General features: G+C 33.5%; 3 protein-coding genes across 4 annotated transcripts; 1 reads left to right on the forward strand and 2 right to left on the reverse strand.

Annotated features, from left to right (window-relative positions):
- The first annotated feature begins 31365 nt into the window (after positions 1-31365).
- LOC124841605 (uncharacterized) lies at positions 31366-34741 on the forward strand. The gene is made up of 6 exons (XM_047317904.2): positions 31366-31821; positions 32618-32708; positions 32790-32956; positions 33693-33720; positions 33943-34051; positions 34350-34741. Exons 1-6 carry the CDS (start codon positions 31618-31620, stop codon positions 34429-34431), a joined length of 681 nt encoding a protein of 226 aa, XP_047173860.1. The 5' UTR covers positions 31366-31617; the 3' UTR covers positions 34432-34741.
- A 774-nt stretch (positions 34742-35515) lies between these two features.
- Positions 35516-47606, reverse strand: LOC124841603 (pesticidal crystal cry8Ba protein). The gene is made up of 22 exons (XM_047317903.2): positions 47243-47606; positions 46426-47031; positions 45855-46066; positions 45671-45742; positions 45461-45595; positions 44411-44529; positions 44014-44319; positions 41260-41347; positions 41075-41180; positions 40872-40985; positions 39915-40078; positions 39676-39796; positions 39281-39505; positions 39002-39192; positions 38040-38207; positions 37828-37933; positions 37471-37608; positions 37052-37213; positions 36779-36979; positions 36329-36523; positions 36152-36223; positions 35516-35970 (listed from the first exon to the last, which is right to left on the reverse strand). The coding sequence occupies exons 1-22, from the start codon at positions 47288-47290 to the stop codon at positions 35818-35820; spliced, it is 3702 nt and encodes a 1233-aa protein (XP_047173859.2). The 5' UTR covers positions 47291-47606; the 3' UTR covers positions 35516-35817.
- A 2969-nt stretch (positions 47607-50575) lies between these two features.
- LOC124841602 (glucose-6-phosphate isomerase 1, chloroplastic-like) lies at positions 50576-56400 on the reverse strand. 2 transcript variants are annotated; one of them, XM_088102859.1, is made up of 14 exons: positions 55739-56398; positions 55516-55638; positions 54939-55037; positions 54760-54843; positions 54077-54220; positions 53931-53996; positions 52806-52874; positions 52592-52699; positions 52207-52259; positions 51990-52128; positions 51719-51875; positions 51448-51526; positions 50928-50994; positions 50576-50828 (listed from the first exon to the last, which is right to left on the reverse strand). In XM_088102859.1, exons 1-14 carry the CDS (start codon positions 56243-56245, stop codon positions 50694-50696), a joined length of 1830 nt encoding a protein of 609 aa, XP_087958985.1. In that variant the 5' UTR covers positions 56246-56398; the 3' UTR covers positions 50576-50693. The 2 variants fall into 2 exon arrangements, with proteins under 2 accessions (XP_087958985.1, XP_087958987.1); XM_088102861.1 differs by lacking the exon at positions 53931-53996 and having other exon boundaries at positions 55739-56400.
- Between the last annotated feature and the right edge of the window lie 15689 nt (positions 56401-72089).

Here is a 72089-nt window from a genome sequence, read left to right on the forward strand (position 1 = left end):
TCTCTCATCTCTCTCCTTACAAAAGTAAGCATATCATACAATGAAGTATAAGGGGGATGATTTACTTTTCTCTTTCTCTAATTTTTTTCTTCTTGTGTAATGCACACAAGTAGATATTACAATGAAATCTGAGAGACTCTCATATTTTTCACTCTTTCTTCAGGTGGATATTTAATGAAGTTTGATAATGATCTTTTTTTCTTGAGTTGTTCTCTTCCTTCTCTTCTTTGACAAGAGTGATTTAGCATTGATTGCTCAAAGAGATTTCCTTACTCAATGGATGATGAGATATCTTCATATCTTCATATTCTCTCTCTTCATCATTATCATCTTTTCTTTCTTCTGTTCTTCTATTTATACACATTGATTATAGTTGTTGTGATTATGCTTGTCTTTAGAGTTTGGGCTTTATGATTGTTGATGAAGCGTGTCTTGAGATTTGTTTTTTTCTGGCTTTTATGTAGGTTTTAGTCGTAGGATGGTGACTTTCATTAGAGTAGATGTGCTTTTCAGAGCTTTTATCAAAAGTGATTTTTACTTAACATTTGACACAACTTTTGATAATATGATCATTGCTCTTCTTTCCCTTTATCTCTAACATTCATTTTTCTATCTACAAAAATGAACATTCGTAGTGATTGTCCTGTAAAGGTAAAAAAAAACATATATGGAAATTCTATATATCTTTTAATGTTTTTATCTTAAAGTTTTGTGTCTTCGTTATTGTTCGAGAGTATTTTAAAGTTTTACTTCTTTGGTGTTTCTTTTAGTCGTCATTTTTTGTTTTTTGTTTTCTAGGAGAAAACATTATGTGAATGTCTTTCCTCTTACTTGCTTCTGATTGGACTTGTCGTGTAATCAGTTGATCATATATCACTTTTGTTGTTTTTGAACGTTGAACATTTAAGATCATTCAATGCTTGTTCAGAACAACAAGGTGTCTTTTGATTTCCTACCATTAGATAATATTTTTCAATTAAGCTCTTTTAATTTGAAGATACCAAAATATAGATATTTCATCATAAGATGACATGTTTGTTTCACTCGTGATATCATTTGAATGTAAGTAAACGCTTCTTTGTATGTGTACCTTGTAGGCATATAACATTTAGATTTCTCAAGCTTTCTTATATCTTGAAGTTAAGTCTTTTAATCGTTTTAGTCAAAGACATTGTTTCGACTTGTTTTCGTTTTCGAGAGATGCCAAATACCTACTTCAGGTATCTTAAGCATTGAGCATTTAACTCAGTTCTCTCTCAGACACTTTTAAGCAAGACATTTTCTAGTCAAGCGTTTGGTTGTTCTAACCTAGATGTTTTTCTATTTCCTAGAACCTAAGTGTTTTCCTATGTTTTCTAAGATTGGGTTCAGGTTCTAGTTTTGTCTTAAGTTTCTTATTCTAATTTTCTTCTATTATAGGGTTTTTCTATTCTAGAGTCTAATTGGAAGTATCTAACTAAAGGGTTGATTTCTCTTTTTGGTTGATCCTAGAGTCTAATTGGAAGTATCTAACTAAAGGGTTGGTTTTCTCTTTTGGATTGAAATGTTTATGTTCTTGTTTCATCCTAATGTTAACTAAGGGTGTTGAGATGTGTTTCTACTTTTCTATCATATCTTAAGGTTTGTCTAGCCTAGTGTTATGGTTTCCTAACAAAGTGTTCTAAGGGTTGATTTCTTGTCCTGAGAGTTTTTCTAGTTAGAGTTAGCTTTTCATACAAAAAGACTTCTCCATTTATGTTATTTAGTTAAACGTCAAAACCAATATCAAGATTTCTTCTAGATGAGCTTGTCTTGTAATACTTTGTCAATCTCTCCTAGTTTTCTTCTTGGACGAGCTTGTCTTACCTTGACATTTGTAGGTGTTTTCCATCAAGAAAACAATAATAAATGCATTCAACAATTTTACTGCATCAAAATGTGTCCAAAAGAGGTCACTTTACCATCTCATATTCGTCTGCACATATACTCTAGTGGATATATTTATCATGTTCTAACATCATCATCAATTGTTGTAATTTAGTTCTCGAACCTCTCAATGATCATTTGTAGGTATATCTTGTATTTGTACTTGCTTGATTGTTCTCACATTACACTCATTATTTTCTTTGAGAGTAAGGAGAATGTTTACAAGTTATACTTAACTCTTAGTCATATAAACAAGCAATGACTATTCGGTGGATTTTAACCACCCATCAAAAGGGTGACCAACTAAAGTCTATGACAAATCATGGTTATGATATCCATGTTTTACCTTCAAAACTCACCCATCTCCATTAGAATTTGGTTTGTCTCTCAATTTTAAAGGACAATCACATTTTCTTATGCTAGATATACTAGGTTGAACATCAAATTTATATTTCCTATACTTTCCACCTCTTTCACATGCTAACAATACATAAGTCTTTCTCCTAAGTTGACTAATAGCTTTATGAGATCTTATAATGACAACATCAAAAGTTATCCCTAAACCCAATGAATTAACTCATCACGTGTGGAAAAAATCTAATCAAATGAATTTATGTAATCTCCATGGCACATTTCATTTATAAAAGAAGAGAAAACAAACCTGAAGTTGAAATTTACTTAAGATTCCATAAAACTTAAAGAACAATCTTCCCTCTTATACTCTTATACTCTAACCAACTAGAACATGACATCAACATAGAATATCTCACTTGTTCAAAAATAATAATTGGATATTAAAAAATTCATAAAACAAAACAAGCAAAATATTTTTTTGTTTAAAAATTAAAAACAATAAAAAAATGCCAAATAAATTTTCTTAAAAAAATTAATCAAAGCAACACCATATTTCAAAATTCGTAAGAATACTTAGTCAAATTTTGAAAGCAAGTAAGTTCCTAAATTGGATTTCAAAATCCGGTGAGTTCGTTAACCGCATTTTGAAATTTGGTGAGTTCGTTAACCATATTTTGAAATCTATTAAGTGTTTAAAATCGGATTTCAACATTCAATGAGTTACTAAATCCACTAAGTTACTTAAAGAATTTTAAAATTTGATACTTCTCTAAATCAGATTTTGAAATTCAGTTTTTACTAAAATTATTCAACCTACAAAATTTGATAAATACTTTTACCAATCGAATTTTAAAATTCAGTATATGCAAAATATAATAAAAAAATATATCAAAATTTTATTCACAAAAACATAAACAAAGAAAAACGAAGTGAATACCTATTTCAAACAAAGATGGACGAAAATGAAGTAAGTTTTAAACAAGATGAACGAAATTGAAGGAAAGTTCAAAGCTGGAGTTCAACACTATTGAAAGAAGAAGAAAGTTGAAGATGAAGTTGAAGAAGAAAGAAAGCATCATTGTTTTTGAAAGTGAAAATGACTTGAGGATGCGAGGATTGCAGTAAATATATCATTCCGCAGTGAAAACGTTTGGTAAGCACTGCTTACCGAATTAATTTAATATTTATATTCTGAAGAGATATATTTGACATCATAGCAAAAATTGGAGAAGGAAAATTGAACGTAAAGCCCCTTCAAATTTAGTAATGTGCTCGTAAAATCTCCATTATTGGGCTTTTCAGGCCCAGAACGCGCCCAAAGTATGTTTTTCCTTCTAGTCAGCTTTAAGTTTTAATTTTGAAAAAAAAAACGTGACTTCTCAATTCCCATCCCTGATTACATAAAAGGAGGAAAAAGAGCAAATCAAAACTACCAATCCAAGCAAGTAAAGCAATAGTCCTATTGTCTAATGATGACTGTTGCTAAAACCAATCTTATTAAATGCTATTTTGATTTGAAATATGATACATTGTTTAAGCAATTAAATATATAAGTAAAATTAATCAATTAACTTTATTAATTGTATTTGAATTTTTTTCATAAAAATATTATTCTCTAGAACTTGATCTAGAATAAGAATATTTGAGAATGTAATTTCAATTAATTGAGTGATACTTTTGAAAAAATATCATGAATTAAAGTGAAAGTAATTAGAATCCAAAATACCGAAAATCAATACTTTATTTAATGATCATTATGAAAGAAAAAAAAACAACAGTTCTATTTTCATTATTAATATACCATTATCTTTAAAATCAAATATAAATAAAACAAATTAATTATTATATTAATCAAATTTAATGAATACATTTAGTTGCATTATTCATATTAAAAAGTTCAATCGGTAAAATTTGATATATAAAATAAGAATATATTTAACCACGAGTATCTAAAAAATATTCACATATCATATTCTTAAGTTAATGTATAATCTTACTAATACTCTTTAACTAAAAAAGTTTCAATTCTAATGTTATATCAACAATTCTAGCTTAGCTTTTGAACTTTGATATTTAATACTGGATTATAATAATTCTAAAATTAATATCAATATGTTGAAATCTATATAATAAGATTTTCTTTAAAAGAAGTATTATATTTTAATATATATGGTTTTAGTATTTGATTTGACGGGCAAAATTAAAATTATTCTCTTTCAAAAAAAGTTTGTATAGTTTTATCTTTATACTTTATTACAGTATGAATTACATCTCATGAATCATTAAGCATTTGGTGATGTGGCAAACAGTGTTGAACATTGGTTATGCCACATAATTATGTAGGTTGACATGTGGCAACTCTTCCCTTCTCCACTTCCTCTCCCTTGACTTCACCATTACCTTACCAAAACTTCACTCTTTACACCATTTTCCTCTTACCAAAACTTCACTCTCGACACCATTCTCCTCAGATGAAGTTGAAATAATAGGAAAGCATTAAAAGGAGGTTGAATAATGTTTTGGAAAACTTGTTCATAATGGTTCAACAATTTTTGGTGAAAGTCAAATAGTTTACACAAGTTGTTAAACGCTCTATTTATAAGAAGGATTTCTAGGGCATTTTGCAATGCTTTTTTTAGTGTTTAAGAAGGATAGCTCTCAAGAAGGGCAACATTTAGTGATGAGAGCGTTTATCAATGGTTGAGTTAAGAAGAAATTACAATGTTTGTAAGTAAAATGTTTTGCAAGGTTGAAGTAATGAGCACACATATATTATATACTGGTTCACTCAATAGAGTAATGTTCAGTTCTCCTCTAAGACCTCTTAGAGGCTTTCACTATAATTTTCAACAAGATTACAATTGAGTATTTACATCACTCCTAGTTACACCTCGTTAATCCTAGTAACACTCGTTACACTGACTAGAATCGAGTATCACCCACTCCTGGTTTTACAGTATTATTCACCACTCCTAGTATCCTTAGACAATCCCAATATCTTCCTGATACAGTGTCTAGTAGAGTTTCACTCACTCTTGGTTTCCACTAGATAATCCCGGTATCAACCTGACATGCTGCCTAGGTAGCGTTTAACTCAATAGAGTTAATGAGCAAGTGTTTGAATTCTCTTTAGAATGTGCCATCAATAAGATTACTTACAACTCTTAAACGATTAATCTCACAAAGAGGATGTGTTTACAATATAGTTCAATCTAATAGACTTTGTAGAATTTTCTCTCTACTTACAAATGTAAGCTTATAATTCTATAAAGCTTGAGAATATGTTCTTTCACTAGTACGAGTTTTTTCTTTTCAGATATTCTTTTCGTTGTTTGTGTGTTTATTCTCTTGATCTTCTCTTTAAGATCTTTAATTTATAGGCTTCATGAGAAAATATCTGTTATATAGTGTTTGTTTTTTATCTTTGGATCTTCATAGCCTTTTCGTAGGGAGCAACTATTGGGTGAAGTCAACTTGTCAAAACAAACATGCTTTTTTAGGACTTGATCAAAAGTAGGTTGTATGTATTTTTTAGCATGACTTTTGATGGTGAGAACATTTCATGAATGTCTTCTTTGTCTCTAATTTCCACTTCCGAGTTGTATATGATAGAGTAGGTAGATACTTCACATAGGCAACTACAAAGAGTAGAGTAGATATGTATGCAGACAAATATGTCCTTTTTCTTTTCACTTTGTCGTTTTTGAAACATTGTGCATTTATTGCTTGCTCAAAACAACTACGAGATTTTCAAATTTTCTATCGTCCAATCAAGATTTTATCGTTTAAGCATTTATGTAGAGATACCAAGTAGTTCATAAATGTTTCATTATGGGATGAAAATATCGTTTGGTACAAGGTATCGTTTAGCCTATACAAGGTGTTTACTAACAGAGCATCTTACTAACAGAGCATCTTTTAGTGATCTATGTTTAGTTCAAGAGTGTTTTTAGGGAAATGTTACTTAACACATGTTTTTGGAGTGTTGTTTATAACTTTTAGCCCGTTTACCAAAAACATCATTTTGCACCTTATTTTGCAAGATATAGTGAGAGCTCGTTTAACATTTTTTAGTAATGTATAAGAAGAGCGCATTTAGTAAGACTCTTACATGACATATTGACGCGTTTAGTGAAATATCATTTGATAATGCGTTCGCTAAGATATCAACGCATTTACTAAAGCTTTTCTTTTAACATTCAAATTTCACAAAGCCTTTTTGTAAGGCGCTTCATTTTCAATGATCTTATTTTTCATAAAGATAATATTTTTTCAAATGTTCATTTCATTTATTGTTGTTTTGTTAAACATAAAAAAATGAAGATGTTAGACGATCCAGTCTTATAGATAATTTTGTTTTAACAAAAGCTAAAAGTTCTGGTCTAGAGACCGCATTGTTATAAAATCTTAATGCAAGTTATTTAAATGCAAAAGACATTTCCTTTCATGTAAATGGCTCCACAAAGGCCACGAAGCTCAACTAAAGTGTTCGTATAGACACCACATCAACCACACAACATCTCAACAAAAATTTGTGTTAGATGATCGATATCACCTCACTACCAGAAAGGAGGGCATTATCGATGGCTGAAGTCCGTTGGTAACAGCAAAAAAGTCGTTAGGCATTACCGACGGATTATTGATGGTCAATTTTTTGTCAGTAAATCATTTGTCGCTAATCATCACCGACGACCTTTGTCCTTCGGTAATTACCGAAGGGTAGGAGCCTTCGGTAATTATCGAAGGAGAGGGGCCTTCGATAATTACCGAAGGGCAGGAGCCTTTGGTAATTATCGAAGGGCAGGGGCCTTCGGTAATTACCGAAGGGCAGAGGCCTTCAATAATTATCAAAGGGCAGAAACCTTCGGTAATTACCAAACAGACCTGCATAACATGTTCACAACACAAACAGACCTGCATAACATTTTCAAAGCACAGAAATACCTCCATAATATGCATCCCAAAATCATCCAATCATTGATGGAGTAAACAACATAATAATAACATCATTTGTATTGTTCAAATTTAAGAACTTGTATTTGTAAATCAAAAATGAAACATAAAACATAAAACAATATGTTCATCTAGACATGAGCAAATGTAATGTAGAAGAATCATAATGTTCTAACATCCAAATGTTCTAACAACTATGTTCAATAACAAAGTAAAACTAATAATCTACATAGTCATCATCAGAATGATCTTCATCATCCTGCTGCTTTGTAGATGGCTGTACTGATGTGGGTTGCTGAGGGATGGCGGGTGACGGGGAGGGTCGTGGGTGGGTCGGAAGGACGGTGGAATGAATGTGTGAAGCTTCAGGTAGCACTCTTATGACAAGGACTTGAAGTTTGTAAACTCGTTTCTCAAGTCACTGTATTCTTATCTCAAATCATGATTTTCCTGATCACGTTGTTGTAGTAGCTGTGTTAAGCGCTTGACGACCTTGCCAGCAGTGGTGGTTGAAGAAGAAGGTTGGTGCTTCAAAGTACCTCCTCTTGCTGCTGTGTAGTTTGCAGCAAGCTATTATGCACCGTACACTCGCCCTTTTTTTTTCAACACTGTGTCCTAAGACTTTTATTGTCTTCAATACTCACATCATCCGGTGTAGGAGCTGACCCATGTTCGGATCTAACCTGTGAAAGTCACGTAGAAAATTCTTCCTATTTAAACATTAAAAGTTAGGGAATGATACAATAACATAAATAAAAATTACTAGCTAGTAGTAGCAATGTTATTTGCTTACATGAGTCTTGGGAGACCTTTCATCAACGAATTCAGTAGTTCTCTTCCGAACACGAGTTTGTGCAAAGACCTCATCAACATGGACCACCCGTCCTAGAGCTTGTGCCTGTAACATAATAGTTAGAAGTGTACATGAAATAGAAAATACACACGTTATATATGAAAGAAACATAACAGTAATGAAGGATTACCATACATGTTAAAATAGAATGGCTCAATTTCCCACACCAAGAGGGGGGGTCAATTGGTGAAGTGTAAAAGACACAATGTTTAAAAATCTTTTCTCAAAAAAACTTATGCTTTTACTTTTCTTGAATTGCAAGATAATCAAATAATAATGCAGCGGAAACTTAATCGAATATGTAAACAATGCAATCGACTGAATAAAAGAGTAAGGTTCAAAAATGCACTATAATGATCAAGGTTTTTACAACAAGGTTTCTACAAAAGACCTCACGTCAAAAATGTAAAACACCTCTCTAGCCCTCTAATCAAAATATAGGCAACACACAAACTAGACCAGCAGCAATAATCCCCTCTCCTACCGTCTAAACCCTTTGAGACACTCTCAAAGTCAAGAACGCCACACACTCTTCTTCCTATAATCACAATAGGGAACCTCAAACCAATCTTCAAAAGATCGTAGAATCTCATCGCTTAACGACACCCAGATTTAACACATTGATCAAAAGCATATAACATGTAAATATAGAACATGTAACAGAGAATACACATGTGTTATTAATTATGTGTTGTCATCATCAAAAACTCAGATATTACTGAGATTGTGGGTTAAGCTAAACCTGTGCTCCCCCTATCAACAATCTCAACAATCTTCCCATTTTTTTATGATTCACAACCATGATTAATAAACAATCATGTTGCACAAAACAATACAGATTATTAATCATCATAATTTTTTCCCTTTGGGCATTAGCAAAAAAGGTAAGCAAACAGTAATTGATACATAGATAATCAGTAACATAGAGATGCATCAGATACATCAAAAACAGATTATGATGCTTCCACTGATAATGTTATTCACATGATTTAGGATTTTCTCCCCCTTAAATGAATATATGTGAAATAGATCAATGATATGCAATGCTCCCCCTATCATTATGCATGCTTCAATCTCAAAACACAGATGCACAATGCAGTAATCAGATTATATATAAGAGCATGTAAAAGCATAATCCAGCATTGTATCAAAGTAAATGTAAGATAGTAATAACAGAGCATAATTGATACAATTTCAATCATCAAACACAGTTTATTCTCTTATCATCTCATAGCATAGATATAGCGGATAAGCATTGAGATATATGTAGAATAAACATTCACAGAATATAAAGCAAGATTTAAAGATAACAGATATCCAAAAGTTTGGAATCTTTAACCCGTGTTGATATTCAATCGATTAGATCTCAGTCGTAATCGACTTCTTGCTTTCTGTAAGTTGATTTTCCATATCATCTCTGTCAGCAATTGATGTTCCTGTAAAGCCTTTCATTGTCTTTCTAGATCAAGCATTTTAGAATCAATATAGTACATGAATTATCACAGATAATATATGAGTATGCAAATGTATGAGTGTAACAACAAGCAATATTTCATTTGCATACAATCATAGTGTAATCGATTTAGATGCTATTTGTTTCACTCAATCACAAACATAATTTTTCATTCACAGATTGAGCTAACCATAAACTTTGATTTCATTGATATTTTATCAAGAAGTACAATCAGATTGACAAAAACAACACAAATGGCATATAAAGCCAACAATACAAACAAAAACAGAACAATCAAAGCAAACGAGAAAAACACAAAGCTCTAAACTATAACTACAGAATCCTTATTCCGTTTCAAATGACTCTACAATCTTCTCATCTGCACTATTCTTCTCGCTTTCGGAATCATCTACAAAAGTTTCACCAAATGCATTTATCCTTAATGCATAATCCATCTTCCTATGCAGCTCAGTAAAGGATTTATGAAGCATTGACATTTTCTCATCAAGTCTTTTAAATCTTACTTCTACAAATTCCTCAAATCTTGTTTGAGGTCTGAACTCATATCTTGACTTGTCAATATTGATGGGATCAACTTTATCAGTATCAGGGCAAAGTTCGTCCTTGAAAATCCAGCCTTCTTTGCCTTTTCCAAGCCCCGAGTGTTCCAAGAATAATTTTTCAATCACATTCTTTTTTATATCAACAATGGTGATCTCATTTGTGATGTCCACATTTTCTAATCTTAGAATTTTGCTAATGAAGACAACATATGGTAAGTGATATTCATTTTCTTTGCAACCTTCATCATACAATCACCGATTACAGATGCCCAATCTGTCTGTATACTTGTTTGCAATGTATATAGTAGGCATACATCTTCTGCATTCAACAATGACTAATCTTCACTTCTAGGAAGTAAAATCCATGTGATCACATATGCCCATATTCTTTCTTCTTTACTTAGATGATCAGTGCTGAAGGAGTCATATTTCCCTATCATATTCAGATCCTTCAAAAGATTGTTATAGATATCAAATTTATTGAGCCTCGGTACACCATGATGTGCTTTCAGTCCTCTAGGTTGGAATCCAGCAACATATTTCCATATGGAATAATCAATAGGAATAGTCACACCCTTTACTCTGGAAATCAAATAGTTCCTCTCTCTTTTTAAGTTTGCATAGAATACTTTCACAAGATTAGGATAACAATCACCTTGGAGTTCAAGAAACTTTGTTAGACCAGAATCAACTAGCCATTCTTGAAACAAAAATCCTTTTGAGCGAAAGAACAAAATGTTTAAGCGCTTATGTCTGATCACTTATTTGAATCCCCACTGACAGATGAAGTAGATTCTTTGTTCATCATCACTAAACTAGCCAAAAGGGTTTGCTTCTCTGATTAAAGATGCAGGACGCTTTCCTAGGCGTGAAAATGAAGCAGCCATGGCAGATTAAGAATTTGTAGAGACTTCTTGATTCAGATAAGGGTTTTGAGTATCACAATTTTGAGACATTTTTTAAAGAACATGAACTCTTATAATGGCGCGAACAACCATCACATTCAATCAGGCCCATTTAACTTTTCAAAATATTAAAGCCCAAAACAGATATTATTAATCGGTTTCATTAAAGACAAAGTTGACTCGTGTATTACAAAGTGTTACCAAACACAGAGAAACACATTCATAGATGATAATCGACTCAGTTCATAACATAATCGATTAAAATTCGCACAACTATATTTTCACAGAATTCAGTCAATCAAACAACACACAACAAACATGCATATAACAATCAATCATACAAATGCTTATGATGCATGATGCATAAAAAAAATTTGTTCCAGTTACCACAATCAGTGACTCAAGAACTTGTGATTTGTTCCATTTGTAGTTCATCCTTGAGCATTGTACTGCTTCAGTTGCAGCTACTTTCCTACAAAATAATTAAACATTATTTACGCTGGTACCCATTTGAACTTGGGTCCTGTCTTGTTAGTTGCAGGAGGCAGTTCCTTACGAATCCATTTGAATTTTCTTTTTGGAACTTCAACCTTTCTGTAGTAGCAGTTTCTAATATTATGGCCAATAGTATTGCAGTAAAAACAAACATTTGTAATAGGCTTACTGAGATCAATAAACTTCTTTGAATTAATCATATTACTCTTTGCTTTGTAGCCAATACCTTGCCTATTAATTTCTCTTCTAGATGATCTTAACACAACATCAAGATTTTCTTTACCTTGTGTAAATTTAGCTAACGTGCTGGTTAAGTAATCAATTTTCTTAATGTCTACAGGACAATTATCACATTCTTTATCAACAATTTGTATTTCAGTCTTAACTATTTTTGCATATTTTAAAGCAATTTCAAGATCTTTTTCAAGCTTTTCATTATCCTCTACTAGATTATCAATTCTATATTCATAGTCTCTTCTCTCAGAGGATAATTGATTTACCTTATACTGGAGTCGCATGGCTTCTGCATGTATCTCGTGAAATGCATCCAACAGCAAGTGGTACTTGACCTCTATTGGTTCATTCTCAAATTCACTATCACTGTCATCATCAGAGTCTGCAGAGCCTGCCATGAAACATAAATTTGACTCCTCTTCAACGCTACAATCATCATCACTTGAAGAGTCTCCATAACTATTTTCCGAGGCAATGTATGTTTTCCTTTGCTTTTTGCTCTTTTCTTGAGGATACTTGGTGATTTCTTTCTGCTTGTTCTTCAAGTCTGGACAGTCAGGCTTGATATGACCATCCTTTCCACATTCATAACATTGTATAGCGTTTCTTCTTGAGTTCTTCTTTCCTCCTCTTGAAAAGCCTGCATTGTTAGTTGCATAAGTTTTATTCTTCATGAATCTGTTAAATATTCTCACCATCATTTTCATGATTTCCTTTTCTAGTACTTCTGCATCTGATTCAGCTTCAGATTCAGCCTTCTTGGAGGATTTCTTGCTTGTGGCTTTCAGAGTAATCGATTTCTTTTCTTTAATTTCTTCTTCCTCTCTTAGCCTTCCAAGTTCCAGTTCATGTTCTCTGAGCTTGCCAAACAAAGTTGCCATATTCATGTTAGTCAAATCTCTTGATTCAAATATGGTTGTTAACTTTGGCAGCCAGCTCCTGTTGAGACTTTTCAGAATCTTTATGTTGATCTCCTCTTTATTAAACACTTTGCCAAGAGCCATGAGATGATTTACTATATGTGTAAATCTTTTCTGCACTTCATAAATCGTCTCACTAGCTTTCATCCTGAATAATTCATACTCTTGTACAAGGGAGCTTTTCCTGGCACGTTTCACTTCGTTTGTGCCTTCATGCGTCACCTCAAGAACCTCCCACATTTCCTTGGCAATCTTGCATTGTGATATCCTAAAAAATTCATCCATTGTTAGCGTAGAAGCAATTAAATTTCTAGCTTTAACATCATATTATGCTTTGTGGTTCTCATCCTGAGTCCCCTCAGAAAAGTTTTTCAAAACAGTTTTTCCATTCACAATTTGAGTGGGTTCATATGGACCGTTTAGAGTTGCATCCCAAACTCCTTTATCCACGGATTCAAGAAAGATTTGCATCCTTATTTTCTAAAAAACATAGTTTTCTCCAACAAATAGTGGTGGTCTATTTGTGGATGCACCTTCATCAATCGATTAAACAGAAATAGTAATCGATTAATTTTTCAAATATTTTATGAAAACCAGCTCTAGTGCCAATTGTTAAAATAGAATGGCTCAATTTCTCACACCAAGAGGGGGGTGAATTGGTGAAATGTAAAAATAAAATCTTTTAAAATCTTTTTCAAAAAAATTATGCCTTGATACTTTTCTTGAATCACAACGTAAAAGATTTTCAATGCAGCGGAAACTTAATCGAATGAATGGAGAACGTAATCGATTGAATAAAGAGAGTAGGGATGAGAAAATTCAAACATTGTGTATTTATATTGGTTCGGCCGAGCCTACATCCAATGTCCTTCCAAGCATAGGAAGCCAATGCACTATAATGATCAAGGTTTTTACAACAAGGCTTTTATAGCGACCACACGTCAAAAATATAAAACACCTCTCTAACCCTCTAATCAAAATATAGGCATTACATAACAAAACCAGTAGCAAGAATCCTCTCTTCTGTTGTCTAAACCCTTTGAGACACTCTCAAAGTCAAGAACGCTGCACATTCTTCTTCATGTAATCACAACATGGAACCTCAAACCAATCTTCATAAGATTGTAGAATCTGATATCTCAATGACACCCAAATGTGCAAGTTGATCAGCCTTTGAAAAACACAACAATATTGCTCTTCAAAAAATCACAAGTAGTTGATTACCATGGTCACTCTTGTTTCTTGGAGCTTTTCTTTACTTTCTGTAAGATCACAGCATTCTGCAAAAGATATGAAAATGTTAGAATCACAAAAGTTCTTACAGAAATCAAATCTGCGTCAATTTATAGAATAACTCATCTCAAACGCATTTTAATCGACTTAGCTACTAATGCATTCGAATAAACCAAATTTGTTATAACAGTTAGCAGCAATCACGACAATTAATTGAATGTGCAATTAATGCAGTCAACTAACATTTAATGTTTGGTCAACACAATAAAAAATATGACCGTTAGACAGTTATGTCAAGCATTAACAGTATTTCAAAACAATAACTAACTTAATCGAATACAACACACATGCAATCGATTATGCAATAGTGTTAAACATAGTTTTGAAAAACATTCTCTTTGAAAACTCTCACAACACATTTGAAAATAGTTTATGCAAAGACACGAGTTTTATCGATTCACCCTATAATGAAGTCAACTTAAAACTATTGTTTTGTCACACACTTAAAGTTCAACATAAGTGCTTGTGGTTTTCCTTTTCAAAATCATATGTCATGCATTCACATATAAAAACACATATGTAACACAATGATATGCAATGAACAACACAAACATGCTCTCATATATGCTTAAACAGATTTAACACATTGATCAAAAAGTATATAACATGTAAATATAGAACATGTAACACAGATTACACATGTGTTATTAATTATGTGTTGTCATCATCAAAAACTCATATATTACTAAGATTGTGGGTTAACCTAAACATGTGCTCCCCCTATCAACCATCTCAACAATGAAGAATAAACATTTAATAGCATATAACACAAGATTTAAAGATATCAGAAGTTCCAAGTTTGGAATCTTTAACCCCTGTTGATATTCAATCGATTACATCTCAGTCGTAATCAACTTCTTGCTTCCTATAAGTTGATTTTCCATATCATCTCTATCAGCAATTAATGTACAAAACCTTTCATGGTCTTTCTAGATTAAGAATTTTAGAATAAATATAGTACATGAACTATCACAGATAATATATGAGTATGCAAATGTATGAGTGTAATAGTAAGCAATATTTTGTTTGCATACAACCATAGTGAAACAAATTTAGATGTTATTTTATACTACTATCATTCATAATTCCCAGTTCATTTCGAATAGTATAAAATCTTTCCTTATTCAATGGTTTTGTGAAAATATTTTCCCATTGATGTAAGGTATCTACATATTCGACCTTAATTTCTCCTTTGAGAATGTCATATCGTATGAAATGATGCCTTATCTCAATATGCTTAGTTTTAGAGTGAAGAACAAGATTTTTAGTCAGATTTATTGCACTTTTGTTATCACATTTTAAAGGAATATGATCCAATGATATTCCATAGTCCTCTAGTTGATTATTGATCCAAAGAGACTGAGCACAACAACTTCCAACTGTTATGTACTTTGTTTCTGTGGTGGGTAATGCCACACAAGCTTGTTTCTTTGAATGCCAAGAAACTAGTGAACATCCTAGTAGATGACATGTGCCACTAGTGCTCTTTCTATCTAGTATACAGCCACCAAAATCAGAATCACTATAACCCTCAAGGAAAATATTTGAACCACTGGGATACCACAGTCCAAGAGTCTTGGTTCCTTTTAAATATTTCAAAATTCTTTTTACAACAGTTAAGTGTGTTTCCTTATTCAATGGTTTTGTTGAAGTCCTAGAAAATATGAGAGTTCTCCCATCATAGACATCTCGAACTCTTTCTGCATAGTCTTAGAAAAATCTTTGCACAAAGTAGGATTAGTTTATCCAAAGATGATATCATCCACATAAATTTGAACATATAATCTATCTTGATGTGATTTCTTAATAAAGAGAGTTGAATCAACTTTACCCCTCGAGAATCCCTTCTTTACCATAAACTCACTTAAGCGGTCGTACCACGACCTTGGTGACTGTTTTAACCCATACAGAGCCTTTTTGAGTTTGAAGACATAATATGAATGCTCATAGTCTTGGAATCCTGGTGGTTGTTCCACATAGACTTCTTCCTTAATATAACCATTTAAGAACGCACTCTTGACATCCATTTGGTACAATTTAAACTCCATTACAGATGCAACAGCAAGTAGAATTCTTATTGCTTTCAGTCTGGCCATTGGTGCATACGTTTCATCATAATCAATTCCTTCTTCTTGACTGTAGCCTTTAGAACTAACCTTGCCTTGTTCTTTATGATTTCCCTTTAATCATCCATCTTGTTTCTAAAGACCCATTTGGTGCCTATAACTTGTAACTTTTCAGTTCTTGGAACCAGCTCCCATACATTATTCCTCTTAAACTAATTTAATTCCTCTTGCATGGCCATAATCCAATTTTCATCCACAATAGCAGCTTCAATATTTTGGGCTCGATTTTAGAAACAAAAGCTACATTCATGCATAATTGATTAAGTTGCCACCTAGTGGAAACTACTCTCATGATATCATCAGTGATGTTGCTTGTCGAGACATTTCTTGGTGTTTTCCACTCCTTAATCAATTCAGCTCTAGGGGATTCGATTGTCTTCTCAGAATTTTCCTCTTTTGGAACATCTTCATTTTCTTTTTCCTCATCAGCAGAATCATCTGCATCTATTGACTTTCTAGACTGAACAGGATTAGTGGTAATATCAATATACTCATCAAAGGCTACATAAACAGATTCTTCAACACATTGTTATTTTGTTATAAACACGATAAGCTTTACTTGTAAGAGAATAGCCAATAAAGACAACCTCATCGACTTTGGAATCAAACTTACCAAGGTTTTCCTTACCAGTGTTTAGAACGAAACATTTGCATCCAAAGATTCGAAGATGTGAGATGTTAGGCTTTCTTCCCTTGAACAATTCATAGGGAGTCAATTTTAGCATTGACCTTATCATTGTTCTATCCAATACATAACATGTTGTGCTCACTGCATTTGCCCAGAAGTACTTCGGCAAGTCCCTCTCGTTTAGCATGGTTCTTACAAGTTCTTCTAGTGCTCTATTCTTCCTTTCTACAACCCCATTTTGCTGAGGTGTCCTTGGAGTAGAGAAGTTGTGAGTGATTCTCATCTCTGCACAGTATTCATCAAATGCTTCATTCTAGAACTCTTTCCCATGGTCACTTCTTATGCACTTAATTCTGAGCTCTTTTTCATTTTGAATGGCTGCAGCAAATTTCTTGAACACCCTGAAAGATTCACTCTAGGCAAAAATGAAAAAAGTACAAGTAAATCGAGAATAGTCATCAACAATAACTAAGCCATACAAGTTGCCTCCAAGACTCCTAACCCTTGAGGGACCAAATAAGTCCATATGTAAGAGTTGTAGAGGTCTGGTGGTTGACATTTCTCTTTTATTCTTAAAAGATTGTCTTGTTTGTTTCCCTTTTTGACATGCATCACACAATCTTTCAGAAATATAACATATATTAGGAAGACCAATGACAAGATCTTTAGACACTAGCTTGTTCAATTCACCCATGTTAATATGAGCTAGTCTTTTGTGCCATAACCATGCATCATCTTCTTTAGACATTAGGCAAACAACATATTTGAAGAGGTTTTTCTAAAATCGATTATGTAAATGTTGTTGTATCTTTTCCCTATTAATAATAACTCATTAGTTGAACCCATGTTAATCAAACAATATTTTGGTTCAAAAGCTATTTTTAGCCCTTTATCACACAATTGACTATTGCTGAGCAAATTATGTTTCAATCCTTCAACAAGAAACACATTTTCAATTTCATATGCAGAGGGAGTTTGAATTTTACCAATACCGATGATTTTTCCTTTTGTTGTTGTCATCGTAAGCGACGTGTCTAGTAGTCTTGTAAGAGATGCTTATGAATTTTATTGAATTTCATGTCATGTGCCTTGAACATTCGTTGTCTAGATACCATAGGGAACCTTTCGTTCCTTGTTCTAAACACGATTTTTCCTTTTCAGATTTTTCCATCATGATGGGATTGCTTCCTGACACATTCTCTTTATTATCATTTTGATGCATGTGACCTTTCTTCTCATTTAGAAATCTTGTAAACTTTCGGTCAGCCTGCAGATTTATCCTTTCAGTCTTGTATATTAATCCATCTACATTATTTTTCTTGTTTCGCAAGAGACCTGTTTCAAAAGATTCATAAAAGCCATTAGTAATGGAGTTTGACTTGACATTATACGTCACATGCACTAGTTCAAACCCAAATTCACTTGTCTTTCTTGTTTGAGAAACATAAGCCATTTTTCAAGATCAATCGATTAATCGGAAATAGTAATCGATTAGTTTTTCAAATATTTTATGAAAACCAGCTCTAGTGCCAATTGTTAAAATAGAATGGCTCAATTTGTCACACCAACAATGGGGTGAATTGAGGAACTGTAAAAAGCAAAATCTTTAAAAATATTTTCATAGAAAAATTGATGCTTTTATTTTTCTTGAATTGCACGATAATTAAATAGCAATGTAGTGGAAACTTAATCGAATATGTAAACAATGCAATCGACTGAATAAAAGAGTAAGGTTCAGAAAATTCAAACACTGTGTTTTTATACTGGTTCGGCCAAGCCTCCATCCAGTGTCCTTCCAACCACAGGAAGCAAATGCACTATAATGATCAAGGTTTTTACAACAAGGTTTCTACAAAAGACCTCACATCAAAAATTTAAAACACCTCTCTAACCCTCTAATCAAAATATAGGCAATACACAAACTATACCAGTAGCAAGAATCCTCTCTCCTGTCGTCTAAACCCTTTGAGACACTCTCAAAGTCAAGAACGCCACACAGTCTTCTTCCTGTAATCACAACAGGGAACCTCAAACCAATCTTCAAATTGCAGAATTTGATCGCTCAATGACACCCAAATGTGCAAGTTGATCAACCTTTGCAAAACATCGCAGTCTTGCTCTTGAAGAAATCACAAGTAGTTGATCACCACTGTCACTCTTGTTTCTTGGAGCTTTTTCTCTCTTCCTGTAAGATCATAACTTTATGTAAAAGATATCACACTATTAGATTTTCCAAAAGTTCTTACAGAAATCAAATTCGCGTCAACTTATAGAATAACATATCTCAGACGCAATTTAATCGACTAAGCTACTAAAGTAATCGAATATAACAATTCTGTTATAATAGTTAGCAGCAAACACGACAATTAATTGAATGCACAATTAATGCAGTCGATAATCATTTAATGCTTGGTCAACACAATTAAAAATATGGTTGTTAGACAGTTATGTCAAGCATTAACCGAATTTCAAAACAATAATAGACTTAATCGAATACAGCACGCATGCAATCGACTAAGTAACAATGTTAAGCATAGTTTTGAAAAACTTTCTCTTTGAAAAAATCTCGCAGCACACTTGAAAATAGTTTGTGCAAAGACACGAGTTTTAATCGATTCATCCCATAATGAAATCGAATTAAAACTGTTATTTTGCCACACATTTAAAGTTCAACATAAGTGCTTGTGGTTTTCCTTTTCAACATCATATGTCATGCATTCACATATAAAAACACGTATGTAACACAATGATATGCAATGAACAACACAATCATGCTCTCATATATACTTAAACATATTTAACATATTGATCAAAAGCATATAACATGTAAATATAGAACATGTAACGTAGAATACACATGTATTATTAATTATTTGTTGTCATCATCAAAAACACAAATATCACTAAGATTGTGGGTTAAGCTCAACCTTTGCTCCCCCTATCAACAATCTCAACAATACGAATGACATGCTCATGAATTGTGATCGACCCACCGGTATGCAGGGTGCCACCCTTTTCAGAAGCTTTGTTCCTTTGGGTTGTAGCACACTTATTGCGAAACTCTGCTGAATTCTAATGAGCGAGTAAAGAGAATGTGCTCGCCTAGCCAGTAAGGTCGCTCCCCTGCCAAGAGGGCATCCCTAAACATCTTTGACATTCGATGAGATGCTTTACTGTGGAAATTTCTTTGTATTTGAGTTTCATATTCAGGTTCCACTACACCTTCATCTATTACAATAAACAAAAGAAACATTGATTAATGAACATACTTTGACAAGAATGACAATTAGTTTAATGGGTTGTTCACCTCAAAACACTACCAGAATGACTCTTTATCGTTGTTAGGTATTGCTCCCCAAGTAGGCGATGGACTCAAATTTGTTGCTTAATTGATCGTGTGATGGCCTGGAAAGCAACATTGGATGGAAAAAACCTGCATATAAAGAAATAAAAGTCAATCGCATTAAGGAAAACTTAAAACCTCAAAATAATTAAACAAGGGATTAAAGTCTTACCCTCGACCAAAAGGCTAATCTATGATTTATCATGCAGAGGCGGGTCAACAACATCACCAATTGAATCTGAATCAATAGATGCTATGGCAATCTCAGAAGCAGGTATAAAAGATGAAGAAGGTTTAGAAGTAGGGTCAGGGGGAGGAATGAAGGTAATAACCACATGGGGAGGAAGAGTGTCTATTGTAGGGGGGAGGACGAGGGTCTGCTACAAGGAGAGTAGGAGGGTGTACTGGAGGGGTAGGAGGAATGTCTCCTACGACTAAAAGGGGGGGGGGGGGTCTGCTGCATGTGATGGTCCCATAGATGATAGACTGGGGCCAGTAGTGGTAGGTAGTGTAGTAGGCACCCTAAGTACATACCGTGGTGCCTACCCTTGCCTCTTTTTAGGTCTTGCTAACCCCTTTCCTTTATCAGGACGTGATGAACCTTCTCTTGTCATTATTGCATTGAAATGGCTACAAATAAAGTAAAACATCCATCTAGAGTAAAGAAGGATCAGTACAAATTAAAGTGAATGTAAAATACCTGCATACAACTTATAAGATGGTACTTTGCATAACTCAAATGGAATGTTTTTCAAATGCTAGTTAAATTTGCTACAATAAATGTCCAAGATTCAATCATCATCATCATCTTCTTCTTCTTCTTCTCCTCCTCCTCCTCCTCCTTGTATTGGTGCTTCTAATTCATCTTCATCACCATTAGGGTCGTGCAATGTAGTTATACGTTCAACTTCTAGAATATCTTGTCCTTGTGACATTGGGTCAAGTTGGTAGGCGACATCTTCCTTAACCTCATTTGAGTCAATGCAACCTCTAGGCTTGGTTTGTATTGCAACAACCCAACCACATTTGTCAATATTGTAGAATGGTGGATATAGCACATAATAAACCTGTCTGACATTAATTGGTAGAATGAAAGAATCAAGCGATCGATATCTTAATCTCATTTGCAGTGCGACAATGTTTAACCTAAGATCCACTCTAGTATCAGCTCTAGGACGATCAAACCATTCATAATAAAAAAGTACTACTTTGTTTGTAGAAGTAGTGTTGTTGTACTCTATCTCATATATTTTATGAATGATGCCGTAGAAATCATCATAACAACCCTCTATAAGGCCCTTGACGTACACACCATAATTTGTTGTTTTCTTTCCTTTAGACCATTCATCTATGTGGAATTTGTAACCATTGGTGAAGTAAGTGTGTCATTCTTTCACACATCTCATTAGCCAATTGGAGAAATGTCTTAACTCTTGAACCGTGGGAGTTAATGCCTTGTTAAAAACCTACAAATATGCCAAAAAAAATTTACAGCAAGAGTCAAATTGACCTTGCTTAAAACATAGGAAAAAGTACGGACCTGATATCTGAACCATTGAGGAAATTCTGAGTGTATTCTAGCAGCATCATTTCCTTCTGCGACTTGCTCAGCCACAAGAAATGAGCTGGTATGAATGCAATGAATTAGTGTATAACAATTTAATCATTTCAAAGGTAAGAGTTGGATGATGACATACTCAAGGTACGACTTAACTTCACTGCAATTGATTAAGACGTGGACATGAGCAGAGTTGAATTCAGCATCAGTTAACCAATGAGTGAATTATTTCCCTGCATGACGGTCTGATTGTCGAAAAACTGATAATGCACCTTGACATGGTCCAACTTGCCATTGCATTTCATTTATGACATTAGTGGGGGACAACATGAAGTTTTTGAAATAATGTGAACAAAAATATGTTGTCTCTTTGTGCAAGTAAGCTGTACAAATTATTCCTTCTACTCTAGCTTTATTTTTAACTAAACGTTTGGATTCTCCCATAAACCTTTCAAAGGGATAAATCCACCTGTATTGCACCGATCCCCCAAGCCATGCTTCATATGCAAGATGAATTGGAAGATGATCCATTGAATCAAAGAATGCATGAGGGAATATTCTTTCTAATTTGTAGAGAATAATTGGAATATTTTCTTCCATCTTTCTTGTACTTGTTGCAGAAAACCTTTGAGAATTCCCTCTCAAAGTCCAAGAGCTCCTCACTCTTCTTCTTGACACGCATGTCTAGGGAAACAGCAAATCAAAGATTGCATAAACTTCTTCTGATCAAAATAGATACACCTGCAGTAGTGCTAATGTGATCAGCCAATGTAGTTCACGAAAATCCCTCTAAGAATGCCTCAATATTCTTCAAATTCTTCACATTCTTGATTCTTTGAGCGTGTGTGCAACCTGTAAATCTTTCTAAGATCAAAACTATAAGATATGAAATTGTTAGAATGATCAAAAGTGACATAATTACAAACAATGCGTCAATTTATAGTTATTATCATATCAGACGCAAAGTAATCAATTACATTTGTAATGTAATTGGTTACATAAAACAGATGTAATAGTATTACAACTAACTCAGCTCTTAATTGAATGCTCAATTAATGTAATCGATTCACATTTAATGTTAGTCAAACACATTTAAAAATATGACTGTTAAAGCAGTTATGACTAGCATGAAATCAGTTTTCAAAACATAACAGACTTAATTGAATACATCAAATATGTAATCGATTAATCTCAACACTTAAACAAATTTTCAAAACTTTTTTTCTCAAAAACTCATCACAGCACATTTGAAAAAGATATATGCAAACACACAAGTTTTAATCGATTCAACAACTAATGTAATCGATTTAAACTAGTTGTTTTGCCACAGTTCAAAAACTAAGTTGTCTGATGACCTTAATTGATTACTACAACACTATAATCGATTATTTCATGTAGATATGCTTTTGTGCTTGTGGTTTTCAATACACAGAAACATACAGTGTGCATACACAGATATAATCACATCATAATCACAATAGTATGCATAACCAACACAGTATGTCCAACATATGCATTTAACACATTATATGCATTTATCACAGTAAACATGTACACATTCAACATATGTATTTCATAACACAGAAACACTTTTCTATTGTGACATGACAACATTCATTTGTTGTTAGTATTAATGTGTTCTCATCATCAAAAACCAACATAACAGGCATTGGGTTTAACTATCACATTGCTCCCCCTATCAACAACATTTTTATACAATTCAATGTCTATTCATTTTCAAGTATGAGAATGACATTCATTTTCAAGTTTCAATTTCTTCCTTAACAATATTTGAACATAAAAGTGATGTTCAGACCATCATTATGACATTTATATACAATTTCATGTCCAAGAAAACAATATTTGTAAAACTCATGGTGCAGAAACTGTAACACCCCTTCTCAGAATGTCACAGAAAATTTTTCAAAATAATTGTCTACATTTAAAGGCACAACATTTAATATTATTACCGAAAAAAATACATCAAAGTATTAGAGAGTAATTATTGGATTACAAACCGAATATTAAAAGTTGTTTTAAAATTACAAACCATAACAAATTAAAAGTCTGCTTAAAATAAAATACTTCACAACAATTTATTTTCACACTTTAAAATTTCCATGTAAATTTCCCAACACGCTCCTTGTTCTAAACTTCTTCAGCTTCACCTGGAACATCATCTACTCCCGTATAACGATACGCGTTATACGATCATCGTAGTCACACAAATAGGGTGAGCTAACCATAACCACAAAAATAATAATTTACAGATAAGCGTACACACTATAAACATCTAATAATATTAATAGCGTATTAATAAGATCGTAACACCTCTGTCGAAAGAACTTAATATCATAATTGTAATTGACTAGGTAATTTATTCATAAGTGAATTTAAGTTTGTTTATCCTCTTCTACTATATCATGTAAAGCTAGGTAACCAGAACAAGGAAATTTCTTCGGACACGACTCGAAGTTATCAGACCTATTGATTTTGTCCTTCACCCACAGCTAATGGACGCTGGTCCTTCGCACGCAGCTATTGGACCTAACTCGGTTCTTGTCCTTCACACACAGCTATTGGACACTGGTCCTTCACACGCAGCTATTGGACCGCGGATAAGAGTCATCCTCCACACACCGCTTTAGACATATCTTCCCGGTTCTTCAAGGACTTACGAGTAAAAACATTGGTGAGTAACATCCATTCACCAAGCACAATACTCATCACGAGTTAGAATTTTACGGGCTAGATATTTGTATTTCCCTCAAAAGGGTAAAATGACAAAACTCGTATCCACCTATCGCCTTATATAGGCAAAAGGAAATTATCCTTTTAACTACCAAGATAAAGCATAAAAATATTTTTGATTATACACGATAAGACTATAAAATTCTTAAAGGCTATGTAATTAAATCCCACGAAAATAAAGTACATGCCAACTTGCATTAAATACAGAAATCACATTCAAGACAAATTGTTGTCAATTCCGGCCTTCGCTTAATGTTTCACCCGTAACTCTCTCTATAGAACTCCGAATGAGTTGATTCTTGCTTTATTGGATTCTAGACTTAAAAAACCTTTCATATGAATGCTAACTCGTAATTTTTGGATTAAAGGATCAGCTGCAGTAAAATTTTTAAAGTAAACATTTTTGTCACGTTTTTCTGTATTTTCAGGTATGACCTTTCTTGATTGTTTTGTTTATTACTCTCTCCACATAATTCCAAATAATAGGGTTCTTTTTGCGTTAGAAAATAGACTCAATAAGCTTTCTTTAGACACTGGAATTAAAATTTTTGGACCACTGTACTAACTGCAGTGAAATTATGAAAATCAGCATTTTCTGAGCTTCCTGGACAGGTGTACATGACTCACGGTAGATTAATTATAACAAAAAAGAAAATTGAACTTTTGCTTCAATTAAGACAATACAAATGAGAGGGTTGCCATGATTTCAAATCTGATTTCCAAGGCCAAATTAGAGAAGTGATTAAATATAATTCTAAAACACATTATTAAACAAGTTTCCTATAAGGCTTAAATCCTTTGTTCTATGGTGCTTATATGTAGGGTTGGCCCTTTTCACATAGATAACAATTTGGCATTTAAGTAATAAGGCATGGCATCATTCTTATTAAAGAATTCATATTTAATCTAAAATGGCCAGAATCCAGTACCTTTAATGGGCTACAACGTTTTCTTTCAAGTAAGAAGAACCATGAGGTATGGTCTCATGCAAAGCTCTACTTTAAATAATAAAAAAATCCAGCAGCAGGATTTATAAAACCTGACATGTTGGTTTAGACTTTCAATGATTCTTAGGATGTTTATCTACTCCACGAGTGTCTTCATCATAGCTATACTCTCTGATTTAGGACAGAGCAAAAGAAATGACATGCTACAACTTTTCTTATTAAAGAATTGATAATTAGACAACATGCCACGGTTAAACTATTTTATGGCAGCAACAAAGATTCACTACAATGTATGGTTAGTGAGAGAAGTTTTATTAAATAAATGAGACCCATGCATGAGGTATGGTCTTTCTTCATTTCAACAAAATTTCGTGCAGAGACATAGAGTTTGCAGATTATATGGTTATACAGTTACAAGGATCCATAACAGAGAAACCACAGCTCATCTTTCAGTTTAACTCTTCTACTTTTCAACATAAGTAAAGAAATGAATTAGCTCTGCTACCTCTTTCTCCAGCAAAGGTTGGTTGGTTCTTTAAGTTTTTCAGCCCTTACTTTGTTGATCTAAGTCTCCTTCTTCCTTAGTTTCTCAATTTCTCCGGCAACATTCCAATTTCAGATATCTCTCCCGTTCACTCTTTCAGTTCTTGCTATTTTTATTTTCCTTTCTTTTCCTAATGAAATCCTACGATTTATTAGCAAACAGACGGTCCCTCCATTTCTAGATAGGAATCATGTTGGTCACTAGAAAAGGATAATATTGGTTCTTAAGGTCAAATTTCGTTCAATGTTTCCCACAGAGTCGTTTCATGATGAAAGTTTTGTCTTATTGTGTGCACTTAAGAAGATATTGTGCTATGTTTACACAAAAAGTGACCCCATGGTAAGGAAAATGGACCAGAACCGTGAAGAGTGGAGAAAGCAACAAAAATCAAAATTATTATCAGATTAAGTGGGGGAAAAGATTGGTCATGGTTGAAGGAGAAAAGATTCATGCTACTCAATATGGCCCTTAGTATACACGAAGATAAGTTCTTCACGTGGCCAATGTATATACATCATAATTCAAGCTTTTAAAAAAAATATATGAAGAATTAATTATAATGATAAAAGACAATCAAACAAAATAAAGAAAATTATGAAACTTTGAAAAGAAAAAAATATGTTAACGGTTTTGCAGAGAAGTCAAGATGGAATTGTAAAAGAATTCCAAGCAAAATACTCAAATAATAATACACAAAGAAATCATCATACCATTTCGGTGACACATATCAAGTGATAAAGAAATTCAAAGTGATTGAAAGTCACTTGTTCAAGAAAGCACAGAAACAATTTACTCATAACTAAAGATCAAGTTTTACAGAGTCCTAAAGCCATTTAATTCAATAACCATGATAATTTAACAAAGTAAGTAATATAATAGAATTACATCTTAAATACTCAAATACACAATTACCATCACAAAAAAATAAGAAATTCTTACTAACTAAATATTAGTTGCAAAATAAATTATCTTATAGTATTAATTTATTTTTGGGTCTTACAAAAACAACATTGGTAACAAAAGCAAAATAAGTGGGGACTTCAGGCAAAGGTTTTGCACAGCGAGGTCAACTATGAAAATGACATTCATTTTCAAGTTTCAATTTCTTCCTTAACAATATTTGAACATAAAAGTGATGTTCAGACCATCATTTTGAAATTTATATACAATTCCATGTCTGAGGAAACAATTTTTGTAAAACTTATGGTGCAGAAACAGCTTTGGTAGGAAAGATAAAATAAGTGGAGACTTAGGCAAATGTTTTGCACAGCGAGGTCAACTATGACAATGACATTCATTTTCAAGTTTCAATTTCTTCCTTAACATTATTTGAACATAAAAGTGATGTTCAGACCATCATTATGATATTTATATACAATTCCATGTCTAAGGTAACAATATTTGTAAAACTCATGGTGCAGAAACAACTTTGGTAGTAAAGGCAAAATAACTGGGGATTTCAGGCAAAGGTTTTGCACAACGAGGTCAACTATGACAATGACATTCATTTTCAAGTTTCAATTTCTTCGTTAACAATATTTGAACATAAAAGTGATGTTCAGACCATCATTATGACATTTATATACAATTTCATGTCCAAGGAAACAATATTTGTAAAACTCATGGTGCAGAAACAACATTGGTAACAAAGCAAAATAAGTGGGGACTTCAGGCAAAGGTTTTGCACAGCGAGGTCAACTATGAAAATGGCATTCATTTTCAAGTTTCAATTTCTTCCTTAACAATAATTGAACATAAAAGTGATGTCCAGACCATGATTTTGACATTTATATACAATTTCATGTATGAGGAAACAATATTTGTAAAACTCATGGTGCAGAAACAACTTTGGTAGCAAACGCAAAATAAATAGGGACTTCAGGCAACGGTTTTGCACAGTCAGGTCAACTTTGAAAATGACATTTATTTTAAAATGCACAATTCTTTTGTTCATACTGGACATACAAGTCATGTAGACGCATTCATTGAGACTTAAGCTAAATATTTTTTCACATATTAAACAAAGTTCATGTCATCCATCTTTTGGTCAAAATTTTTTTTTTCATCATTTATTCTACATAGAACTTTGTACATACAAAATTTACTAAATAATGACATCGAAATTTCGTGATGATTGCAGTACATACATCGTAAACAATGACCATTCTCATCTTCAAATTTGATTACCAATAAATGTAACCAATACATTTCTTTGCACATTTCTAACCAAAAAAATGTGCATTCATACCTCATCAATACATATTCAAAAAGTTGTAAACAAAAAATCAATCACATTCCAAACATTTATATTCAACAACATCTACAAAAAGCCTAAATCTTGCAACACTTCATCCCTCCGCACATTGTCCACATCCAAAATCCAATCACAAACATACTTCCATAACCTTGCTGCAATTCCTCTTACGAAAACATAAATGCACAACATATCAATAAAATGCACCATCTTCTATCAAAGCTCCCAAAAATGAAATTTTTTATAACTTACAGTTGTGTAAGTGAGCATTGTGTCGAAACTACAAATTATTTTCAAATAAACAACCATTAAACAACAATTTTCAAACAAACTAATAAATTTTGAATAAATGAAATTTACTTACATTGTTTTGGCCTTCTTTAATGAAATTCATCACTGTCAAACCAAACATAATACAAAACCATAGTCAAAATAACCCAACAAAAACTCTCAAACCAAACATAATACAAAACCATAGTCAAAATAATCTAACAACAACCACAAAGATAAAAAATTCATACTTTCCACCCAAAAACCACATCAACGACAAAATGTTCTACACAACTTCATACTACACTTAACCATAGCACGAAAAACACCTAAATAATACTACAATCCTAAATGCCCAAAAAAAATTTAAACAAATTAAACTAATCGAACACAAAAAATACATTACCGAAACGAACGGAGGCAACCTTCAAAAATCACCTCCAATGGTGGTTTCCAAATTCGTTGGTTCCAAAAGGCGGAAAGGCGCCGCCTCCAATGTTACGTACGGTCAACGGCGACACTCCCGCTAACTTCAAACTCCGACAACGGCGGCCAAGCTTGAATGAAGACGAATGCTTGTCTGTGGGTGGGAGGGACAACGGTACAACGTACGTCAACGGCGGCACTTCGGCGGACTGCAAACTCTGACAACGATGGGCACGCTTGTGGGAAGAGGCACGGTTCTGGGTGGATGGGAAGGAAGTCCTTCTCTCTAGGATTCTCTCTAACCCAAACTCAGATTCTAATTTTGAAATCACAAAATGAACCCCGCCACTTAAAATCCTACACCACTTTCTTTCCACGTCATTTTCCTTTTGCTAATTTCTTTTCCATGTGGACCACTGAAATTTTGACACGTGACCCGTGTTAAAATGTTGTCAAAGTATCATTATCCTTTTCAAATTTGGTACATTGTTCACCAAATTGTATTTTTCTTGGATATAAATTTTAGTATAGCATTCTGACACTAATTGTAGCAGTAATTTTACTTATGAACATTTTAGTTATAGGTGTGGGACTATTTTTGATCCAGGTTAAAATGAATATGTTTTGAGCCGATTTCTAAAATTAGTTTTGAGTCTTTTTTGTTTGTGAGAAATTTTTATTCCGTTATCCCAAAGTTGCATCATTTTATGAGTGTTTGAAGGTTGGACTAGATTGAAAATAACAGAACAGAATTTTTTATAACAAGGAATTATTCTCCTCCATTAACCATGTAAAGAAGTAGAGAAATTATCTTCCACCAACTTTGGCATGTCTGTGTTCTTTCTAAACCTTCCTATAATTTCCAAAGCCTTAGTTTTATTTAAATAAATTGTAATATGAAAGTACGTTCAACATTGTGAAGTTTATTCAGTTTGATTTTCAAGAATATAAATTTTGGATTTTTTTTAAAGTATTACATGTGTTTGCATACTTAAATTTTGTTAAAACATTTAACTAGTATAACAATGTAAATGTTGTGTGTAGGTTTATGTATATACAATGTGATGTCATAATATTTACCAATATACAATGTAATGTAAATTTTATGAGTTGTAAGTAAATTTTATTGGAAAATTATGCATTTATTTATTGATTTATTTTGAATTAATAACGCTCGAAATTTCATTTTCGAAGAAGAAAATTTTTATTTGTGGTAAGAAATGTGACACTCTGAAAAATTATAATAATTAAAAAAATAAATAAATGAATACGTATTTTAAGTAAAAGATAAAAAATTTAGTAATTATTTAATTAAAAAATTAGATATTATTAAATATTATGAGATATTGGTAAATATTAATAAACGATAATCTTATATTCAAACAACATCTTATATCCACTTTTTCTAAGACAAAATCTTACATTCAAACAAAATCTTATATTCAAATGCTATTGTTTTCAAGTAATAAAGTATCTATAAAGCAATTTCATAATAACATACACATCAAACAATTTCAAAAAATAAAATGAAATAATTTCACTTATTCTAACTACATCGTAACTTAGTATATCTATGTAACTATTCATACAAAATACATTATTCCGTAATAATGTATCATCAAACGATTTCATAAAATAAAATGAAATGAATTGTAAGAACAAACATCCTGAACCAATTGTGTAATCATTCATCACCTTTCATCCTGCTAGATCATAAAACTTAGTATATCTATGTAACTATTCATAGAAAACTCTAAGGATAAAGATAATTTCACAAATTAACTTATTAGAACCTTTTTGTAGCACATGCAAATGAAGTAGTAGTTACCTTATAGTAGATATTATAAATATCATTCACATAATTAATTACCAGTTCTTGAACATTAAAAGTTATGCATTAAATAAGTAAAGCTATTTAATTATACATTAAATTATACCTTATAACAGTTCCAAAATTTTCTTCACCATGCTATATCAATCGGTTTTGTCATGGTATGAATAGGAAATTGAAGTAAAAAAAAAGGTTCTTCTTTGCTCTTGGTTGCAATAACTACCGAGATTATGATGGAAAACTAACTTCGCCCATTTGTTTTGGTTGTTTCAAATTGTGGAACAACAAGTCAAACTTGACCAATGATTTTATGATATAATTTTATAATTTTCTTCTACTAATATTAAGGTCCAAATTAAAGTAAACATGTTTCGATCTTTATATGCTCAAAATATTACATAATAAAAAAAAACAATCAAATTGTTCATATTGTCAGTTTACTAAAAGTTATTTGAATTTTTAGATTAGGAACTTATATGTCATTCATATATTTTCTTCATCATCTTGAAGGTCGTATATTATTCTGGATATTCGTTTCATGTATAATCTAGTATACCTCATATTGTAAGAATTAGAAGGTTCTATCATTTCCAATAATTCATTTTGATACACTTGTATTCTTCCAAAAATAAAGGATATTTAATATATAATCTAAATTTATTTAGTAAAACATTTTGTTCACAGTTATGCTAAAATAGTTAGTTATTTTTTAATTATACTTCTAAAATAATAAAAGCATGAATTTGATGAGAGAAACAAAGAGAAAGAAACCTATGAATTGCATTGGGAGCAGCACAATCCTGACGCTGCTCTGGTTTCTGTTCTTCTTTTCTTCGTCCTCGAAAACACAACCGACAACCTCGTCCTCAAAATTAATTGAAATTCAAAATTGCTAAAATTAAGAAACAAAAAGTCACGTGTATTCCACGCCGCCACCAATAACTTTCTGCTCTCTCCTCTCCCACCGTCGTCATCGCAAAAACACCAACCCGTTCCCTTTTCCGAACCGGAATGGAGGTTGGGGTCTCCGATCCGAACCCGAACCCGGTTCGGGTGAAGCGGAAAACCCTTGAGGCCATGCTGGAACAGTGTCAGAGAGCCCTTGAACTCATCAATGCTTCCGATGGACAACACCAAGAGCAAGAAGAGGAAGAAGAAGAAGAAGACTCTGATGAATCACAACCTTCCACCTCCCCCGATCCAGAAACCGATCAGGCAATTACTCTCTCTTTTTTCTCTTTCAACTTAAATACTTCAAATCTCTATACGTTAGGGTAAGCGTTTTGGGATTTTCTATGTTATTTGTTCGCATTGTGCGTTTCGAGTGAAGAAAACTTGCCTTTTTATGTATGATTTATGTGATGAACAAACAAAAGGCTTGTCTCGTGTTAGAGGAAAAATGAGGGCTTCTTTGATGAACGGATTACTTCGAATTTTTGAAGTGAGAAAGCTTCTTTTTCTATTCTTTTTTTTTTTTGTAAAACTTAGATGCACTTTAGATACCTTTTATGCAGCTTTCTTATCAAGATTGAAGATTTACCCTAATAATCAGCGTAATAAAAGTTTGCATTGAAGGTGGACATTGGTCAATAGGCGAAATTCCAATTCTGGTTGAAGAACAGTATAAAACGACTGTCTAATACCGTGTTTTGGTTACCGTTTTAAAGGCAACAAATATGTTCGATGGTACTTTCCAGCGCTAAAACGATTAGCAAGATAAGTGTTGGATCGAAGCTGATGTGGGGTTAATCCAAATACACAATTGTCCCGTTTTTTTTGTGCTAATCCAAACAACCATTTACAACAAAGGTGTTTTTGTGTCTGTTTTGACGCTAGTCTTTTTGTGTGGAACAAGTACTTCTTCTAGATGTAATTGTTGTTAGTGCTGTGTTGTAAATTGTAGTTGATGCAATGTGTATTATGGATATGCTTGATGATTTTTGTAAGAAGGATATTTGATATTTTGTTGAGATTTAACTTGATAGCTGGGAATGTTGTGTGTTCCATGCAGTTGTGTGACCTAATCAAATCTAGAGTTGAGTGCCCTGACTTCCTTGAAAAGTTGGAGTATGCACAAGCATCAGTTTCTCTCAGTGTAGCTGGTAACAACTCGTGCAAATGTTCTTTTTTGGTTTGGGTCTTTACTTTTAGAATGCTAATGCAAAAAGCTTGGATTTTGACAGAAGAAGGTAGTTCTTGGGATCTTGTTAGCGAAAATGATCTTTGGGAAGGTGAAGATGCTAACTCTAACTCAGACCAAGAAGATTATGTCCTTGTTAAACAAGAAGATATAGTGGAAGGAATAGCATGTTTCATGGCTGCATATTTGTTGTCCCTCAAGCAAACCAAGGTTTGTTATCAGTGTAGTCTTTTGTTATCTCAGACTCTCTACCGTACCCATCAATTTACTCTTAATTGTGTCACTCTTCTGCTATAATGTGAAATACGTGAAAGTCTAAATCTGTTGACTTAAAAGCACCTTCTGAGTTCTGGTATGCCTATGTAACGGACACTGCATATGCTTCTCAGTTAGGATGCAAATTCCACAAACGGAAAAAAGGACTTGTATGTTACCTGAAAGGTTATGGGGATTGTTCCTTAACCATTTGTAAAGTTCTCTTGTATGTTTACAGCAATGCTGTTTAAGCGAACATGACTATTTGGTGCATTAAAATGTTTTTCTTTCCATGGTTTATAGTGAACTTTAAGTTTCTGATGCTTATAGAAAGTTAGAAGATGTCCAATTTATATCTGGCAATGTTTGAATATCAGAAAATAGTGTGCAAAATGAGTATTGCATTAATAACTACCTCCAAATATATTGTTTTCCTTTTGTCTCAGGCTTTGATGTTCAATATCTGTTCTTTTTATGTAAATATTTTTGTTCAAAACTATTACATTGAGCACTATGGTATGATAAATTTCAACCTATTTCTTTTTGTCCCCGTATTTTACAATTTGGTAGGATTTATGATTTACAGTTCAAAATTTAGTTCGCTGATTTATAATTTAAATTGCAATTTGAGCACTGCAATAGTTTATACTTTATTATATTCTCTCTGATTGAGTGTCTTGCTTTTTTGCAGGATTTAACCCCAAATCAACTCCAGGATGGTGAGTTTGGTTGCTTTCTCCATAATATATGTGGTCTTATTTCTTGTTTTGTCCACAACTCCGTACGTTTGAGTGGAAAATGGGGAAGAAAGTAGAAGCATCTCCTTGGCTACCTTACTCGTTCTAAGATAAAGTTTTGTACTCTACTTTAGCCAAGTATTACCTAGATAAAAGAATCGGAAGGAATTTATCATTTATGACTTTTTTGGCGTGTTTTTATAGCTCTTAGCAAGACATTTTCTGTGCAAAAGAAAAAGGGAAAGCTTCGAAAGGCATGGGATGGGAGCAAAGTTGTTTATAATGTTGCATCATGGGGAGCTACAGCCATTGGGTAAGTGGCTTTACCAAACACCCCTGCTCTTCTCAGTAAATATGTTAAGGAACTGATTAATGTCCAACCTAGTTAATGCTAAATTGCATGATCATGTACCATATTTATCTATGCAGTTGGTTACTTCCTGTTAGTATAACTTTAATGATATCTTATGTTGGACACTGATTCGAGTTTAAAATGTTGTCAATTTGTTTTTATATTTAGCAAAGTGCAGAAAAATTAGTGTGATTCTTTTACCCTCTTTTCAGATCATTGTTTCAATTTTATTGATTCCTTTCACTTTTTCTCGTGACAGGATATATCAAAATCCTGTTATTGCAAGGATTGCAACTAAAGCATTCTGGACTTCTTGCCAAGTTATATCAAAGCTACTCTGATCAGCCGATGTAGCTTGAAGAAAAGTTGAACTGTAGTAAATTGACTGTTGTGTATTTGCTTGTGCCGCAATTAAGATTGGTTTTCCAAACTCCCTCTGCACCTAGTTTCAATTGATCTTTATGTAGTTTGATCATGTAAATATCTTTATTCAAATGTCCCAAGTGCTATTCAAATTCTTATTCACAACTTGGCCCTGAAACATGAAACATGTCATTGCTTTCTCCAGCTGTACCTAACTCAGATTCCGGCCACAATTCAATTTAAGTTTGATTGAAATAATAAAGATATTGAATTCCTTTTAAGTAGAAAGTCGTTCATTTTTTAATTTGGTACGATATGTTGATAATTAAAAATTTATTTATGGTTAATTAAATTTAAATGATGTTTAACAAGAACATATAATGAAAATGAACCCCACCAAACCAGCTCTGACTTTCACCTCTACTCATCAACCATCATAAAACCATTTAAAAAGACTATGGATACTAAAAAAAATAAAAGAGCAGAAAAAGGGTATGAAAATTAATGCAAACCCGAGGCTGTTCCGTAGAGAGAATACGTAAATACAGGCCTTGAATCAAATTTAAGAGAACAAATTACCAAAACGAAAATTAAGATATCAAAGCAAACCCCCTAGATTTACAGCTCTTTCTATAAGAATAAAATGCCACAAAGTAAAAACAAAATGGTGACATCAAATGTCAAGGTTCCTGTCACAGTAGCATGTTCCTTTAAAAACTTCTACAACATCATTCCTTGGAATTAGAGTTATCAATGAGCAGGAACTAAACCATGTGATTACTTAAAAAAAAGCATCAAATAACCAAAGGTGATAATCAGTTGATAGGATTTGCTGATTTGAACGAGCTCGATATTAATCAGACCTCCTAATAATCAAAAGTTACCTTTGTAATGCCAGGAATTTTGAAACTACCAAAAACAGTGACTCAGTTAGAGTTTAATAGGCATACACTGTTAATGTTTAAAGTTTTACACTGCTAATCAATCAGAAATTATCCCATAATATGTTCTAAAAATTTTAAAACTCAACACTTTTATCATAATCAATTAACCAACAGTGGAGGAACTTTTAATCTGTAGTGCATATATTTAGTTATAAACAGAATATTAGCGATGTCACTGCTAGTTATATAGAATGTTAAAAACTAATAAATTTATATATTATTCCTACTACTGCTACCAAGTAGTACAATGAGTAATTTACTGTATATATACCATGTATAGAAAAAATCACTATTCCTCATTGAAAAGCACATTGATCTTTCTGAGAGCAGTTGAGTTGCTTGCTCCTACTACAAAATTGGTGACCCCTTTTCTTCTTAGCCCCATGTATGCCTCACTTCATATTTACATGTAGAATTGGCCTAATAGTAAAATGTGTTGTCCTTGTGATTGGGAGCATCCTTGCATAGCATGGAACGAACTTCCATGATGGATCTGGGTGGCTCCAGGTCTTTCTCATGCAAAGCATTTCCTAGAAATTGCTGTATGTGTGAAGCAAACGTATCATCCAGAATCTGCACAATATTACTTCAGGTCACAAATCATAACCCAAAGTACGCAGCATATAGAAACAATACAAGAAAGGGATGCCTTTCTGGCACTTTCACTATAAAGCAATCAATCTAGACCAATGTTCTTTGAGACCTTTAAAGCTATACTACAGAAACACTGTCAAGCAATTAAGTAGCTACTCACAGATACAGCGACCCTTGAGCCTTTGTACCACGATCTATTCTCTTTTCTGTTCTCCAAGAAACTTAAAATTTCCTGTTAAATCATAAATATAGCGAAATATGATGCAATTAATATTTGTCTGAAATATAAAAGATGCTCAAAGGCAAGGCAACAGAATCCAGATGAAAGTGAACTGACCTGTCCCATACGATCCCAAAAACCTCTACAGATGGCAATGAAAACATGAGTCTCAAAGACACTATGAAGGTGACTTATGGTACTAGCCAACTGATCTTTCAACGGCTGCATTCTACTTCTTAAATCAGACTCCACCACAGTTTCCTTTGATTCTTGGAGAATCTTTTTTAATTTTGTGGTATTCTGTAACTTTGTCTGAAACGCCATAAAGGATGCTAATATTATGAAATGTTCTTTATATGAAGAAATAAGTAACTTCACAGGCAAGATAATCAAGTTTGCTATTTATAAATATCTGCTCAGTATTTACTCCATTGTAAAACCAAAAAATGAGTTTTAGGAAATTTGTAATTAATTGATATGTGCCTAAATATCGTGACTGAAGTAATGCTCTACCTACACAAGTCAAATATTATGATAACACCATAAATTTTCTTTCAAAAGACTAACATTTTCCGCTAGTTTCTCCACAATAGCTTGCACGTAGTTCCTGAACTTTGCTCTCAGCATCACTGTCACCTCACTAAGTCGCTCACCAGGTGTTGTATTTCCAACATTTGGCAAGCAAGAACCCCATGTCTTGAACTGGGATTCAACCCTGGGACGCAGGATGTCAAGCATTCTCTTCAAGGAATTCAAAAGAACTCCAAGCTGGAAAAAGTAAGAAAATTTTAAATAAAGTATCGAAGACACGAAAAACAGTTTTTCAGAAATTCAACTCACCTCATCAGGAACCACATAGGCACAAGTAGTTCGTTTGGCAAGCTTCTGGACATATTTAAGACCGAATTTCTTAGGAGCCATGCTTTCTTTGAGAGGAGATAATACATCTGCATATTGTTTGTCTAAAGCTTCCACAATGGCCTTCTCAATATCAGCTACGGCCTGTTGCCAATTTTTGTTTTCAAAAAATTAATCAAACTGTCTTCAAACTTTTGGCCATCAAATACAATAACAGACTTCGGGCCAAGGAGTAAAAACTCCTGTTCTAAAGTGGCCTTTTTAACATAGGAAATAATTGAAAGAAGAAAAAAATCTCAAGGATAGGTATTTGTTTGTGGAAGAGATGAAAAGTGAAATGGATAGTATCAGAAGTTCAGGGGTAAAAAGGGGAAAGAAATAACAAGAATTGGCATACATACATTCTCTAGAACCAAGGTATATTCTGGCCATCGGCAAATTATGACCTCATAGTCTGTCAATGTCTCCTTCAGCCGCTCATACATGTCATCAACAAAGGGAGTAGTAGAATGTTGTGTTCTAACTCCAGACCATTTCACCTGCAACAGGAATGCAGTTAGATTATATACCACGTTGTCACAACAATTTACTGCAGAAGAGATATAGTGGTTAAGGTAAAATTCATTTTAGGGATTATAATTAAGTCCTGAAGACAATCAAAAGATTACTTGAGACCTAGTTCACCTAAAGGGAGTATCTTCCTGAAGACACAAAATGAAATATGACAATATTAATGCTATATCTTAAATGTTAAGTACCTTATCTAATTTGCATGACTCCAGCAGAGATAGACGTTTATCTTGTATCCAAACAAGAATATACAAATGGAATAGCTCTTTTGCGTCTACTCCACCTTTGATGGGACTAAGGAAATAAAACAAGTTAGATCTGTGTAGTAGAAGGGATTCATTCTTTGACTAAAAAGCCAGGGCATACTTAATCTCTCCAACTAAAGCGTAGCAACACTTACCCAATACTCCAGTTTACAAGGTCTCTCTGAAAATCTGATGTTGCAATAACAAGTTCTGCAACTGGCGATGATGGCCCTGATGGTGGACAAGATATAAGGAATGCACGTAATCTATTGCAAAGTTCTGTGCTGTATATGGAAGCAGAAAGATTTGGCAGGTCCACAAAGCTGTGAAAATATTGAACCAGCTGCATTAGAACCTTTAACAAACAATAGCAATATGATAGACTAACACAATACTTTAAAACTAAGGAAGATGAAATTTGAAATGGATCTAATAATGTGATTGAATTCAATGCCTGAGTCAAGCTCAAAACAAAAGTAATCATTGTACAAGAAAGGGATGTTGTAATATGAGAATACAGACTCAAGATAACAGTTGCAGTTAAAGACACAAAATGCAACATTTTCGTTTACTATATGTAAATTACATGTTCGTTTCATAGTTTGGCTGAAACTTATTCAATTACTATAAAAGCTTTAATACCAGGTCTAATTTTTTGGAACTTAAAATGCACAGCCTTTAATCCTGATAAGAATGAAGAAAAAATATCATGGTTAAAAATGGGAACAATAAAATCAATTAGTCCCACCAATTGTTTTGCTGAGGACTTTTGTACAACTCATTGGACTTGGTAAAGAGTAATAATATACTGCTTTACAGTACCCAATACTGATATATTATCATTCTATAAGCTAATAATACTAATTAATAGCAATTGCATTATAAATTTCCGTTAAGCCTGAAATAGTAGACATCCCACTGTGTAACCATCAATTAAATAGAAGAACAGAAAGTCTATCTACATACAGCTGCGTTTCAAGATTAGAAGAGATGCACATAACACAGCACATATTTGCATGTAAGCACAATTAAAGATGAGATATGATACACATAACGTATATCAAAGTTCTAGAAAAATAAAACGCAAACAAAATGGAGTCCTTCAAACAAATAATACCTAGGAAGTATATTTTGATTATGAATCTGGATATCCGTATAAATCTCATTTCTAAGATTTATACATAGGGTTTTCATCTTTTGGTAAGCAGTAGACATAGCTATGCCATCCATCGAACTGCTTTCATTATTTTGGGCAATATATTCATCCGTTTCACTCAGGTGCCTCTTGGACCTCTTTTTTGCGGCAACCTAGCAACATATTAATTTGTCAATTAAATTGCAACGTCACGAGTATACAATTGACAATTGTTGTCATAAAGTATCAATTTTCTCTAACCTGGAAATAATGACAAAATGCAGTTTGAGCCTCAGGAGATAAGATATCATGAAGAAGCTTATAAAGTTTAACAGCAGGTTCCAATGCAGGCGCTGCATGGCCAGTTGCTGGTCTGAAAACCTCTATGATGCCCGAGAAAGAAGATTCATCCAGTGATTTGTAATTTTCAAAAACAAGAGTTAGTATATGTTCAATTTGATCCCTGGTCTCTCCTAGTATTCGGTTCTGGAGATGAACAAAAATCACACCATGTTAGACAACACAAAAAATCAATGAATTTGATAGTAAACAAATGCTAACAAAAAAATCAGTTCAGGTATATTGACTACATCTAAAACATTGAAGTGGCTAGTTGAAGTTATATGACAAGAATAATAATTAAATGTCAAAGATACCTCCTGGTGACTCAAAGAAGTCTTGCCATTGCCCTTCATGATAACAGGTGCTAGTAGATTACAAACCAAGTTGAGGCAGTCTGCTGTAGGTGTCGCCACATCCATGACATAAGATAGATATCTATTTAAACAGAATGTTGTGAACACCTTATTATAATAAAATGAAAAAAAAAAAGTGTGAAACTACATATTAAAGAAATCAAATAATTTATGGGAATTGCAGATCAACTTTACATTACCTCAACTTAGTATATATCTCAGATACTCCATAATAGGATGCAAACTCAGTCAAAAGCCATTTCCATGGACCATGCAACATTAGGTTCCTCTGCTGAAAGCCCTGAATTTTCATTGCAACTTCCATAACTAAGTCATAGGCAACTGTCTCTGCTACAGAACCATACTGGGATTACAGAAGACAATAAAATGTTAACACGTGAGGCACATTATATTAGAATGCTCAAGAAAATATAAGAACAAATAATTAAGCATGACTACTCCAACATAAAGCACACAACATTTTTATTCCTTTCTGTCAGAATAATTATATCATAGGTTCTTTCTCATTTCTGTGCATACAACAAAAGAAAGGGGGTTGGCAGAGTGGAGCATCTTCCTGTGAATTGAAAATATTGGCCCCCAACGATGTTTGAGAAATGTTTGCAGTTTTCATTGTTTTCAGGGACCAGCATTCGTATACAGTACATTCAGAAAAAAAAAAAAAAGTATGCCTAATAGCTACATATCATGGCAGACATACAAATAATGCGGCATTCTTGTAATTTGAAGACAGAAAAAGTTTCTTGAGCTAAACAGACCTATAATCTGCATCTGACCAAAATCATGCAAATGATGTGTCAGACAAATGAATTTAAATACAGTTTAACATAAAAAACAAAATACATAATCAAATTGTGCTGTATTTTTGCAACCAAAAAACAAATTCAGTTATATACATCATATCATGGATTGCGAAAGTAACTTCTAATATTTGTGCAGTAAGCCCTGGGAATTAGCACCAAATATGATTATCTTTTCTATTTCAAATCATTTTTCAGTTCCAAGAATCCTGGCTCTTTTATGCTGCCATGATAGCTTGACCATGATTTAAGAAAGAACAGATTACAGGATTTGAAGCTCTCTCTGCTATAGCTTTATGTCCAAAAACAAACTGATTGTTGTTCACAGTAACTAACCTTAAGATGACTATTATCATCTGCACTGGTTGAGTAATTTATATAAAGTTGTAACTTGCCCACAAGCTCATGGTCAGGTTCCCGATAAATAGGCCACCAGCGTAATTTGTCAGCCTGTTTCAGTTGAACATAAATTTCATCACATCATTACCACTCAAGACAGGCAATAATAACACCCAGAGACAAACAGCATTTTATATTACCGGGTCATCAGCTATAGTAGCCACTTGGACAAGAACACGACCAAATTGCTTTCCCTTGGAATCTTGAACTTCAACAAGTAAATCATCTCCAAGGCTATCTGGAAAACTGTACAAGTATTCAGAAAATTATTCAAGAGGTAACAATCATAAAAATTGAAAAGACACAGACAAACAAGAAAACTTACAACATATGGACTTCACTAGATCCCGGCTGCAACCTTACTGCATCATCTTCAACTATGCTTTTCAGCCTTAAGATACATGAGTATGTCTCTGATCACATGGACAGGTAGAAAAATAAATAACATAAAACAAGCCCAGTGAAATCCAAATTAGTGAAATGAGAATCAAGTAGGTACAATTAGAACTGAAACATCATGAAACACAGACTAAAGTAATCAAGCATGTAAGGAAGTATAAAAGTTCACAAAAAGATCCATAAATTCAAAAATAACTGATTATATTAAAATAAAATGGAATACTTCTTTTGACTCGGCTGTAACAGGAGTCCATCAAAGGACTATCTTATAACTACAGAGAAGGTTAGTTCAAGCCAGGGAGTATACCTGATAGCTACACTACAGCACAATAATTTTTTCCCTGGTAATAATAATATAACATAGAGAGAGTGGAGGCTTCCTAGTTATAGATTTAGGGAGAGACACAAGAGTCGATGAGACCACACAAACCGCAGCAGGAATTGGACAACTTTTATGTAGTCTCTATTCAATCCTATTCCTACCTTTATGTCAACCACTATAGCTACAATGCAATTTTAATGGTGTCAAGCTACTAATGATTGAACTGTAACACATGACAATGAGTTTGTTAAACTACAATCAAATGACTATATGCAATCCTTTCATAAAAACCATCACAACTATAATAAAAATATTAATCAAGGCAAATTAAATTCAGTAACATTGCAAATGTTTTAAGTGCTATCACATTTAAATAATTGCATAGTGTTAGATATATATATATATATTAGATTATTTGATATCTTAGATATATTATCTTTATCTATCTTTAGTTACTTTGTTATTATTCTTTATTTGTATTTTGGACTTAATCCATATTTCTTTTATTATAAATACAACACCCTATGTGTATTTTTTACACAAAGGAAATTAATCTCATACATAGTTTTTCACTATATTCAATATGATATCAGTGGTGGTAGTGGTGGACAAGGCACAACTAGAGAACCACAAATAAAAGGAATATTGACTGAATTAGAAGGAGACATTATCAGAAGAAGAATGACCTTTAAGGTAAAAGAAAAAAAGACTCATTGAAGATGACATCTGTAGAAACAAAATGACAGTTAAGAGAAGGAGAAAAACACTTGTCCTTTTTGTGATCTAGTAAATCCTAAAAAAACACATTTGTGGGATTGAGGAGATAACTATTCAAGACCATGCCTAAAATTATGAATAAAACATGAAGACCCAAAAACTTTTAGACATAAGGGATAAAGAAGTTCATGAGAAAATAAAATAGAATGAGGTATTTTATTATCTAAAACTAAAAAGGGCATGTGATTAATGAGATAACATGTAGTAAGAATAGCATCACCCTAAAAATATTGAGAAATCTCACCATGAATTAAAAGAGTGCAAGTTGTTTCAATAAGATGTCTATTTTTGCACTCAGCCGCCCCATTTTATTGAGGTGTATAAGAACATGAAATTTGATGAATTCAAAATCTATTGACACACCCATGGATCCTAATACTAAACTTCTACCAAATGAGAGGGAGCCTAAGTCAAATCCTAGGTAGTATAAAAGACTAATTGAAAAATTGAATTATCTTACAATCACTCGTCCTGACATTTCCTTTGTAGTCAATGTGGTCAGCCAATTTCTTAATTCCCTATGTGATGATCACTCGAATGCAATCATTTGTATATTAAAGTGCATTAAAGGAGCTCCTAGAAAAGGGTTGTTATATGATCCAATAACCGTACAAGAGTTGTTTGTTATTCAAATGTTGATTGGACAAGATTTCTTTTTGATAGAAGGTCTACATCCAGATATTGTATCTCCATTGGTGGCAACTTGATCTCTTGGAAAAACAAGAAACAAAGTGTTGTGACAAGATCTAGTGTAGAAGCAGAATATAGAGCAATGGTCTCAGCTACTTATGAGCTTGTTTGACTTAAGCAATTGCTCAAAAAGTTACAATTTGGAGACATCACTCAAATGACACTTATATGTAACAATCAGGCTACTCTTCATATTAGTTTTAATCTTGTCTTTCATGAGAGAACCAAAAACATTGAGATTGACTATCATCTCATTTGAGGGAAGATTGTATCTAGAGACATCAAGACTGAGTTTGTTAACTCAAACTATCAATTAGCATATATTTTCACTAAGTTTTTACGGGACCAAGAAGTGATTATATTTTTATCAAGCTTGGTACATACAATTTGTATGCACCCATTTGAAGAGAATGTTAAATATATTAAATTATTAGATATTTGAGATAGATATCTTATTTTTATATTTTATCATTAGTTACTCTGTTATAATTCTTTATTTGTATTTTGGACTTAGTCCATATTTCCTTTATTATAAATATAGTACTCTATGTGTATTTTCGGAGATTAATCTCATACATAGTTTTTCACTATATTCAATACATAGAAACAAAAAAACAATTCCATGCACACACACATCATAATATTGAACACTTGACAGTACTATTACACAATTCCAAGGATTAAGGAGTACACACAACAACACTAGAAGCAAAATCTGTTAGTTTCACAGAAAGCCAAAACTCAATTAGACCAAATTCCTTCTTAGAGAGTTAAACAAGTCTGATATTTTGGCCATAATAGAAATATTGAGAAGGAATTTTTTTCAGACAGTTTTCTCCATAATACATAGAAATAATGAATAATTATAATGCATTTTGCTTCACTACATACCTTGCACAACTTCATATGATGATGAATTATTCCTTAGAGTTGTTACGCCAACCTTCAGGAGTCCAGATACCTGCTGTATGTAGCGGGTACTAGCATGCACATATGCCAGGCTTTGTCGAGCCAAGGAACCATTTGCAGGCACACGTGGAACAAATCGAATTCTTCTGAGAGCTTGAAATCCAGCAGACAGTGATGATTGCAAATTGGAGAAATGGTGTCGCACAGAGTCCATTTTAATTTTGTTTGTCATTAATGATGACATGCTACAGCCATTAGGAGGGTCCAAGCCCATTTTGACTTTACGAACTGCACAAAGTGAAGAATGTCTAAACAAGGATGCACTTGGGATGATAAGTTAAATAATTTTATTAGTAAAAAAGGTAACATGAGAATGTACCTTGCACCTTCATCTTGCCAATAAGTTTTTTGGGTTTTGGAGCAATACCCTCACTGGAAGGCTCTGCATTGCTCTTCACCATTAGTTCATCTTCTGATTGTAATAGTATCTGCCGTAATCTACATATACCAAAAAAGGAATCCAATAAGAACAGAGGAACCAAAATAATAGTCAAGGATCCACAATTAAAAAAAAAATTCTTAAATAGAGGCATGTGAATGGTTAAATATATATCACACTCACATCATAGGAGACCAAGTGCCAACAGAAGTAGTAGAAAGCTTCGGAAAAGAAAGGTGTCCACAAAATTTTCATTGACCTTGGTTCATAAAATAAAGTTTTATTTAATGACAAGACAGACACTGTCCCCTGTTGTCTCCCTACTTATTCCTGAGAATCATGCAAGTAAAATGTTTACTTATTTCATGGTTGCAGAAAAATAATGTTTTTCTTTTCCAATGTTTTGGCCAGAGTCAGCATGACATAATAAACACCTGTGTTAGATTCTCCACAAGACACTATACACTGTAACATGTAGAGTTAGCACCATTTGTTTATACTCATGGATAATACACAACAGAGAAAGGCTTATTTATGGTTTTTATAGACTTACAAAAAGAATAAGACCAAGTTCCAAGAGAAGTTGTTCACATGATTTTCATTGACCTTGGTTCATAAAATAAAGTTTTACTTAATGACAAGACAATGTCCCCTGTTGTCTCCCTATTTATTCCTGAACCACCATCTGAATGGAATCATGCAAGTAAAATGTTTACTTATTTCATGATAGCAGCAAAATAATGTTTTCTTTTTCAATGTTTTGGCCAGAGTCAGCATGACATAATAAACACCTGTGTTAGATTCCCCACAAGATACTATACACCTGTAATATGTAGAGTTAGCACCATTTGTTTATACTCATGGACAATACACAACAGGAAACAGCAAGAGTATCTTTACCAGAACTAAATACAGCAAGACTAGAGGAAGGAGAGGGAAGAAGAGGGCAAAAGAGGGAAAAAGAGAAGTGTAGGAAGAACCTTAACTTACCCAAATGAATCCCTAAGTAGAGCACATTCATTTTCCAAAAACATAGGAGCTTCCATGCACTGCATTGCCCAAGCATGAAGGCAAAGGCGCACACAGGCATCATATGCAATCACTCCATGCCATGGCCCAAGAGCACTGAAATGAATTTACACAGAAATTAGCCACAGCCAAGGAGAAAATATTGAGCACAATCAAAGAGGCGTGAAATACCTTGCATGAAATGTTGGAAGGCGGGGTGGGTGTGAATTTGTAGATGTAGCAGCCTCTGAACCAGTAGCAGTTCTGTACATATAGAACAGATTAAATAATATTGGATAGCTACACATGCACATAAAGTGTTCAGCTAGGAAGTCATGTATTTTTGAGAGGTTAAAAACTCAAATGTCTTGCTAACCTAACAAATTGGTCAGCGCTCCCACTTTCAACATGGTTTTCTATCTTATCCCCTGAAACAGGTTTCAAAGTACTTGATTCAGCTTTGTTTGGAGAAATATGAGCTCTGGAAGTGGGGATTTCCTTGCGTGTTTGTCTGATATCTTGAGTAGAACCAGAAAATGGGGGTGCACTGGGAATGTCATCATCTTCATCATCAGATATTCTTCCATGCTGGGAATTTTGTAACACAATTCAAGAAATTAGACTAATTTCAGCCATACATTTGTAGACTAGTGGGTTTAAGTCCTAAATCAAAGATGAGAAAATATATAAGGAAATAATAGAGACAAAGAAGAGGCACATTGCCAATACAACAACAGTGATTAACGCAGCATCTGCCTTCTCGAATTTAAATAACAGTATAAAAAGCCTGTTGTTCTATAAACAATGCTTTTTGTCACCATCTGATGTTTCAAAAAATCAATTCATATTAGCAGTTATACCAAGAAAATTTTCAGTATTACTGGATACTGTAGGCCACATTACAGCTATGCACTTCAATAGTTTATACCGTATCCACCATTCCATACCTTCTCGGCAGCACTTTTCACATTCATCCTTGAAGGCACACTAGAAGTATACCCTTCAGACAAATAAGTTCTACTTCTTGGCAGAGCTCCATTGATACTTCCTCCTACCTGCGTGGTAGAGAATTCAGAGCTAGCTGCAGAATCCGATGAATCATCCTCTGTGAAGCCACTCTGCCGCACATTAGCAGCCCCCCTCATCACCGGATCCCTCACAGTGCCAGGTCTACCAACCAGTGTTTCCCTGGAAGAACTGACCTCTGAGTATGTATAATCACTCCCATATCGAGCCCCCCTTTGATTGAAGTTTCCAAACCTCCTTGCAGCACCATTGGGAATTCTTCTATCTTGTGGTGATGAATCCAATGAGTATCTGCCACCATAAACTTCTTCCTCCGATTCAATGCTGTCATCATTATCGGAATTTGAAGCACTATCTCCAGTCTCACCTGGCACAACTGTAGATACAGGAATTGCATTAGCAGGAAGATGCCCACTCCTGAATTTTGCTGGGGGTGGTAGCCCAAACCCTCTACCAGCACCACTCTTCATCCCACTGATGGGATCATTGCGTGATCTCAATGCATTGTTTGAGATTGGATCTTCCTTCTAAACACCCACCAAACAAAAACAAAAAAATCAGAATTTTCACATACACTAATGTAGTGGTAAGAGTGTTCCAGAACACCAACACAAAAATTAAAAAAAAAAATACATAACTTTACAAACCCTACCCAAATTAAGAAAACCGCATGTGAGTTATACCCTCAAATAATAAAACTCTAAGAACTAACAGTCAAAAGGATCGAGTGATGGTTACCTCTCGGACCCATCGAAGTGCATTTCTGTCAAGACCTTCAGTGAACATCTTAACCTAACCGCCAAATCTAAAATAGAAACCCCTTGAAGGGAATGTACTTCCAAAAGAATGGCCTAACACAAAACAGTGAAGCTTCTGATTAAACAAAACAAAGGGTGCTACAACAAAATCATGCAGATACTACGGCATTCTGACAAGTAAGAACACACAGATTAGAAGGGTTTGAGTGGAGAGAAGAGGGTACCAACAGGAAAAGGAAAATAAATAAAGCCTCAAGGAGAGACTGGAATCAGTTTAGATAGAGAGAGAGAGAGAGTAGAAATAGAACTATAAAGGTAATGGGAGTGCGAGATTTGAAGCAGAAAAAAAGAAAAGGGTTTGCTTACTCAAAAAGCTTCCTTTAATTTGGTTTCTCTCTCACTCACAAACTCAGACTGAAAAAAGGAAAGACCCACAAAACTCAAAACCTCTGCGGCTTGTCTCTTTCTTTGGGTGTCTCTGCACTGCACTGGTGCTATTCTTCAATGATCTCTCCATAACACCCAATTATGACCGTTTATATTATTAAAGAAAATATGTGATATATTTTAAAAAAATATTCTGTATCTATAACATTCATACAACATTTTATTTATCTTCTAGGAAACGTCATGTATCATGTAAATGTTGCTAAATTAAAAATCTATGACTTACATAGGAAAACTGTCATTTTTTGTAATTAGAAATCTTAAAATGAAATCAATGTCATATTTAATGTTAAGAAGATAACTTTACAACTTAACATTTTGAACAAAATTTGTCTTTTTCTCTAGAAGACTATAGTGCTAAAAAAATGTTAATAAAATTCTTTACTTTTCTTTTTATACTTTTTTTTATTACTGTGAACTGATAAAAAAAACATGTACGTTTTATTGTATGTGTATTTACACTTTTATTATAATAAAATAATATAATTTTAAAACCATATATCTATACTATATTATATATTTTATTATATAAAGAGAAATCATCTTGTGTACATATACATATGGTTTTCAATTTTACTCTTTTATAAGTAATAATTTATTAATTTTACATTTTAAGTAATTTTTAAAAAAATTTAACTATTTTTTTAAAATTCAGCCATTTTTTAAAATTAACCCATTTTTTAAACTAAAATAATTATTTATAATAAAATATCACCTACAAGATGAAAAAAAAAGACTATCTACAATGAATTATAAAAAAATGTTTTATATTTAGTTTTAATTATAACTATATTTTTTAGATAAAAAATACAATAGGTGTGTTTTTACGAGTAATTTTATAAAAATAATATTAAAAATATAAAATTAATTCAATTTAAAGTGTATATAAAGTTTATATGGGTAATATTAAAAATATATTTTGCTAATTATTTTTAAGTAAAGTGAAACCCTTTAGTTACTTATTTTATTAAATAAAAATGATTATTATATATTAAAAAATAAAATTGTTTAAAATGTGGAATTAAAAATATATTTCTCTATAAATATTTTAATTTTTTTAATTTTTACTCATGTAATAAGAAATAGTCTATGTGATTCTATAAATTTGTGTGTTGTGAAAATGACGGTGATTTGGCGCCGTTTGCCTGGTGCCAAAAGCCTTTTATTTATATATTTGTGACCGACTAAAAAGAAAAAAAGAATTGCTGACGGGTGAGAATATAAAGGACAGTAGTTTGGTAATAGGAGACTTGACCAATGACGAGTGGAAGGAATGGAGCAATTAATTAGTTTTTTATAAATATTTAATTCAAACAAACAATAAAGGTTGGATGAAATCAAAAATCGAACGTTGGAGTGGTGGGGACACTTTATGGTCTTTTGTCTTTAACAATAAAAATTTTTGTTGTGAGAAGGGAAAATAAAGAAAAATAAGAAAAAAGAGCAAAAGGGGCCCACAAGTGGTATAAGCACATGGTGGTGGTCCCACAATTAACCTAATATATTTCTTTGTTTGTGTTTACATATGATATTGGCTACTAAGTTACTCACAAATCAGCTACAGGTGCAAGTTGGTTGGTTAGAAGTGGCAATGGTATTGAAGGGAAATTTGGTTATATGGTTCTGAGAAATTTGTTGTGACAGCCACATGGAATATGCTTCAAGTTGACGGCTAGAATCATGAAGGGTGTTAGCTCTGACTTTAATTTGAAATTTTTTGAATGTCAATATAACATAACGATAAGCTTTTTATGATATATTGACATTTTCCATTTTTCCATTTCAAATATTCAATCATTGCACTATCATTTTGACATGGGCGTCTTGGTACTTGGTTTGGTTGTTACCTTCTGCTGCATAGTGAATTATAGATGCATACACCAAACTTTTTAATTTCAATGACACCTCAATTAGTATATACCTACATACTACAAGAATTAAATTAAATAAATCCGTTATGATTTTTAGGCAATAATGGAGGAATGAAGCAGAGGAAGTTATTGTGTTAGAGAAAGATGGGTCATGTTATAGGCATGGTGCTGGTGTGGAACACCTGAGCCTCCATTCAGCACAAAATAAGGTGCAAGACAAGAGAGACGTTTTACGTTAAAGTGTATCAATGTGAACGCGTTTGGACAGCCAAGCAACATGAGTGTTTCAAATTCTACTGACAGCTGCGTGTGAAAGGTTAGTCTGAGGTGACTTATAATTGAGAATAAAAAAATGAGGGACCAAATAATTAGACAATTTGATTGAAAAAGGCTTGATTCGACCTAATTGTTATGTTTATTGCCTGATAGAAACATTTTACGTTCAATTGTCCTCCTCATTGGCTTTGTTAGGTACAATATCTATCAAACTTGTAAATTGTATGGCTCATGATGTGATATTATTGATTGTAAAATAAATGGTCTGATCTTACCCCATTTTTTAAGTTATATTTAATGGTGTTAAAGAACTATTTTAAAGTTAGTCGTGGGAATTCCTTTGTCAGGATTAGCACTCAGAAGCAAACAGTTGTGACTAAGTCAGCAACACATGTAAAGGAACGGAATTAAGGTAGCATCACACATTACGATGTATTGCATTACCTGACTGACGTGGTGCTTTTTCGATGTAATGCTTGTGCTTAATCTACTAATCTCGTTCTACCACACAATATTGTATCTAGAAAGGCTCGTCATGATGCTTTTATGGACAAATTCTGGTAAAAGGTCACCAGTTCTATAAAGACCAGCTTGCTTAATTTGTAAATTAATATCTAGATCCTCCATTTCGTACTAGGATACATTCAACCACTAAATTAAATATGACTCAAATAGATCACCTAAATTCAACCAGCCTTCCAAAAGTTTGTCTAAATAAATTGAAAAAAAAAAAATTATCTTCATTGCAGATGGAGAGATCCAACAACCAAAACAATTTATTGCTTTTTGATGGGTATTCACACACATCGTTATGAATGAGGATTTCGTTAGTCTAACTCATGCGTACAGTTCATCAAGATTACACTCCCCAAGAAAAACCTTAATGCTCCGTGGAGAACCACAATTACCTTCAGCAATTAGTGCTCTGTCGTTGGCAGCCATATGAGCAATAATCTTGTAAATCATTTCAATCTGCAGAAAGTAAAATGTTACAAAATTTATCAGACTCACGGTTCTTAATGAAAGTTTAAGAAAATTAATATAAGGAAGCGGTGGGGCAGCAGTATATACATCTTCTGGGGCATGGCAACGGTCAGCAACTTCTTCAAGTGTTAATGGTTCGACAGGTTCCTTGCAGCTGAAGGCAAAAGTAGATAAACACCAATCAGTGATGGATTTAACTGGGCAATTGCATGGTAAAGAATATTGATGCTATGTACAAAAGCTTAGTATGAAATCCAAATATTGATCCTCTTCTATTATCTTTAATGGTGTGCGTATATATAGCACGCACAACATTGGATTAATAACAAAAATTACAAAAGATTATTATACCAAGAGATTCAAAGCTTCTACATTCTTACAACAAGTCAATTGCATCATACGTAAACAAAATGATAGGAACCAATGCTGAGCATCAGGATACATCATAGTTCCACAGCTACCCTCGATAAAAAAAATACTCACCCAGAGCTTATAAGTTCTTGTGAACTCATACATTCAGGAGGATCGGTACATGCATATATCATATTTTTAAATATCTCTTGCTCACACAGAGAAGTCTGCTATTTACAAGCATACTACAACGTACCTAGCTTCATTTAGCACTGCCAATACCCGCTTCTGAAGTGCTAATACTTCTCCTGCAGCTTTCTTACCAGCTTCCACACCTAATTATCAGCGGCAGTTAAATGATAATGATGACACTAATTTAGTCACTAAAAGAATAAAACAATTTAATTTGCATCAGTCAAACTTCCAAACCAACCGGGATCAGGTGAGAACGCAAGGATGATTTTCAATATTTTACTGAGATCCAGAAAATCCTAAAACAGACTAGATGTCAAATGTGTACAGCTTACCAGGTTGGTGATACGCGTTTATGTTAACAATCGAGGCATATATTCCAACAGCCCGTTCATAAAGGGCTATTAGGGCACCAACTGATCTGGGGTTCACTTCTTGCACCGTGACTGTGAGGGATTCACGGTTATTGGCATACAGGGCTGACCTTGTTCCCTGAAGAAACTTCTCATTTTAGCACTATGCACACATAACAACTAACCACATTAATATTTAAGTAGAATCACCACCAAATGCAATCAGAAAATATGATTGATTAATAGGTCAGACCTGTAGCATACCAAACAGGTAGTCACCACATGTGACACCTGGTTCAAGCTCCCAATCATGACCAGGTGGTCTATCACGTAGCACCTCAATGAATGTCACAAAAAAATTGTGCACACCTTCCCTCAGTTGCTGAATATAGCTGTTTCGGGTGAAATTTATTAAACAATTTAAACCAAAACTTATGCCCAACAAACTTTAAACTAGAATAAAAACTCACGCATGCTGATCCGTGCTTCCTTTATTTCCATAGACACTAATTCCTTGGTTAACCTGTGGGATAAAATTATGAAGGCATTAATTCATGAAAATTTTAAGTGTTTTAAGATTAAGCATCGTCACAAACTGAGTTTATCAGCAGCACGTCAACCAAGCTGATATATCCCAGGTATGATAAAAGCAAGAGAGCTCCATCTATAAGTGAAATGTGTGCTTCCTACGTGATTACAATTTACAAAACTACAGATAATAAGATACTGTCTAGTTCTTATTAGATATTGGCAGCTGTAAACTGAATAAAGAAAAATCTATTATTTTCCCTAAAAAACGACAAAAGTATCAAAATAATGGCAGTAAGAATTTTTAGACACGTCACATTCACATACCCGATTACCATCCAAGTCAAACTCCTTGCCAAGAGATTCCATGACCAATTGTTGCAAGTATCGACTAAATAATAACAAGCTGTCCTTATATGGAAGGATAACCATATCCTGAGTAATAAAAAGGAGGATAGAATCATAATAAGCAATAGTGACATGAAACAGAAGAGAAGACAGTGGCCTAATCATTCACAAACTAAAACTATTTGATGCATACTTTTGATCCTACACCATCTGTAGCCCAATACCAACATAAAGCCAGCAAAGCTGCAGGATTATTCCTTATCTGCATAGAAGCGTCAAATGGTAAGAGTTCCTTATATGATTGAGGTGAGAGTCAAAAATTGAACAGCCAAAATGGTAAAGTAGAAAGAAAGTTGGAAACTGAATTGTAAAAGAAAACTACATAACTAATGCCACACCAGTTACCACACTTAATCACACTATGCTTAAAAGAAGGCAAGGGCATTCAAAAAATTGTTATCTAGAGTTATAACCAGCTTATCTAATTCTAATTTTTCACTAAAAAATCTTTCCTATTCCTACATACCAGCATGAATGTTCTCAATTTTTCTTCCTTCACATATTGTTGAACATTCTAACATCAAGAGGAGAAATCGATAGTTTGCATGGCCAAAAAAGCATGTCATAGGATGAAATAAAACATGCTTATTCTAAAACAAGCTGATAGTATTGAGTTTTTCACCATAATGATAAAAAGGAGCATTACTTTGGCAAACATTCACACAACACATATCTGTGTCAAGTAATCATAAGCTAGAAGATCCAAACCTCAGTATTTTAGCTATAGCATGGATTTTGACACTAAATGCACCTCCATAGGTGATTACTGTTTAGCGCTGCAAACTTTACCAAGCTATTGTTTCATTCTATTACTGATTCTAGGGGTATGTCGGCAATTTTCTAATTTATGGTTTTTTTATCTAGGAAAACTAACCATATTGTAAAACTAACCAGTTCTAGAAAATACTTGAAGAATGTATGCAGAAAAAGAAAGAATTACAATGTACATCAAAAACTAAAAAACTCATGCAACAGCAATAGTTGCATTTATAACCAACCAAAAACCCAACTGTTTCCTTAACAACTTGATAAAATACATTAAGTTGACCAACAAATTTCATAACAGATTAGCACCACTCATGTATTTGGCCCATGGAGCATCAATAGTACTCTAACATAGATACAGTAAGTCATTAAGTAAATGCAGGACTAGGTGGTGCATTGTTATACAGGAAAAACGTTCGTCTAAATAAGCACGACACTAAGTAATCTTAAAATGTTAAAAAATTGGATAGAATGTCCAGAAACACGATCATACCACAGTACTTCTATTTGCCTCATCCATTAATGCCGCACCAGCAAGCATTTCTCTGATGTCAATGCTCTGAATCAAGACCCGTTACAGTTTAATATAAAACGTCAAAGTAAAATAGCAATGAGTTGTTATTGTTTAGGGCAAATTACCTGAAGGGCTGCTGGAAGCAGGCCAACCGCAGACATCTCTGATGTTCTACCTCCCACCCAGTCAAACATGGGAAATCTAGCTAACCAGCCCTCGATTCTTGCAGTGTTATCCAACAAAGAATTTTCTTGTGTTATAGCAACACCCTGCATAATACACCATGCAACAGCAGATGAAGATGATTCTTTAGGTCACAAACTGACAACAGATGTACAAAAGTAGGGCCAATGTCATTGAGAAATTCATAGTAATGCCAACAGAAAAACACATTGCTAATAACTAAAATTGTGACAGATAAATACTCAAAATCAATATTATATTAAGTTAATATAGAAAGAGATTTTCCATAATTCGAAGACTTAGTGCATGTTGGAATTACGTTTGCACATACGTTAATCTGTTCACTTCAATCCACCAAGAGACAAGCCTTTCCATTTGCACTTGTTGGATTGGAACATGTGTCTACTGATATCCAAATACACTATTAACCTCACTCATTCATCAGAGCGTGGAAAAAAACTCTTAAATAGTTGAAGAGGCTCAGTTATACGTAGACAAGGCAAGAAAATCTGTGAAAATAGAAGCCATAGAAATGACCTAAAATAATATCTTAATATTTAACACATCGTCATTCAAAAATAATTTGGAAGGAATTTCTTATGAAAATTAAAACCTGAGATTAAACCTGTTTTGGGAAATTCAATCCAGCTTCACGGAAAGCTTTCTGCACTTCTAGCAAGCCATTTCTAGTCTCTGGGGTACCACCACTCTGAAGATAAATCAAAATTCATAATTCAGCGACAAACAATAATAAATCCCACTAACACCATATTCAAACAAAAAGAGTATAATCTCCATGCACACCTTCGAAATTACTAGTACAAGTGTCGAAGCTAGTTCAGGCCCAAGTTGTGCAATTTGATGATCAATTCCAGCAGGATCCGTGTTGTCAATAAATCTTATCTGTCAAAAGTCCAAAGCATCAATTTTACCCCATAACAATGTGTTTGAGAATGCCTCGTTCACATTCCACAAAGAACAAAGCTTGAGAGATTGTTTGATTTGATAGAATGTTTTCCATTTTCTATAAGTGGAAACATATATAAGTTTAATTTATATGCATTGTCAACCAATGGAAATTCATCATTGGTATGACTTTTAATGTAATCATTGTAGTAGTAAATAGTAAAACTTAACAAACTTATCGAACATGCGAGGCTATTACTAGATGACAATGTTAAAACTCTTTATAGCGTCACGGCAAACATTATTTACTCTTTTACCATTTTATATATAAACTTTCAAATATTAGGGGTACATTTTGCAAACAAAATTGAAGTTTCCAAGCCCAGTACATTTTTAATGTTAACCTCTAAAAACTCCAATTATAATGGAGGTTTCGAAGCATGAATCATTCCTTTAACTGCTCGGATCGTATTACCTTGAGTGGAGGATTATCCGGAGCCAGCGCCTCCGCCACAAACTGCGGTCCAAGTGCGGAGCCTCCGATCCCAACCGAAAGTATCTGCGTAAACCTCCCCTCCGGCGACGACGGCGGCTTAATCTGCCAAGACGCAAACCACCAAACCGCAATCTCTAACCAACCACACTAGATGCAATAAAGTCGAAACGCAGCTAACTACAAACCGCGACATCGAACTAACCTTACCGCTGACGACGTCGTTCGCGAAGCTGCAAATGGCGTCGAGCGTGTTATCAATCTGCGTTTTGAGGAACGCGGTGGGCGCCCGCGAGGAGTCCCTGAGCCAGTAGTGGCCAACCATGCGTCCCTCATCAGGGTTCGCGATGGCGCCCTTCTCGAGGTCCTCCATGGCACGGAGCGCAGCCTGGAAGCCGGGCTCCATTTCGCGGACGAACTCGTCGGTGAACCCGACCCGGCTGACGTCCAGGTAGAGGCCGAGCTCCTTGTGCTGGTAAAGCCACTCCACGTAACGGTGCCATAAGGCGCGTGAGTCCTTCTCAAGTCCCGCGTGGTGCGGTTTTGTTATCGAGGAGAGTTGCGCGGGAGCCTCACGCGCGAGGGAGCGAGGGGGGAAGGGTTTGGGGCGGGAGGGGAATGAGGGGAGAGGGGTGCGACGTCGTTTTGGGGTGGAGTGGTTTTGGTGGTTGAGAGTTGGGGAGGATGAGCAAATGCCTGAGATTGAGGCCATGGGAAATGAAAGGTTAGTTAGTTAGTTAATTGGGGTTTGGTCATTTTTGTTTTGTGAAGATTTTGGTTTCTGAAGAAGTGTCTGTGGGATTGAAATTGAAGTGAAATGAATGTGTTATGAGAGGAGAAGAGGAAGAAGAAGAAGAAGGAATAGCTTTGTGTGATTGTTGGTGACTTGGTGTGCTGACTGGGATAATGAAGGGAGTGGTGGGTTTTCATTGGTTGGTGGGAATAAACTATCTCTTGTCTTACCAAAATAGGGTTCAACTCCAACCATTATTACTTTTGTACCCTAGTATATTCTCCTCTCACTTCCTCTGTTGACAAAATAACGACAAATCTTACATTTTTTAAGTAACTAAAGTATTCATTGTTGTCGCATGATTATGTTGTGCAAAAGTTGCGCAATTTTTTCGGGAGATTATGTAAATGGACAAAAGTTAAAAAAATTATCCCCAAAGTCGTGATTAATTGACTGATAGAAGTTGTGCCAGACTTAACTGTGTTATATATATAATAAGTTGTAAACTTTTTCTTGGCTTTAAAATATATATTAAAATTAACACAATTATTATATTCAAAGATAGCGTTATAATTTAAATGTTTAGTGTTTAGTTTTTAAGATTTTTATATTTGTTTTTTTCTAATTGTCTTATTGGTATGTTATTATTAATTGTATATACAAAATAAGTTTTGTTGCATTGGAGGTTGCATCATACTTTTGCATTTTTAGTAATGGGAACGCATTAAATCTCTTTCTCCTCTATTAACCTTCAACTATTGAAGACGTTGTTGCCGGACTTGGCTTTCAACTTAATAAAAAATATATACTTTTATGAATAAATTTGCAAACTCTTTTATATTTAATTTATTGTACAAATAAAAGATATATTATTTGAGACAAGTGGTGTCGTGTATAGACGCAAAGGTAACATCCCCTTGCAAATACAGTGAGTCTAATAAGGAAGACATTAGATCCTAAAACAGGTACTTTATCAAATTATTCTTACTTTCAAAGTTATCATTATAGTATTATAATAAGAATTATGATATTTTGACAACATTTTATTGATAACATTTTAACACCATCTACGTGTCATTCTGTGATTGGTCGATGTTGGTGTTTATGATTATTATTATTGATTGTGAAATAATTTTGAACCAATCACAGAATGATACGTAGATGATGTTAAAATATTGTCAAAAAAATGTTGTCAAAGTATCATTATCCTTATACTAAGTACAATTTCTCTTTTCAATTTTTGTAGACTCCTTACAAGATTGAGGACATTGCTTCCTAATACATGTTAAGGTTTATCTTACTAGTCAGGTGATGGTTCTTCTTCCTATGTTCAACTATTTCATGATCAATCATCCTGTCACTCTAGTCACTCTAGTCTATACTCATCTAATCAATAAGTAAGTAAACATTTATACACATTACTTGCATATATTTATTCAAAATATTTCTTTAATATTTATAATAAATTTTTACAGTTACAATTTATCTTTTATCAACAATGTTGCATCAATTAAAAAAGGTTTGATCAGTTAATAAACTTAAAAAAATTGTGGATAGAATAATTTGTTTTAGTAAAATCAATACTATAAATGTGAAATTCAAAAATCTTTTGTAATTTTTTAAAAAGAAAAAAGTAAGATTGTTAAAAGAACAACTTGATAAAATATATAAGAGAGTGAGAAATAAAGTATATCAAGCTTTTACATTAATTTATTTCACCTAATGAAATTATCACTAGTGCGAAATGGGCTTTCAATGTCTACCGTTCAACATCAAACAATAAACAGTAAATGAAAAAAATGATTAGTGACATTATTGTAAACAAAATGACGAAATAGACATTATTGTAAATAAAATGACGAAATAGACATTGGTCAACCTGTCGGGTCAGCGTCATAACTCAATTCGAAGTCAGCTTTGGTAGCCCACTATCATCTAATATGAGGCGAAACTTCTATTAAGCTCAAGCTTTATAAAAAAATGACGAAATAGACGTCGGCCACCACATCGGTTTATCATCATAACCCGGTTCAAAGTCGGCTTTCGTAGCCTTCCATTGTCCAATATGAGGTCAAACTCTTGTCGATCTCAGACTTTATAAAAAAATGACAAAATAGACGTCAACCACGACAACAGACTGATTTCATAACTCGGAGGTCGAACTCCTGTTAAGCTCGGACTTTGAATTAAAATGACGAAATAGATGTCAGTCACCACGCCAAGCCGACATCATAACCCAATTTGAAGGCGGCTTTGGTAGCTAACCAACATCCAATATGATGTCGACTCTGGAAAAGCTCGAGTTGTGTAGTTGTTGAGCTCGAGCTGTCAAGCTGCCGAGCTCAGGCTGTCAAGCTACCGAGCTTAGGCTGTCGAGCTGCTGAGCTCAGGCTCTCAAGCTACCGAGCTTAGGTTATCGAGCTATTGAGCTTGGGTTGTCGAGCTACAGAGCCTAGGTTGTTATGTTGTCAAGTTAGGGTTGTGCAAAATTGAAGCATATGACGTTGAAAATCCCCAAAGCCAACGTGTAAAGCCTTTTAGACGTCGGTCGGTCTGAGGACCGTCGTCGACCTATATTGTAATGATTAAAATCCTAAATACAAAAGATGTTTTGTTGTCCATATACCACTTTAGATGTTGGATTGGTCATAGGGTTGACATCTAAATGTGTTCAAATCAATATACTAAGTATAAAAATACAATGTTAAAATGGATTTTGAGTACCCATTAGACGTTGGCCAACTAGCGCGTATGACGTCTAATGATGTATAACGTTGGTTATGCAGGGTCTCCGACGTCTAAATGTGTTTTATTACTTAAAATATTAGCACGAGAGTGTGCATTTCGCTTTATGCTTGTGCGCGCTCACTGTTCATAAGCTTGCGAGCACAGTTCGATGACAACTTCGGCAACTCCCAAAGGTAATTTATGCTTAATTTGATACAAATGCACATTCATTGGATGTTTTAGGTATGATTTTCTATCGTTTGAAGATTATTTTCGTGCATGGATATTGTTTCACTTATTGCTTTTGTGTGTTCCCTTAGGCTTTCGAACATAGTTCGGCAACAACTTTGGTGATCACCAAAGGTAATCTTTGCTTCATTTAACACAAATGCACATTCATTGGATGCTTTGGGTACAATTTTCTTTCATTTGATCGATTGTTTTCATGCATGGACATTGTTTTGAGCAACAACGAGTTCTCTTTTCTCCCTCGTTGACGACTCCTCTACTTTTGGCATTGACACCACCCTCAAATATATACAATTAGTTTGGTTCTCGGTTTTTAATGCACTTTTTTTTTTATAAATTGGTAGTTGGATTTCATTTTGGTGTTTTCCTTTGAAAATTTTTTGGATACCACGGTTTGCATATAATTTAGCCAAGTTTTTTTTTTCAGAATTTGATTTGATTAAATTGTATGTTTAGTTTTCATTGTACTTTGTCTCTTGTTTATTATATGTGACATTGGTTATATTTGTATTCATCATTATTGTTTTTATGGTAGACAATTTTTTAGTGTTATTTTTGACATTTTATTTTTGATTAAATTTTTAAAATATTTGTAGTTGAAATGATAGTTAAACACTAAGTAAAACTTAATTTTTGTTTGAGATTTAACACAAGTGATTAAACTTATAATCATTTGTATTAAATCTCAAATTATTCAGTTACACAATTTGGAAAAAATATTTTTGATAATTTGCAATAACATGTACGTTCAAGTTTATCGATAAATTTGATAAAATTTTGGTTAAGATCATTTTGTAATGTTCTTCATATGCATATTTGATTATGGTCATGAGTGATCACATTCATTTTGTGAGTTTGGAAGACCGATGTGAAATACTGCTGAAATTTTATCAAATTTATGATATTAGACTTTTTTGTATACGTCTTAACAATTATGAAAAATATTTTTTTCGAAAGGGTATAGTCTAACCTTATAAGAGTTAAAAATGTGAGGTTGATAGAGTTTGTTACGAACATAGTATGGATCGAAACTGGATGAATGAACATCATATAAAAAGTATGAAAAGAAGGTTTCTGAGTTCTTGCAATATGTTCAAGAACATGCAAACTCTGTGAAGGGAACATATTTTTTTCATTGTTTTAATCAAATACGTCAGGACTTTGGCAACATGCATGATCATTTATTCATCTTTAGTATAATGAGGAGTTATCACATTCGTGGATATGTGTTACTGAATATAATATTTTATGAAGGTTTGCTTAATTAATCGACTAACTATTTGTGATTCATGATATGGCTCATTGACAACTGTTGGTCATCATACCAGGACAATACACAGTTGTATGGTTTTGTTCCTTGCATAAGAAGATGAAACTTGACTTGAAATCCATGTTACAAACATAAGTGTCATTTTTTTCATATCATCTACTTAGTTATATTAATATCAACATATGCGTTAAATGTTTCAAATTTAATTAGAGTTGTGGGTAAGTGTAAAGCACAACAAATTCAAGTACTGTATCTAAAGGTTGGAACTCATTGATCTTTAAGTTATTAATTTTTGTATGTCAATTTATGACTTGGATATGTGATTATTTTCTTTATCATGTTTAGTGAAACAAGCAACCATATTCACGAGCATATGGCTATTATATCATGTCTTAGATGAAAATCATCATTCGAGTAGGAATTAAAGATGATTGGACAAAGGTAATTGTTGAATATAGTGAAAAATTATATATATGGGATTAATCTCCCTTGTGTTAAATATACACATAGGCTCCTCTATTTATAATAGAAAAAATATGGGCTAAGCCCAAAATACAAATAATAACAAACAAACTAAAGATAAAAGATAAAAATAAAAGATAATATATTCAACAATTATCTAACACTCCCCCTTAAGCTGGTGCATACAAATCGTGATTTTTTTTAAATATAAAATAAAGATAATATATCTAACACTCCCTCTCAAGCTGGTGCATACAAATCGTGTTACTAATATAATCCATAAAGACTTAGTGAAAATATCTACTTTTGCACTCGAGTGACACCAAATTGCTAATGATTTGCAAGACGACATAAAAGACGAAATACCAACCCAACAGACTCCCCCTGAGAAACAAATTTGGGAGGTTGCTTCATGTAAATCTCTTCTTGCAAATCGTCGTTCAGGAATGCCACTAATGGATAAAGAGGTAATTGTTGGAGAGCCACCATGGCTATAAATAAACTAACAAAAAACATCTTTTCCATGGGACAAAAAAGCATATATGGACGGGTCAAACGCAATGGTGACAAAAAAAAGGAGGTCAGAAGAGACACCAGCAAAAGAAGCCATGGATGAACAAGAGATAAAAACCATAAAAATTCCAAAATTCTCCAATCAAGACACCTGAAAAAGGAAAAGAGCAACCTCGATGCTCTAAATAACTACCTGAGAGGAGACAGAACATGCGATGATGATCCATAATGACGGAAAAGGGAGCAAATCCATAACTTCAAAAGGTGCTAAGAGCGCGTAGAAGCTCCAATGAAGGCATCCTTAATGACATGGTGATTGCCTAACTGAGATGATCAAAACCATTAGATCGTCGATCGAACCTTAAACTTTGATAGTGGCAATGGTAGACGGCGGTAGTAGATAGCGCCACCGCCGACAGCGACAGATGTAGTGACAGAGGCACCAGAAACTTTTTCTTAAAAAAACCTTAGGCTCTAGATACCATGTTGAATATAGTGAAAAACTATATATATGAGATTAATCTCCCTTGTGTTAAATATACACATAGGGTTATCTATTTATAATAGAAAAAATATGGGCTAAGCCCAAAATACAAATAATAATAAACTAACTAAAGATAAAAGATAAAAGATAAAAGATAAATATAAAATAAAAATAATATATCTAACAGTAATAATATATACATTTCACATATTTCAAATCACATTAAACTTTATACGTTATTATGCAAACATAACGAAGTTGTGCTATTTTTGGAGCGCTTCAAAAATTCATTACCTATAACGGATGACATAAAGATACGACAAAAGTGAGAAACATATCTTCTAGACCAATGAAGTTCGGACCTAGGACTAGGGGTGGGCAAATCAAACTAAACTGCACTGCACTACTAAAAACTGTATTGAACTAAAAACTAGTTCAGAAAAACTAAACTGCACTAAAAAATAGTTCAGAAAAACTGAACTGAACTGCTTTTGTTTTATTAAACTGTACAGAACTGAACTATACTTAACTGTACTAAACTACACTATAAACTGAACTGAACTACTAACTATACTAATTTTGAACTGAATTATACTAATTTTAACCAAGAACTGCACTAACTATATAACACTAATAACTACAGCACTAACTAGTAAATTTGAACCAGAAATATGATTCGAGGAGAGATTAAGGTTCTTGAGGGAGCTTAAGCTCCAAAAATCTGAAGGCAAGCTAGTGATATTGTTGTGGCTAAGATCTAGAGTTTGAAGTTTGCCTAGCTTGCCTATGGTGTTATCAGGTACAGTGCCAGAGAGGTTCATACCAGAAAAGACTAAGCCAACAACATGTTCTCTATTGGCATCACAAGAAACCCCTTGCCATGAACAGACAGAAGCAGAGAAATTGTAGGCTTGTGAGGATGCTAAACTCGTATGCTTCAAGAACGCAGATACAAAAAACTCATCAGTATTTGGTTGCTGAGATTCCAAATGCTTGAAAAAAAGTACCAAAACCAGAACAGAACCAAACACTCCCAACCCCATCAAGGAGTGATGTCGGCTACTTGCAAGAGATGCAAGCCAACAGAGGAAAATGCTCCCTCAGAACTTCAAAACATATCATCAAGCATGGATTTTACAGTAAGAAAAATCTCAGCCAAGGAAACAACTTTTTTACCGCACAAAACAGTGAAAGAAAAACATGAAATGTTGTTCTGTAGCATCATATAATATATTATACTATGCTATAAATGATGATGTTCCAATTCAGTAAATGTGGTGGCTGTACCCATAATTCAAGTAGAACTTTAACTTATATGGTGATTATTACCATTAGAAAATGTAGAATCTGAGTCAAAACATGAAATACTGGAATCATCCAAACGACAAAGGGGAAAGCTTACTTCATTTCATGTTTACAAATGTTACCTTTCTCAGGCACACATAGTATAACTTTCCCACACACATCTCTACTGCAATTCCAATATTTATATTAGACTTTTCTCTAGAAAAAAGGTAATCATTGAAGACTTGAAGCAGCCACACCATGAAAATTTTCCAGAATGTTCCTTATTTTTTATCTAACAATTTAAAATAAAAACTCGGGGCTAAAAAGGCACCCTTCTTTGTATTCCTTTGAAAAGAATGCATTACCAACCATATAATCACCATAGATCAAAGAACATATTTAATTTACTCCATTTTTTCTCTAAGGAAAATAATAAACATGGCAGGAACAGAACAACAAAAGCATATAACAGTTATCATCGTTTGTGTTGATGTGATGAAAATGAAGCTAAAAAAACTGTCACTAACTTTATAAGTATTAAATTATTCAACCCTATTAGAGATCTTATATAATCTTGAATAACCACACACTGTATCTCACTGGGAATAAACCCTCCAATCTCCTCCATTACCTCAATAAGGTCCTCACTCACACCCAACTCCTTGAAACTTCTAACAAATACAAAGATCAATATGTCTCTTCTACTGTAAAATAAGCAAGCACATAATTTCTACCACTCTAGTAAAGGCCAAACTCACAAAATCAACTCCGATGGTGCTTATGTAGCTTTCAATGTATGAATCATCCTGTAGCAAAGCATTGAAAAACAATATTAAGCATTTGTGTACTGTTTCGAAGACAAAACAACATGAAAAACAAAGCATTAAGGTTATAGTCTTACGCACATGTACTTTAGATAACTAACAAATTGTGGCAAAACTTCAATCATCCAAATTAATAGCAACACTTGAAGGTCCCACTTCATCTTGAGAGGTTATCTCTACAAAAATAAAATAAAATATTTCATAATTTTTTAACACTTAAAATATAAATTAAAAAGTATATAAATTTGTCATATAATCTCACCTTGCTCAAATTTATCAAGTTCTTTAGGATCCTCATCAAAAAGTATAGAGAAAGGTGTTCCTTTTAACCAATCTTGTGTGCAAACAAGCACTTCCACTATTTTAGGCGTTAGGCAACTACGATAAGGACTAACCACTCTTCCTCCTGTACTGAATGCACACTCTGATGCTACGGTAGAGATAGGAATGGCTAACACCTCTCGAGCCATGTTCGCAAGGATAGGAAATCTAGTTGAGTTGACTTTCCACCAATGTAAAATATCAAGCTCAACTGACTTCATATAAGGTTCAGGATCCTCTCTCAAGTATTTATCAAGCTCTGATATATAATCAAATCTACGTCCTGTAGCTCTTAGGTAGAAACTCATGCCATGAGGATCATCATCTAGTTGAGATTCTTGTTGGCTACTTTGAGAACCCTCCTCAATACCTTGATATTGTTCATAAAGTGTTTTTAAAGATGACAATAATTTTGATTTCAATTCACTAGCCATACTAGATTCAAAGAGGTAGTCAATGAAGTAATTAACAAAATCCAACTTACTCCTAGGGTCAAGCACAACAGCAATCAATAATAAGATATTAATTCCATTAGGATTTCCCCAATATTTTTCATACTTGCCCTTCATCCTCATTGCCATCAATTTTATGCTCACATCACTACTCTCAGAATATTGTCGAATCCTTTTACCAATTCCAAACACCTCCTTCATATACATATGACTCGTGACATAAGATGAACCAGAAATGCGTAGGGTAGACTCATAAAATATCTTTAAAAATGGTAGAATAGACCTCGCATATTCCCAATCTTCTTCTAATGGCACACCATCATTACTTTTGGCCATTTCAACCCCAAATTTCTTATCTTGCATATCTAGCAAGACAAAGGCATCTTTATACTTCAAGCTTGCCTCTAACATTAAGTAAGTTGAATTCCACCTAGTTTCAACATCAAGACAAACAATACATTTGTAAGAAATTCCCTCTTGTTCAACACATGCCTTGAATCTAGCAAATCTAGCAGGAGAAGATTTTACATATTTAACTGCACTCCAGATTTTTGAAATTGAATCTTTTATCTCTTTTAAGCCATCCTTCACAATCAAACCTAATATATGAGCACAACAACGCATATGAACTGATGGTATCGGAGGGGGTATTTTTCGAAGAGTATAGCGCAGCGGAATTAACACTCAGAGAGCGGAAAGCGTATTCGATCACAATTAAACTTAATTTGGTCCTTTTAGTAAAAATAATTTTCTTTCAGAAAATTAATCAAACAGTTGATATACGTAAAATAAAATGAGTGTAGGGAATAAGAAGATCATCTCAGAATTTTTATCCTGGTTCGAATCAAAAGATTCTACGTCCAGTCGTTAATCACTATAAATAGTGATTAACCTTTTTCACTAAAAAATTGTTTAACAGATTACAAGATAATGAACAAGAATAAAATGAATAGAACCACTCTACCAACTTGAAGAGAACCGCTTCAGCAATCGACCAACGATTCACAAGCTTCTCCTTTCACAAGACCAGGCAGAGCACCTTGCTAACTTGAAGAGAGTCTGCTCCGACTATCGACACACACGATACGCGAGCCTCTCCTTTCACAAGACCAAGCAAGGAAACAATGAACAAAAAGCTCTCTAAGAACGTTCCTCTGACACACAGTGTTCTAAGCTTTCTTAGTTCAAAAACGTTTCTTTCTAATTTCTCCAAAACAAAATATATAGCCAAGTACACTGAGTGCCAAAGGTCAGCTCCCAACTGCCATGAATAATCGATTATTGTAAGTGATAATCGATTATTCAAGTCCGTTATAGGTTTTCAAAAATGTGATAATCGATTATATGAAGTGATAATCGATTATTCAAGTATGACTTGTGATAATCGATTATTGCTTAATCATAATCGATTATTGTAGTTAAAAATGCAAGTTTACAAGGTTTACAAGAATTTCCTACTACATTTAATTTCTACAAATTGCTTTTAACTAATTCTAATATCTTCTGCAACTAAAACTTCTTGTAGCATCATCAAAACAAATTTCTTCAAGATTTACCAATACTCCTTATTGGTAACATGAACATATTCTCCCTTCAAAAGAAGACAATTCCATGATAACATCCTTCTTTTAAGGTACTGGACCCCAACATCATTTGCGCTAGCATTATCCACTGTGATGCTAAGGACTCGCTTCAACTCCCAATTATTCAAACAAGCCTCAACATGTTTAGCAATGAGCTCTCCTGAATGTCCCGTTGTTTGAGAAAAATTCAAAATTTTCTTTTGAAGTTTCCAATCATTATCAATAAAATGAGTTGTTAAACTCATGTAATTTAGGTTTTGGATTCATGTCCATGTGTCTGTAGTCAAACAAACCCTCTCACACTGCTTTGATAGAAACATTTTCAACTTTGCTTTTTCCTCTTCATAGAGTTCCCATATTTCACGCCTCAATGTAGTGCGGGATGGGACTTCAAATCGTGGTTGCAAGGACCATACAAAGTCACGGAAGTCCTCATTTTCCACAAATCGAAAAGGAAGCTCAGACTTCACAAACATTTTCACCAACTTCATTCGAGATGCATTTTGGTCAAATTTAGAAATAGTTGGTGAAGGGCTAACACTAACTTCTGCAGTTGATGATGAAAGCTTTTGCCTTTTGAATGCTTCTCTATTAGGATTTTCTTTACATCTCGCCAAATGATTCCTTATCCCACTTGTTCCAGCCAAATATTTAATCAAATCACCACAATAATTGCATTTGGCCTTCTTCTCAGAATATGGTTTTTGTTTAGTAAAATGTCCCCACACATCTGATCGACCCTTACTATTCTCAGTTGACGATGAATCGATACAAGGAGGTAAATAATCCATTCTAGAAGAATTTGGTGTGAGGGTTTCTACCGTTTTTGACATTCACGTCACTACATTAATTAAGAGTTCAATCAAACAAAAGGCAAATTTATCTAAATGATGATGATATAGGGTCTGAAAACAAATTCAGAAATCACGTCACTACATGTAATAGATGCCTGACTATATGTAGCATTGCTATACTAGTCCCAAATGCAAATTTGTGTAACACGAGTTGTTTAGATGTACCTGGGATGCGGCACTCAGATCAGAACTCTTCTCAACTAAATTGTCCAGCTTCTCCCCTCTAGCCAGCACACTATCAATAGTCTTATGCTGTTCATAAACAGGAAGCAATCATATGGTCAAAGAAATCTACATGCCAGAAAACTGGAGAATCTAAACAAACCTATTATGTAGGAAGAAACTAACAAAACCTCACAACCCACCTAGAAGGCCTAACTCTCAACTACCCATTTATAGTAACATAACCAAGTAAATGCACATCAATAAGAAACAGCAACTAATCAAGAAGAAATAACTAATAGCAACTAAATTATTGATGAACCACTGATAGACATAATGTAAAATCGAGGGCATCTTATCACAATGCTAGAAAGAGACAAATTAGCGTTACTTCGTTGCATTTGAGTTCATTTAAATGATACTTAACTCACATGCTGCTGGTATTGTAATCTAAACCTAAATGAATTTGGTTAAAAGAGCAAGTTTCTCAAACGAATTTCAAACAAAAAATACAGACATATACCTATCATGTCTATAATTGAACAACTACATGACAAAAATATCTTATGTAACTTTGGAAGACAAGAGATGCAGGGAATCGGTATACTGATTTGCAAATATAAATCAATGTATGCTTACAAGGATGATTTTTGTTTCATCTAACTCTCTCTGGATTTTCAACAATTTGTCAGCCTCTGCAGGATCCTGATGATTTGACAGGAACAGATAAAAGGGGGTTTGAGGCATAAGTAATGGTGTTAAAAGGATACCAAAATGTAACAATTTATTAAACAGAAAAAAATCAACGAGTCCTTTAGCTGCAGCTCACAAAATATAGACGAGGAATTTACATGCCTGGAATTTTGTCAGAGCTTCATTCAAATAGGGCCATGGTTGAGTACCGTCTTCCTGCAGCTCACAAAATTCAGAAAAAATTAATATAAATATATAATGAAATTGTAGCATGTCAATAAAATATCAGATCAAGACAAATCCAATCAACTAGGTATCTATGTATACTTATCAGTTGTTTGTTTTTACAGATGAGAAAGGATGGCAGAGGGTCTTACCCGCCTATAAAAAAAATTCCCAGGCAAAGCTTTCAAATGAAGTAGACAAATTTCTGCTATTAAGTTTATTATGAACTATAATCTCATCATTTCATTTTTAGTTTGCATGAACGCCATGAATCCTAGACTGTATGAGATTCTAATCAACAAATCTGAACACTAAAAGCTACTCATAACTCGAACAGAGAAGTTTTGGGTTGTCTCCTCTACCCCAATAATTTCTCAAAGTCTTAAATAGGCTGTTGTGGACTAAGAAGAACATTTTATATCTTATAGATCATTTTCATATTAAAGTTCTTACTTATCTGTCATCAACCTCTCTCTTTAACAGTCAATCTAGAACTCTATAGATTAGATAATCTACCCTTAGGGCAAACAAAATCAAATCTCCTAAACAATTAAAACTCCCACAAAATCCAAAAGAAAATCAATTGTTACCCCTTCATTCCAGATGAATATACTTATGTGCATAGCTTTCCAATTTTATTTATCCCTTTTGAAAGGGGAAGGAAAAAAATGCGTACCTTTAATTGCAGAGTGATATGCCTTTGCTTCTAGCTAAAGAAGAGTGTTCTCAGAAGATGGTGGTACTTCGACAGTTCGGCGACGGCAGAGTGCGGCAGCAACGAGCCTTAGCCTTCGCGAACCTTCCACATAGGCGAGCCTTCAACCGGAGCAGAACCTTTAACAATACTGAGAAATGGATGTAACGAGATAGGGAAAAAATTTAGATAGCAAATATACCTACACCACAGTACAGTACAGTTAACTGTATTAAAAATAAAATAAGTTCAGTATATTTAAACTGAACTGTTAAACAGTTAATTAGATTTCAGTAAAAATAGTTTAAGTTTTGTTAAGTACAAAATAGTATAGATAAACTATAATTTACAGTTTTTAAATAAACTGTGCCCAGCCCTACCTAGGACCCACAACAACAATAATTGTATTTTTTTTCAAGACATTAATTAGTTTAGTTTTAATACTTTTAATTTTAGACTTAGTTTTGATTAGTTCATACTTTTAATCTTGAAAATATGCTGAAAATATTAAATACAAAAAATTGTGTTGGTTTTCTATTTTTTAAGTTTGGTAAAATTGTAAAAACAAATAAATTATTAAAAAAATGCTATAGTTGACGTATATTAGTACACTAACAAATGTTAACAAATGTCAATTGATGTCGGTCTATACATAACTGACGTCAATTGCTCTTAATTTTTCAATGTAAAGATAACGATCAATGATGCTCCACTTTCGCTTAGTGCCAAAGCAATGCAAATCCTATCACTTAGCACCCTTGGATATCAGTTTCTCTTTTGTTTGCTATCAATGGACATTGGTTTGGCTCAAAGCCAATGTCATTTGATGTCGTTTTGTTATTCTGACATCAAATTTACATCTCTTCGACTAAGACCTCAAAGTTTGAACTTATGTCAAAGATAAAAAATAACGGATGTAAAAACTCGTTTTTATAATAATGTATATTTGGTCATGACTGCAAAATTTTAGTAACATTCACAATTAATATAAATATTATTTAATCCCCTTTTTCGCTTTACTTTAGATATATTTTTGACTTGTTTCACTAAATAATCAAAATAAATATATTTTTAAAATATAATGTTTGAATAATATTTTTAAAAAAATTGAAATTATAAAGTTTTTATGAAAATAATTTGATTGTTTAAAATTAGAAAATTTTAAATTTTATTTAAATTTGTTTTTTATATTCTTAAATTTGTGTTTTTTCTTTTCGTATTTTTAAGTACAATTTATGATGGAAACATTTATATGCAACCAACGTAAATAAAGTGTAATGGCTTGAGTATAGTATATAAAAGCTATTATATCAAGCACAAGAATATAGATAGAGAGTTAAATACATAATGTACAGTCATCCACATGAAAAACTTACTAAACATTATTTCAAAGGAAGTAAAGCATTAAACTAGTATATAATACTTTTATATCTATGTATACTATGACTATATAACCAACTAGACATCTCATGACAACCTTAAAGCTACTTCTCTCTTGACCTTGTATTATCCTCTGCTATTGTCAAACACACCATCATAATAGTTTTGGACACTAAAACCACAACAGAGTACACAAAATAAGTTAGAGTAAATTTTAAAATTTTAAACACACTACAAATTTTAAACAATAATTCCTTAATATACATACACACTGTCACAAGTCACACCTCACACTCAATAGCCAATGATTAAAGAATATCATAAATGCAAGGCCTAGTGGCTTTTTCACACACAAATATACATCTTATTTAACCTCTGGAGGACTAATATAGACTGTGAGACCTGCACTTCTCATAATTCACTCATATCTTCTGGGAGTTATAATTATATAATGGTCGAACAACACCTTTCCCAAGAGTATGCTAAGGTAAATCTAGTGTTGTCAAAACGGGTAATCCGGCTGGTCCACCACGGGTTGGTCACTTAGTGAGTTAACCCAACTCGACTCATTTATTAGTGAGCCAAAAAAATTTGAACCCGGTTCGACCCAACATGGGTTGGTGGGTTAAATGGGTTAGTTCACTTGCTCACTTAATTACAATTTTCTTTTCAAATCTAAAAAAATATTATTTTTTAATTCAAATCTAAATAAATTTCGATCTAAAATGATGTTAAACTCCAAAGACAATTCAAAATAAAAAAAAGTACCAAAACAATCCAAATGTAATCCAAAAGCAAGCACAACAAGCGAACAAATAAGTTTCTAAAATTGTTCATTTTTGTGTCACTTATCCATTTATAATATTAGAGTCTTGAATAGATAAATCCACAATATTTTTCTCTCTTGGAAACATATTTTTCTTTATCCTCATCTACAACATAATAAGAAGTGTTAATTAATAATATTGAAACATAAAGTAATAAATAGTTAAATTAAATTAGGTGGGTTGGTGAGCCGAGTTCTAAGTGGGTCAAGTTGAAAATTGACTCGTATAAAAAAATGACATTTTTTTCAAACTCAACTCGACCCGAACCCGTGGTGGGCCAGGTTGATCCACGAGTTCTAACCCATTTTGACAGCATTAGGTAAATCCTTATCTATTAGATTCAATTTCTTACCAAATCTATTGATAAAAACCTCTTTTGGCTCTCACAACTAGGTTTTTTCTCTATGTGAGTCCAATATTAGTAAAGTCAAGAAAATATCATTTCAACTCTAACATTAATACACTTCACATGTCACCACACATAGTAGTATTTATACCCTAGGAATCCTTATATTATCATAAGTTATTCATATCCAATCATAATACAATTTGCAACCACGTATAACGTCACGCGTTCAATGTCTAACCACTAAATAACCAACGTTAAAAATAAGCCGTAACATTTTTGTAAATAAATGCAATTATTAAACATCATTTAGAATTGTAATTCGACGTAAAAGGATATAAAACGTCGAATGCCCTTTAAATTCGACGTCAAAATGTTAGTGAATTCAATAAAAAATTGAGCGGGAGATTGAATATTCATTCACTTTATCTTAGCGCGCGATACCCTCTTCTCTTCTCAAACTTTTCTCG

This window comes from Vigna umbellata, chromosome 1 (assembly GCF_029865625.1).
Source record: "Vigna umbellata cultivar VRB3 chromosome 1, Vumbellata_1.0, whole genome shotgun sequence".
Lineage (NCBI taxonomy): Eukaryota > Viridiplantae > Streptophyta > Magnoliopsida > Fabales > Fabaceae > Vigna > Vigna umbellata.

Coding starts and splice junctions, on each gene's coding strand:
- LOC124841602 (XM_088102859.1), bottom strand. CDS start 56,245: ATGGCCTCAATCTCAGGCATTTGCTCATCCTCCCCAACTCTCAACCAC. Junction 55,038..55,515: donor CGGATAATCCTCCACTCAAG/GTAATACGATCC, acceptor GACTTTTGACAG/ATAAGATTTATTGACAACAC. Junction 52,260..52,591: donor TTGACTTGGATGGTAATCGG/GTATGTGAATGT, acceptor TTTATCCCACAG/GTTAACCAAGGAATTAGTGT.
- LOC124841603 (XM_047317903.2), bottom strand. CDS start 47,290: ATGTTCACTGAAGGTCTTGACAGAAATGCACTTCGATGGGTCCGAGAG. Junction 45,596..45,670: donor CTTCCAACATTTCATGCAAG/GTATTTCACGCC, acceptor AATTCATTTCAG/TGCTCTTGGGCCATGGCATG. Junction 37,934..38,039: donor CTTGTAAACTGGAGTATTGG/GTAAGTGTTGCT, acceptor TTATTTCCTTAG/TCCCATCAAAGGTGGAGTAG.
- LOC124841605 (XM_047317904.2), top strand. CDS start 31,618: ATGGAGGTTGGGGTCTCCGATCCGAACCCGAACCCGGTTCGGGTGAAG. Junction 31,822..32,617: donor CCGATCCAGAAACCGATCAG/GCAATTACTCTC, acceptor TGTTCCATGCAG/TTGTGTGACCTAATCAAATC. Junction 34,052..34,349: donor TGGGGAGCTACAGCCATTGG/GTAAGTGGCTTT, acceptor TTCTCGTGACAG/GATATATCAAAATCCTGTTA.